Genomic DNA, 72,089 nt, shown 5'->3' with positions numbered 1-72,089 from the left:
TATAAATCTCTTAAAGATAATCTAGTAAAGTTTAGACAATGCTACAAGGTGCTACAGGACTGCTACAGGGTTGCTACAAGATGCTACAGGATTTCCCTGTTTTACTATAGGATTGGTTCTAAGAACATCCTGAGGGTAGGAAAGGTGTTCTCAAGGTGGGATAAGGTATATGGTGGGTGTATGTAGGATATTTGAGGCATTTTCCCAAGCTTAACACCTCTTAGAGGCCCATATTGCACGAAAGTACATTCTCATAGTGTCCCCTAACGACCTTGAAAAGATGATATCAGTGGTAGAATTTGAGAGTAATATGATGTGTCAAGGAGGAGGATGGTGATGAAAAAATGGATGTAGGATGAGTGTGCCAATCCCTGCAATTCACTGGTAGTAATTTTAGACTAACAATCAACCCCGTCTTACTCTTGGGAAGAACATAAATCTACTGATCAAATTGCAGCAAAACAAAACAAGATGGAAAGGATGAGTTGATTTTTATTTCATCAAGAACTAATATATCTTACAACATGCATCTAATCCACATGAAAATGCATGATATTAACTTCTAGGATGGAGGAATAGAGTATGCAAGAGAACTACAAACAAAATCCTATCAACTTTCAAAGGAAAACAAACACATATTTTTGGCTTCTTGTTGTAGACTCCTCAACCACACTTCCCACAAGAGAGGTGGTAATCAGGCCTACAACCACAATGCTTGCAATATAACTTTTTCCTAAACAAGGAAATAAATACCACTACTCAAAAAATGATAAAATAAAATACATAAGAGATATTAGAGCCTCTGGCTTGGGCCCTAACCCAAGGGTATCATCCCTCCAAAGTTAACTCAGATATAGAACAACAATGAACCTTTCATTAATAGGAAATGGAGTTCAAATGCATCATATCAAAATGGAAATAACAGTCTCAAGCACTTGGATCTCAATAGCTCTTCCTATTTCTAAAATTTTTAATCCTAGTGATCTCCTTGACTCGTTTAATTATGCAAAAGATGATTGAGGGGAAACTCCCTTGGATGGAGGATTACTTCCCTCTAAAACCTTGAAAATAGTGGATCTAGCTCCTTTAGATGCTCGCATTCACTTGAGCTCATCGGTTTTCAGTGGACCTCAAGCTATTGATGAGTGATTCTAGGAATCAAGTCATGTTGTACGAGAGTAAATGTAGTGGACAAACCTCCTACATCTCCTCTAGATGCCTCCAATGTGCATCTGCATAATAAATGTACTAAAAAATGTTCTTTTTCCTACACATTAACCACATTAAGCCACAAAGTATGACAAGTGACCTTTAGTCTTCCTACTAAGCACATTATAGCCAAAAAATGTAAATCAATGTGAGGAAAGAATAGTTTTATAGGTTGGACGAGAGAAAAATGTGCCTTAAAATATACCTGTTAATGGGACCCATCATCATGCCCATGTTGAAAGTGTTTCTCATCCTCTCAGCAATTTACTCACTAATGTATAGTTCATACATGGCCCTCGTGGCCTCTCGGACATCCCAAGCAATCTCAAATGTTGTGCCCTCCTATGGATAGAATATTTCATTTACCTTTATTGCTGCCCACTCCCTTTGTTCCTCTACTTGATCTCTTCTCTCTTATAGGCCTAATAACAATGGAGGACTGATTTTTATCACTATCTAGTTTATTTTCAACCTTTGAATGATTCTTTTGTAGATTGGGTTCATTTATAGGGTATTCCTCAACCTTTTAGAGGGGGTGATATTCTCTAATTTGTAAATTGTGGGCCAGAGCATTCCATCTCCTTTAGCAAGCCTGAAATCTCTTAGTCCCCAACAACCTAAAGGTATCCTAATAATGGAGGATAACTTGTTCTTTTGTTTCCATGTAGTGATGATCCAATTAGGGATCAACATAAATGATGTTTTGGTTAGTGATGACATCCTTGGGGCTTATTAACTCTACCTTAATGTATAAGGGCTCACTTGCTTCTTTGGCCATGACTTTCTTTACTTCCTCAACCCTTGTTTCTTAATGTGTCAGCCAAGAGGCTAGTGCCATCAGTTGTGCATCCCCCAATCTTGAATTGGGGTCCCAGAAATTCATGTATGTGAGGATCATGTTATGCATATAAAACTCAACTAATTTAGCCCTATCTCCAGTTCTTACCTACTAGCAGAAGTCAATGAACCTCAGATAGTCTTGAAAGGGTAGGGATCCATATTGTGCCAAAGTCTTCATTTTAAAATGCAACCATTGGTCTTTGAGGAAGATGGTGTTATCACTCAGGTTGTCCTTAAGCTCCGGAAAAGGATACGGCCGAGGTAACCACAGACCAACTTTGGACTACAGGTTCTAGCCAACCTGCAATCAGAGAGGGCTCTCTCTTTATGATTTAGCTTTGTTGAAAAGGATTTTAGGCTAGGTTTTGAGTTCAGAGGGTTTTGTTTTGTTTTTGGTGGGAAAATTGATGTTTTCAGAGAGAGAGGCAAGGAATAGTCTGGTAGTTTCAAACCATTGGGCGTGGAGTCGAGGACGAGAACTACTAGTGCATTTCTTTGGTCGCAAGAGAGGGAAAATGGAGCAAGATAGCTGCACATGAAACAATACTTCAGGTTTAAATGATGGAAAGAATGTTAAGTAATGAGAGGCAGTTAAGGATCTCTCAATCAGTTTAACAGATGGAGGTAACAGAGCTCTACCTAGGGGTAGTGAAGAATCCCTAGATAATTGGCCAACACAAATGAATCGGGGCAAACATGAGCCAGGAGGAATTCATATTCATAACCAATTCAATCAGAGGAAAACATAAAGAAATAGCAGAAATTGAGCATAGAGTGTATTTAAACAAATTCTAAGCTATTCTTTCTTTCTACTATTTAGATAGTGGTAAACATTAAACAGAGGTAAGATGCACTTATTGCTTCAGGCTGCAGCACAAGAATTCCATCTTCATATCTCCAAAAACATTCATTTACAACAGTCAGTTTGCTCTCCAAGCTTTCGGCAATCTTTGATTATAGAAAAAACTCAGGTATACAATGCGAGTCTCCAGTGAAAATTCTCAATCAACCAACCCTTGTAACAATGTAGAGGGCGGTATATATAGGGAAAAACTCTCTTTAACTGCTTTTATTACAACTTTACCTAAACAGGTCTGAAAGAAAGATGATTACTTAACCTAATCCTATCCATAAATAAATGCAAAAATATCTCGGGCTGCGCTCAGGGCCGCCGTATCAAAACTGAGTAAATGATGTTGTCCTTGGTGGCTTGCTGCAGTGTTTTCTGAAATAAATGTGTATGGGTTTCTGCATCTTTGTTGTCTGTCTGCATTTAAAGCTTTAACTGTGATTTGAGGGCAAGGATGGGCTTACGCCTCTTGATTTGACTTTCTGGGGGTCTCATCAATGTTCAGGTGCTTCGAGCCCCTAAAAAAATCTTCGGCTGATACTCTTTGGCTCTTCATCTTCCTCTGATACTCTTTGGCAATAAACCGATGTTGTTCTGACGTGCTGGTGGGTCTAATCACAAATTAATGGCCGTTGTTCGGTCTCTGTTTCCTTCAAAACTGTTTTCTGCTCCTCTCAGCAAGCTTCGCGAAGAAAAATGGTTCATTCGGCACCTTTCGGGCTTCCTAGGGGCTGCAGAATGAAAAGATTCCCTGAAGATTCCCCATTCTGGCCCAAAAAATCTAGCGCAAATCGCTCATCAAAAACTACCTCAGAAACTGATTCTGGGGCTCCGAAGTGCGATTTTTGCTCCTACGCACCAAAAAGTGATGATGACGTCAGCATGACGTGACGTTGTACAGCGAGTGACGTCAGTGATGACGTCAGCATGATGATGTGGTAAGATGATGTCAGCGGGTGATGTCATCATGTACGGACGGTGACGTGGCATGTACAGTGGCACGGTACGGTGGCAGGAGGCCACGTGGCTGGACGACGTGTCGCAGTGACTGGGCGGGGGGGGTGACGCAGGCGGGTGACGTGGGGCTTACGTCACAGGGGAGGGAATTAAGCGGTTTTGGGCGCACCGCCTTAGCGCCTGGGCGGTTTTGGAGGGAGGGGCTCCGCCACACCCCAGAGCTTGACGCGTGGCGAGAGTACGGCGGCAAAACCGCCGAACTCCCGGACGCTAAAGCTCGGGCAGTTGGCGCGCGAAAAGTCCCACCCACCGTAGATCTGGGACGGGCCAGATATAACGGCTGGCAGGGTGGACAAAGAGACGGAGCGTTAGGGTCGGGGAATATACAGGGAATATCCCGATTTTAATAATGCCCGTGGGGGTTTAGACTTAGGGAAAGGGGTTTTGTGGGTTTAAAATGAGCGCGGTTAATGTATTTATAGTTGGGGCTTAGGGATAAGGGGTAAATCATGGTTTTTTGCGCGCGGGTTTAAAGATTTATGCACAGAACTTTAGTTTAGGGGCGGAAAGAGGGTTTTTTGAAGGTTTAGGGCTAGGGGAGAGGTTATTAATCTGGCCAGGTGTCAGATTAATCCCTGCTTGGACACGGATGGGCTAAAAGCAGCCCCAGATGGACTGTTCTTTCCCTGACTTAGAAAGAATATGGCTATATTGCCAGGGGGGGATATTTACATAGGGGAATTTTATATACAAAGTTTTAGTAGGGGAAAGGGGAAAACTGATAGGGAGTTATATAATACTGTTAGTAGTTAATATGAAGATGATAAGCAGGCGCCAAGGTCAGGGACCTTAGGCTAATTTTGGGGAAAGGAGTTTGAAAAGAAATAAAATCCTTGAGTGAAGCAGATCTTCACCAAGGCAACTGATATGGATGATGATGAAACTAAGAGGAATCAAGCAGATCTTGACCTCTTTGGGAAATTAGTAAGTGACTTGGGGAATTAGAAGAAGGGGGAGTTAGTTATATCCACCTTTGAGCTCCTTTGCATGAAAATTGCCTGCATTGTGATCTGTAAAGATAAAGCACTTTGTAACACAAAATTGATCATAAATTATTATTCTGCAACCACACAGCTACCTACCCAGCCTACTCTCCTAACATTTTTTCTTCTTTTGAATTGGGTGCACTTAGACTTGCAAACCCAGATTTACAATTTTTCTTTTGAATTTTTCCTATCTAAATCTACACTTATTTCTGCTAGGGCCCAGATTAAATAGTTGGGTCCCTTTGATTCTCTACCTATCTACAGATCTGCCAAGATTAAACTGTTTGGACAGATATCATTCTCTATATTCCAAAACAGGAAATTGAAACCTAGGGAGACCAAGATTAAACTGTTTGGACCTCCCTTAAATGAAAATTCTCCGAAACTGGAACAACTCATCAAAAATTGGAATACAGCAATGCATTTGGACTAATTATACTTCATGGCACCTTGTGGAAATATGGAACACTGCAGCCTGCAAAGTATGACATATTTGGCATGTAAAAACGTCAATCATGAAAAATGATACCCTGTTGCAATAGGAGGCTAACAGTGGCTCCACTTGGGGATGGCTTTTCCTTGTGAAAAGTCAAGAACAGCAGGTCAGACTGCCTTTATTTTCTATTTGTTGTTGTAGACTGGAAACATTTCTTTGTTCTAGCTGCTGAAAATATAAACTTTGAACTATGAACAACCTCCTCCTCAACTGAATTGCTGTGAATTGTACCGCATCGCCTGCTTTCTTCTGCGTGCTTGATAATTATGTACAATGCTGCTGGAACATGCCTTTGATTGCGGATAGTTCTTTTCTACCATGAATTGCTTGTAATGTGACAGTTTTCCTTTTGTTGTTTTGTGCCTTGGTGCAAAGACAAAGTTTTCAGAACTGGGGCACTTGCATCAGTTACGTCTTCACAGAATTCACTGTTGTTCTTTAAACAATCGGCTTGCTTATAAAAATGAAAACAAAGTGCTGATATATACAACTAAGACTGTACAAAGATATATACAAAACTGCATTGTGTCCCTTTAAAAGGGGTCATGGTAATGCTTCAGCATACGGCCATTGATAGGGCCTTCTTCAGCAGAACAATCCTCCACAGATCTGAGAAAATAAGTGTTATTTCCCTGAACAGCAGAAATAACCAATGGACCTCTCCATAGAAAATCAAACTTGGCATGTTTTCCCTTGTCTTCCCTTCTTGAGTCCCATCTTAGAACTTTGTCACCAACATTGAAATCCTCAGCCTTAGCTCTCTTATCATACATCTTTTTGAGCTTTTCTTGCACAATTTGAGCTATGTCATAAACTTGTTCTCTGGTTTGCTGCAGATGGATGGTCTGATTGATTCTTCTTTGAATGTCATTCGGTTCAGCCTGAATCTCTTGTAACAGCTTGATAGTAGGAATGCCCAGGGATGAAGGAAATCTAGCCTCCATGCCATATACTAGCTCATAAGGGCTCATCCCAATTGATCTTTTGCTTGAAAGTCTGTTTGCCCATAGGGCATTTACCAGTTTTTTATGCCAGTTCTTCTTGTTTTCTTCCAGCACTTTCTTTATGATGTTGATGAGGCTTTTGTTAGATGATTCGGCCAAGCCATTACCTTGAGGGTAATAGGTTGTGGAGTGGCCCAAGGTAATATGAAATCTATGGCAAAAATTGATCATCTTTTTGGACTTAAAGGCAGCGGCATTGTCAGTGATGATTTTCTCAGGGCAGCCAAATCTAGAAAGGATGTTGCACTCAAGGAATTGGATAATGATGGTGTCATTGGCTTGTCTACAGGGAATGGCTTCAACCCACTTAGTGAAATAGTCGGTGGCTGTTAGGATCCATTTCTGCTGGCCTAAGGAAGAGGGATGGATTTCTCCAATGAAGTCAAGACCCCATTGTTGAAAAGTTTTTTCGGTTGAGATGGGTTTAAAGGGTAGGGGTAACAGCTTTCTCTTGCCCTCAAAATTTTGGCATTTGTGACATGACATGGCAAACTTCTTTACATCTGCAAAAAGAGAGGGCCAATAAAAACCAACCCTTAAAATTTTATCAGCAGTGGACTTCCAATATAGATGTCCTCCACAGTCACCTGCATGGAATTATTTCATGACATTGTTAGTTTCATTCATGGTTAAACAATTAAGCAATATACCTTCATGATTTCTCCAAAATAATACACCATCTATAACACAAAACTTTAAAGCCTTCATTTTCAAAAATATTTTCTTGGTTCTGGACAATCCTGGGGGAGCACACAGGTTTAACAATACAAATCATATATCAGCGTACCATGGGAATTGTAAAAAAAATTCACTGATCTGTGGAGTCGCCAGCTCCGGTTCATTCTCCAGCTGGTTAATCTCTAAGGCTTGAAAATTTGTTTCGGACATCAGTTTAGCTAAACCTTGTCCCTTTATCAGCTTGGTTGGTTTTATTTCTATGTCATATTCAAGGATGTTTGCAATCCACTTGCCTCTTTTGCCTTCTAATCCTTCTTGAGTCAATAGTCCTTTACAACAGCATGTGGGACATAGGAAATCACGTGTGAATATAAAATGTACACTCTGGAATCCTTGATGGCCTTAACAAGAGCGTAGGCCTACTTTTCCATTATTGGGTACTTCAAAGGGGCGTCTCTTAGAGCTCGGCTGAAAAAAGCAATTGGCTTTTCAGCTCCCTGTTCATCCTTTTGCAAAAGGACAGCGGCTATAGTGTGGTCAGATGCAAACGAAAATATGATCAAATCTTTATCAAACTGTGGGCTATTTAGGAAAGGGGTTTGTGTTAAGGCTAATTTGATACTCTCAAATGCTTGCTTGGTTTCAAGAGACCATTTTACCTTGGCATCCTTCTTTAACATGTTGCTTAAAAATCTTATCAGCTCAGCTACATTTGGAATAAATCTTCTCAAGAAGTTGATTTTCCCAAGGAATGCTTGTAGCTCTTTAATGTTTCTTGGAAATGGGATTCGGAGGATGGCTTGTATTCTTTTGGGATCAATTTTGATCCCATCCTTTGATATGATGTGGCCAAGTAATTTGCCTTCTTCGAGGCCAAACAGAGACTTCTTGGGGTTCAAGGAAATGCCATATTTCCTACATGTCATGAAAATTTGCCTAAGATGCTTGAGGTGTTCTTCATCAGATTTAGAAAATGGGGTTAAGTCCTCAAGGTAGACAACTAGGAAGTCATGTATTTCTTTGGCGAAAGCAATATCCATTGCACATTGAAAGGTAGCACCAGCGTTTTTAAGACCAAATGGGCATCTTTACATACTTGAATGTTCCCCACGGTGTAGTAAAAGTTGTTTTGTCTTGGTCGTCCGGGTGAACAAGTATTTGGTTAAAACCTGAAAAACCATCTAGCAAAGAGATTCTAGATGATCCCACTACTCTTTGCAAGATGTGGTCCATTTTAGGCAAAGGGTAATGGTCTTTTAGGGAGACTTGATTTAAATTTCTAAGATCTACACAAAGTCTGATTTCGCCTGTCTTTTTTCTGGTAGGAACAAGATTAGACACCCATTCAGAAAATCTGATGGGTGCTATGATGCCTGCTTCAAACATCCTCTTTACTTCCTTCTCAATCGGGGGAAGAAGCATAGGGTTAATTCTTCTAAGTTTCTGCTTGAAGGGTTTCTGGTTTGGTTTTAAAGGAATGGTGTGTTGGATCACCGAGGTGTCATAGGATTTCAGATCCTCATAGCTCCAAGCAAATACATCTTGGAACTCTTTGAATAAGTCAATGTACTTGGGCTTTTGATCAGGTGGCAAATTTTTGGACAGTTTGATCATTTTTGGCTTTTTTGTTGTCCCAATGTTATGTTCCTCTATATCAGTGTTTATAGGCTGCAATTTTGGCTTTCTTGGCACGTCATTAGCATCAAACATGTCTTCTAATGGGGTTAGGCCAGCAGGCAGAAAGTTATCCTTTAAGTCAATGATGTCTGCCTCTGTTTTGGCTATATCCTCCAAGTGTATTTGTTTCAGCTGTTCTATGTTTTCTTTGTCAAAAATAGTTGGTTTCAGGATTTGCTTGGCTTTTGCAGCTGTTATAGTTTTCTGATTTTCATTTGTTTGCTGTTCTAGATCTGTCATAGCATCCATGTCGATGTTAATATTCGAAAACTCATGCTCAAGGGTGAGGAAGTTATTAATCTGGGCATCACTTTCGAATACTTGCCAATCTTTAACGTTATTTGGGACAGCGGGCCTATGTTTTATTTCAGCTGTAAAGTGATGGTTTGGGTCAAAAGGAAGCCTACATGTACTAGCAAAAGTGGCTAGGCTGTGTGCATGAATGTTGTGATTTCTAGAAATCTTGTCAAGCTTGAATTCAGTGAATGCCTGGAGTATATTAGTAGCAGCAGTCCTATAGGCTCTCATTCTATTGTCATTGGTTACAAAATTGCCTTTCATCTATTGTATGATTAAATCAGAGTCTCCTAAAATAGACACTTTTGCAGCTCCTAGAGCTTTGAGGAGTTTAAGACCTAAAAGCAGAGCCTCATACTCTGCCATGTTATTTGTGGATTTGAAGTTCAATCTGTAGGCATGGCCTTCTGCATGGTTGTTATATGTGTTGTGAATCCATACACCTGCCCCTGCTCCTAACTTGTTGACAGAGCCATCAAACTCTAAATACCATGTGATTTCTTGCTTATGGTCAGTATCAAGAGATTGAGCTGTTTTAGGATTGGGCAGATTTAAAATTTATGTTTGGGAAACTTCTTTTGGTAGGCTGGTTGCATCAACTGTTGTGACAGTTTCGTCAGTGTGTGCAACTGATTCTTCGTTGATGTGTGCTTGTTGCTCTAGAGTAAAGGGCTCATTATCAATTGGAGAATTTTTATCATCATTAAACAAAATAAAGGAATCCATATCAGAGTGGATTGAGTAAATGGGAAAATTTTCAGGCTTGTTCTCACTACTTACCACATATTTCATGAGTGTTTCTCTATACAGTCTCTTTGGTTACCCAAAGACTGAAATGGTGGCATAGGAAAGGTCTAATTGAAGGGATCCTTGGAGCTTTGCTCCCCATGACCTTGACAGGAGAATATCGTACTTTGGTGGAATGTCAGCAACCACTACATCCATGAGGATGGTCTTGTTGGGATATTGGACTAAGGAGACACACAAGTCTTTGATGAGGCCTAGACATTTCACTTGACTTGAGTCAAATGAGTATAAATCTTTGTAAGGTCTTGTAACATCAAGATTCAGTTTTTCCATAACTGCTCTGGGCATAAGATTGTACGATGCCCCTGAGTCAAACATAGCGTTGTGCAAAAAAATTTCATGTATATGCAAACTGACATAAAAGGGCGGGACAGGTCCATGTGTTGATTTTCCATTAACTTCTGGGCCAAATAGCAGCTCTGGGGTGTCGTCTAAAACATTTACATCATCCTTAACCTCTGGCATTTGAAGTGATCTTTGAATTTGCTGCCTATATACATCGTGTTTGGCAAGTTCTGAGAGGGGAATGGATATTTTCAACTTAGCTATTTCTGTTTCTAAATTAAATGGCTTTTCCAGTGGAGTCTTGGTGTTGATAATGGCAGTTTTTTCTGTTTCATTTGAATTGTCTGTGTTTTGCTCTTGTTTATCAGCGTTAAAGGAAGTTTTTGCTTGCGGTTTTTCAAATTCAGGAAAGTTTTTTGGGACCCTGTTCGAGCTTTCTTTCGAGGAAGAAGGTGGCAAAGGCTGATCTTTGGAAGGCTGTATTTCTGTTATGTCTTCTACAATCACTTGATGCGGGTTTGGAATAGGTATATCAGCTGGTTCTGTTATGACAGCCTTGCCTTTGATCTTGTTGGGTTGTTTGCTATCCTTCGTTTTACTAGGTTCGGAAATGTCAATGGTCCTAGTTCTCAGCTTATATTGTTTGTGTACTTCATACACAGCGGTATCATAACCTTGTTTAAAATCAAAAGACTCGCCAGACCTAGTCTGAAACTGATTGTAATCAGGTTCATTTTGGTCTTCTTGGGACAGGACAGTTTGGTGCTCACCCTTTAGATCCATTAAGTTCATGTGAGTGTCCTCTATGGGTTCACTAGAAGTAGATCCTTCAACATAATTATCTTGGAAAGGGGGTCTTATATCATGGTCTTGGTTAGGCCTACCAGCATTTATGTTCTGCGTTTTTCTAAAATTTGGGTTCCTTATGGTATTAGACTGTTGTCCTTCCCATGATGCTTTTCTCTCAACATTTTCTACTCTTTCTCCCAGCCTTTGCAGGCCACTGATGATAGCATCAATCTTTTGATCAAAAGCTGAGGGTTCTTCCTTAAAGGTGGTTCTTCTTTCCATTCTAGCTCTGTTTCTTTTGGAAATTAAATTGGCTTCTACGCTAACAGCAACATTTTGCATGTCCGCAAGGGTTTGAGGAGCTCTTTCTTTTAACTGGTATGCCATATCCGGGTCGAATCCATCGGGAAATTTGTACAAGGCAAGGTCAGGTGGAGGCCTTAGGTTCTGTGGTATTGCGTTATATACATTATTGAATCTTGCACAGTACTCCAAAACAGTCTCTTGAGGACCTCGTTTGATCGTATCATATTCAGCTAGTATGTGCAAGGGGTCTTTCTTTTTCTCCCATCTGTTGGTAAAGGATTGGTAAATCTCATCTGGGGTAGTTATGGAATTTGCAGCAAGTGATCTAAACCAAGTTCTTACATCACCTTTTAAACTCTGAACAAAAATTATCATTCTTACACTATCATCATCTCTTTCGTAGTTTTCAAAATAGTCTTGCATCTTTTTGGTGTGTTGAAGGGCTGTGAAAGGACCGGTGCTGTCAAAATATGTGATTTTAGATTGGTACTCTTGAGGTAAAGCCCCGGCATTAGCAGGTAATTGCGGGGGTGCATATCTATTAGCCATATTGGCAGGTATAAGTGGAACAACGGGGATAAGTGGAACAACTGGAGCAACGGGGATCACGGGAATAACTGGAACGCTGGAAACAACAGTAGTGTTAGTATGTACAGAGAATGAAGGTGTGGAAGGAGTACTACGAGATGTAGATGATGAACTAAGGGAAATAGGGGTTGACCGAAACAAAACCTTGACAGGAGTCAGAATACTGCTAGGGTAAGCTGTTTCAGGGCTTAAATCAGCAAAATTTTCCTGTCTTTCTTGCTTCCTAAGGATTTTCGAGATTATGTTAAGGTTTTCAAAAACAGCAGGAGGGTTGGGATCTGGATTTGATCTGGTATATCGTGGATTTTTCTTGGGAGCCAGCTTCCGAATTGTTTTTTGGGTATTTTTCCTGGGAATGTTTTTGTAATCAACAAGGGAATTAAAATATGGGACAGCTTGTTTGTAACTTAAAACTAGCATGAAGATTGACAAAAGCAGCATTTATTTACTCCTGTTAATGCAAAGCAAAAAACAGTTTCAAAGGCTTCCTGGCTGACATTCAGGCTTCATCTGTAGTTTTAAGAGATAAACAGCAGTTGGAAAGTTTGATTTATGGTCTCAGCGGAGCTTTCTTACCTTCTTCGTGAAACTATCTGAGGAAGGTCCCCAGTTGAGTCGCCATTATGTTATCACTCAGGTTGTCCTTAAGCTCCGGAAAAGGATACGGCAGAGGTAACCACAGACCAACTTTGGGCTACAGGTTCTAGCCAACCTGCAATCAGAGAGGGCTCTCTCTTTATGATTTAGCTTTGTTGAAAAGGATTTTAGGCTAGGTTTTGAGTTCAGAGGGTTTTGTTTTGTTTTTGGTGGGAAAATTGATGTTTTCAGACAGAGAGGCAAGGCATAGTCTGGTAGTTTCAAACCATTGGGCGTGGAGTCGAGGAGGAGAACTGCTAGTGCATTTCTTTGGTCGCAAGAGAGGGAAAATGGAGCAAGATAGCTGCGCATGAAACAATACTTCAGGTTTAAATGATGGAAAGAATGTTAAGTAATGAGAGGCAGTTAAGGATCTCTCAATCAGTTTAACAGATGGAGGTAACAGAGCTCTACCTAGGGGCAGTGAAGAATCCCTAGATAATTGGCCAACACAAATGAATCGGGGTAAACATGAGCCAGGAGGAATTCATATTCATAACCAATTCAATCAGAGGAAAACATAAAGAAATAGCAGAAATTGAGCATAGAGTGTATTTAAACAAATTCTAAGCTATTCTTTCTTTCTGCTATTTAGATAGTGGTAAACATTAAACAGATGTAAGATGCACTTATTGCTTCAGGCTGCAGCACAATAATTCCATCTTCATATCTCCAAAAACATTCATTTACAACAGTCAGTTTGCTCTCCAAGCTTTCGGCAATCTTTGATTATAGAAAAACTCAGGTATACAATGCGAGTCTCCAGTGAAAATTCTCAATCAACCAACCCTTGTAACAATGTAGAGGGCGGCATATATAGGGAAAAACTCTCTATAACTGCTTTTATTAAAACTTGACCTAAACAGGTCTGAAAGAAAGATGATTACTTAACCTAATCCTATCCAGAAATAAATGCAAAAATATCTCGGGCTGCGCTCAGGGCCGCCGTATCAAAACTGAGTAAATGATGTTGTCCTTGGTGGCTTGCTGCAGTGTTTTCTAAAATAAATGTGTATGGGTTTCTGCATCTTTGCTGTATGTCTTCATTAAAGCTTTAACTGTGATTTGAGGGCAAGGATGGGCTTACGCCTCTTGATTTGACTTTTTGGGGGGCTCATCAATGTTCAGGTGCTTCGAGCCCCTAAAAAAATCTTCAGCTGATACTATTTGGCTCTTCATCTTCCTCTGATACTCTTTGGAAATAAACCGATGCTGTTCTGACGTGCTGGTGGGTCTAATCAAAAATTAATGGTCACTTTTCGGTCTCTGTTTCCTTCAAAACTGTTTTCTGCTCCTCTCGGCAAGCTTCGCGAAGAAAAATGGTTCATTCGGCGCCTTTCGGGCTTCCTGGGGGCTACAGAATGAAAAGATTCCCTGAAGATTCCCCATTCTAGCCCAAAAAATCTAGCGATGAGCAATTTGCGCTCGCTCATCAAAAACTGCCTCAGAAACTGATTCCGGGGCTCCGAAGTGCCATTTTTGCTCCTTCGCGCCAAAAAGTGATGATGACGTCAGCATGACGTGATGTTGTACGGCAGGTGACGTCAGTGATGACATCAGCATGATGACGTGGCGAGATGACGTCAGCGGGTGACGTCATCATGGGTGATGTGGCATGTACGGTGGCAGGAGGCCACGTGGCTGGACGATGTGTCGTGGTGACTGGGCCGGGGGGGTGACGCAGGCGGGTGACGTGGGGCTTACGTCACAGGGGAGGGCGGTAAGCGGTTTTGGGGGGAGGGGCTCCGCCACACCCCAGAGCTTGACGCGTGGCGGGAGTACGGCGGCAAAACCGCCGAACTCCCGGACGCTAAAGCTCGGGCAGTTGGCGCGCGAAAAGGCCCGCCCACCGTAGATCTGGGACGGGCCAGATCTAACGGCTGGCGGGGCGGACAAAGAGACGGAGGGTTAGGGCGGGGGAATATACAGGGAATATCCCGATTTTAATAATGCGCGTGGGGGTTTAGACTTAGGGAAAGGGGTTTTATGGGTTTAAAATGAGCACGGTTAATGTATTTATAGTTGGGGCTTAGGGATAAGGGGTAAATCATGGTTTTTTGCGCGCGGGTTTAAAGATTTATGCACAGAACTTTAGTTTAGGGGCGGAAAGAGGGTTTTTTTGAAGGTTTAGGGCTAGGGGAGAGGCTATTAATCTAGCCAGGTGTCAGATTAATCCATGCTTGGACACGGATGGGCTAAAAGCAGCCCCAGATGGACTGTTCTTTCCCTGACTTAGAAGTAATATGGCTATATTGCCAGGGGGGGGATATTTACATAGGGGAATTTTATATACAAAGTTTTAGTAGGGGAAAGGGGAAAACTGATAGGGAGTTATATAATACTATTAGTAGTTAATATGAAGATGATAAGCAGGCGCCAAGGTCAGGGACCTTAGGCTAATTTTGGGGAAAGGAGTTTGAAAAGAAATAAAATCCTTGAGTGAAGCAGATCTATACCAAGGCAACTGATATGGATGATAATGAAACTAAGAGGAATCAAGCAGATCTTGACCTCTTTGGGAAATTAGTAAGTGACTTGGGGAATTAGAAGAAGGGGGAGTTAGTTATATCCACCTTTGAACTCCTTTGCATGAAAACTGCCTGCACTGTGATCTATAAAGATAAAGCACTTTGTAACACAAAATTGATCATAAATTATTATTCTGCAACCACACAGCTACCTACCCAGCCTACTCTCCTAACATTTTTTCTTCTTTTGAATTGGGTGCACTTAGACTTGCAAACCCAGATTTACAATTTTTCTTTTGAATTTTTCCTATCTAAATCTACACTTATTTCTGCCAAGGCCCAGATTAAACAGTTGGGTCCCTTTGATTCTCTACCTATCTACAGATCTGCCAAGATTAAACTGTTTGGACAGATATCATTCTCTATATTCTAAAACAGGAAATTGAAACCTAGGGAGACCAAGATTAAACTGTTTGGACCTCCCTTAAATGAAAATTCTCCGAAACTGGAACAACTCATCAAAAATTGGAATACAGTAGTGCATTTGGACTAAGCATACTTCATGGCACCTTGTGGAAATATAGAACACTGCAGCCTGCAAAGTATGACATATTTGGCATGTAAAAATGTCAATCATGAAAAATGATACCCTGTTGCAACAGGAGGCTAACAGATGGCATATAATTTGGATGGCTTCCTACATTGGATGGCTTTTATGGATAGGTTTTCCACAGTGCCAAGTTGTGCCTCACTTTCCTGTAGTTTCTCATTTAGTCTATAGTTATCTAATTGCAGTTTCTCCCTCATGAGGGATTCCTTGAGCCTCAAGTTAGCCATTTCCTTCCCCATTTGTTTCATCTGCTCCTCCATGAAGCCTACATTCTCCAATTTCTTGGACTTGGAAATCTGCATCCATTAGTGAGTTCTTGTTCTCCCCCTTTCTAACTCAAACAAGAGGGGAACTACAATAATTTCAGGTATGATCCTCCCTACTTTAACAAATTTGTAAGAGGACCTAATATCAGGTTGTGGATCAATATCTTGGAGTCCTTGTGGGTATTCTCCTTCCTTTGGGGATGATGTTGTCCCTTCTTGTAGCACTTTTTGTTGGTCTTGTAGATAATTTGTCCCTTCCTATAACAACTTGGTTTGTGCCTTGAGTTGCTTTCTTGTGATTTCGCTAGTGGTTGGTCTTCTCATGGGTGTCAAAGGTTATTTACCTTTGGTTTTAGGGGAGGTGACTTCCTCAATTTTCCTTTTCCCTCATCATAATCCGTCTTCTTGATGTCCAACTGATTCATCAATTGTGATTAGGAATGTTAAGGGAGGTTGAGGCTTCCATTGTTTGATTCTAGTGCTCTTTCTTCTTTTAAAATTTAAGGGACCTTGCCTAGTTTTCCTTATATTGGGTTTAAAGGTGTGCTAAGGGTTTCTATAGTAGCAGCCACCTCTTGTTCTGTATTCCCCTCTAAGAGGCTTATTTTTTTCCTTTGTTTTCCTTTCTTCTAAGATATAGAGGCTCTCTAAGGGTCTCTTCTTCTACATTTTTTTCCCCTCCTCATTCCTTCTCCTCTTCTTCATCTTCTCCTTCAACCTCTTCTAAATTCTCATCAACCTCTTCATTTTTTTCTTCAGCCTATCCTTCTTCATATTTCTGACCCCCAACATTGGATTTTGTGGTCTCTTCATGTTGTGTTAGAGTTTGGGCTTGTGTCTCAATGAATGCCTCCATATCCATGTACACAAAGTCAGTCCACTACACAGGGCTTCTGAGATGGCTTAAGGAATCCATAATAATGAGCTTTATGAGGCCATTATGAGCAATGTACTGATGCTTCCCTTGCCTCACCCTCTAGCTCATTTCAATTATGGACTGAAGGAGAAAATGTGGAACCTTGAGCCTACTTGTAATGGGAAATTCTATTTGGAACCTTAGCTCATAGAGGAACCTAAATTGATAGGCATATATAACACTTAACCTTCCTTCACAAGAGATGTATTTAATGATGTTGTAGGCCACTTCATTCCATGGGTATGGGACGCTTTCCCTTGTTACTCATTTTTTTCTTCAATAGGATTCTCTTGAGGGAGGAAGAAGTTTTTCGTTTTTGTGATGGCCTCTATTTTATCTTCCTTTCCCCATCAAAAGCATAAAGGTATGGTGGTTACTCTACTAATGAGGTATATTTCTAGATGTATGGAAATCCCCCTAACAATAGTGGTGACACTGTCTTCTCCTTGAGAGTGAAGGGCCATGGAAAATTCATGAGTTACCTCATCATCATACCATTTCAATTTTTCAAAGACCCTAATCCAATAGTGGTTTAGGATAATGTCTCCGAAAGGAGGATTTTGATGGATTCTATTGATGTATCTGGGTTATATTTTATTTAAACCTCCCCCCATTGCTCCTATTGTTTCCTCTTGAAATTATTTTTAAAATAATTTTGGTGAAGTATTGTGCTTTGAGTAGTCTAGGGTGTCACGGTAAGGTAAGTATGTTGGCGTTTCTTTTCTAGTTTGAAGGAGGAGAATTACATTCCAAGCTCCAAGATAACTAACTCTAATCCACCTTGCCTTCCTCATGTGAAAAAAACAAATTTCAAAATAAATCCAACTTTGCAAGGGTTGTCTATAGGATGCCTATAGTAGGTTGAATTTTACTCAATTGCATGGGGAGTGAGGAGAAAATGTGTCACTTACCCCTGTGGAGATGATTTCTTTATGTTTTTGGGGGTTTGGAGGAAGGTTCTCATTAACTTAATCCCTCTTTCACCTCTCGACCCAATCTTGTAGCACCTCCTCTGCAATCCTGGAGTAATTCTAATAAGCTTGTAGAAATTGTGCTCATGTAGCACCTGCAAATAAACTTTATATATCCTCTATAGCTCCTTAGGTAACCCATGGTAGCACCTAGCTTGACCTTCGATGCCTTAATGAGCCTCTCTACCTATTTTGGGAATGAGCATCAGTGCAACTGGAGTTGGGCCTTGTCCTTTTATTTCCTCTTGTGGTAGTGGGCTCGACACACTTGGTGAGATGGCTCCTACATGTATTTCATCTTCTAACTATTGGCTCCACTCCTCATAGTTATCTCCCTCTTGTTCTGACTTTTCCACGTTGCATGGAAGGATCAGTAAAATACAATTTTACTAATCGAGGATGGCCAAGTTCACTGACCACCTCCAACCCATAAAAACTTTGTCATCGCTCATTAAAACGTTTGTTTAAGAACTATGTGCATAAGGAAGAGGATATGGGTGTCATACCCGAGCCTACCTATGAATTTCAAGTTTTTGTAGATGCATGCATGTTGCTACTAAACTAGTAATTGATCAACTACTCTTTGAAAGTGTTATCTTCCATACTTTTGTCTCATACATACGTCATCATTTTAATAGAACAATTTGATGGTGCTTTCTTATAGATGTTTGACTGATGAAGTCTCTCTTTCATGTAGGTTCTTCCAGTGTTCAGTCTATCATTATTTTCTTTTGGTTCTGTAGGGTTTGTGTAGGATGCTACATGATTAGTTTCTTTCATGTAGCAGTCACACAGCCCCTCTAAAAACCACAACTATCTTCATAAAATGCACCAATGGCTTGGATAATTCATGGTGAGCTTATAGAAATGTATTTGGAAATTCTGATGATGGTGAAATATTGTGAAGAAGGGGTGAAAATGTGGTCTTTTTATGAACAAATGTGGAGTTCTATAAGGGAATGTGGTTAAATGGTGTGGGTGAGAGGTAAAGGAAGTGTGGTGAACCTATCCTATCATTTTTTAAAGGAAAATATGACTTTTGATCCCTTTCCCTAGGTTGATCTCAATCCTATAGCAATTCTGGTCAATCATGTAGCAATTCAGAACAATCTTATAGCAATGTAGGATTGAGGCAAAATTTAGTGTAGTTGCTTGCTTAATGATGGACGAGTGTAGGGAGATGGGTGGAATGATGGAGGAAATGCAGGAGGCTAGTTTGGGAGATGGATAAATGGAATATGGACCCCTTTCTTTTGACTATTGTCCCCTCTATTATGGTTGGAACCCTGTAAAAGAAAATTGCTAGCAAAACTTGTGTAAGAGGTACCTTATCTCAGTGTGCTTCCTCCTTTCGTTTCATTTTTCTTTTTTTATCTCTCTTTTTTTTTAGACATGCAAACTACCTCTGAAGATTTTTTCGATCTGTAGGCCTACCTTAGACACCTTAGAGGAGTTTTTCACCTGGGGATCTTTTCATATTATTTTTCTTTTTTTTCCTCTTGGGCTACCTCATGGAGGTTTACAACCCTAGATTTTACCTTAGATGCCTCATGGAGGTTTTCACCTAGATCCTTTATTTCCTTTTTTTACTTTTTATTCTTCTTTTGTTGCTCAGAGGTTGGATGAACTGGGGGTTGTGAGACCCCCAATTATATTCATCTCCTTTCTTATTGAACTAGTAAACTCATCTTTTGACAAAGGCCTTTTGTAAGCTTTAATCGGTAACCATTAACCAACAAGGGAATGCCTTCCTCGTCAATTTTTCTTAGTTGAACATATCCATTCTCATAACAATTTTGCACTAGATAGGGGCCCAACCACCTTGTCATTAACTTCCCTTTCAAAGCCTTGAACCTTGAATCATACAAGAGGGCCCATTCACCCTCTTGAAAATTTCCCTCCCTAATATGTTTATCATGCAATATATTACTTTGTAGCTATACTGCCTTGGTGTGTAGGAGAGCATGAAATATCCAAGCCATTGAACTAAAGTATCCTTTCTTGTTTTGTTGTGGTGAGGTCTAAATCCAACTGGGTTTCCATCCTCAAGGTATTGTACTCAAATTCAATGGATAGCAAGGTTTTCTTTCCATAGACCAAGTCGAATGGGGTGAATCTAGTAGTGGTTTTCTGGGTGGTATTATAGGACCAAGTGGCATCTACAAATAGTTCTACACAATCCCTTCTATTACTATTGACAACCTTCATCAAAATGTTTTCTAAGGCTATATTTGTCACCTCCACTTGGCCATTTTTCTAAGGGTGATATCTAGTGGATTTCATGTGCTTGATATGGTGCTACTCCATGATATATTCAATCAAATTTTAGGCGAACTGTGCCCCTTTATCAGTGACCAACTCCCCTGGAAAATAAAACTTGTAGAAGATGTTCTCCCTCAGAAATTCAGCCACTTTATGCTCTTTTTTGCCTTCGCTGCCTTTTCTTCACCCTATTTAGTCAAGTAACAAGTGCACACAATGGTGTACTTCTTCTTCCTTGATGGGGGATTATGTTGAAATGTGGCAACAAGAATATTCCAATTTTAATTTGTCCTTGAATTAAAATCGAATTTAGTCTCACTAGTTGCTTGGAAATAATTAATTAATTCATTATGGATTAATTAGTTGGAGAAATTCAAGTTAGAAGTCTTTCTGAAGTCATGCAAGAGTTATCCCTTAAATTAAGGATATTATCCCTTAATTAAGGAGATAAGATTGAGTTATATTTAAGTTGTAATTAGTTAGCTCAGTTTACTGAGTTAAGTCTAGTTAAATTAGTTCCAAACTGTTTGAGGAACTAATTGTGAGTTATCAGTCAGTTGATGCATGCATGCACTCAACCAGTGTACTCCAGATAACTGAGGATTCCCTCATCAGAAACTCATGCATGTCTATTCTGAGAAAGGCCCATTTGAGATTAAAGACAAGGACAGTGTACTATCAGTTGCATGTGTTTTCCTATAAAGGAAACTCATGCATGCAGCCAAGGAAAGGTTCCTTGAGGATTGCGCAGTTCTGTCAGTGTATTAGAGCAGTGTGTGAGAGCAGTGTTCCACTGGGTGAAGGAGATCATCCTAGAGGAACTGCGCAAGGAAATAGGAGCTTGGAGGGCAGAGAGGAAAGATTGTGAGAAGCCAAGTTTTCCTGTGAGCATCTAGGAGGATTGTACTGAGAGCTGGCTAGCTGTGAGAGCTAAGGCTTTGTATAATTCTGATGTATTTCCGCCTTGTATGATAATACAGATAGTGGGGTTTTTAGTTGAGGCTTTCCCCTGAGTATTTTCATGTGTATTGTGCATTGATTCTTCTTCTCCTGGTTATATGTGTTCAGCTCGATCTTTCTCAATCTCTAAGCTTCCGCAAATTGATGGTAGAAGTAGATTATAGTATTTTGCTTTGGTATATTACATTATCAAGTTAATCTACAGTCAGATTTTCTACATGGTCTTAGAGGTAGATTTGTAGAGAATTTTCAGAATTTCTACAAATTAAGTCTCAATGAATTCCATGCCCCATTTCTCAAATGGCTCTAGAGCCACTCTAGGTTGTAGGGGCATTTCATCCTTGGGTGTAGGATTTCCTCTCCTTTGGCACTCATCACATATGGCAGTGTACCTCTTTGCATCTTAATGTAGAATAGCACAGTACTAGCTAGCATGTAAAACCTTCAAGGTTTTCCTTCTAGAAGCAAAATTCCTCACACAAGGTTCATCATGGCAAGGCAAGCGGATATCAAAGACCTCCTCCTCTCTTACATGTGTCCTCAAAATTTGGTCTACCCCAAATTGAAGAGATTTACCCCAATCCAGGTGAAAAGGGCACTATTCCTCATGATCTTGCTCTTCTCCTTGGAGGATAGATTAGGAGGGAATCTCCGAGCAACCAAGTAGTTGGCTATATCATCAAACCAAGGAGTTGGAGGATAGATTAGGAGGGAATCTTCGAGCAACCAAGTAGTTGGCTATATCATCAAACCAAGGAGATAGCACCGAAATGAAAAAGAGGTGTTCATTTGGAAGTTGATCATCTACCATCTCCTCATCCACAAGCAAGATTAGTCTTGACAAAAAAATTGTAACCACATTCTCTTTCCTCTGTTTGTCAACAATAGTTAAAAACAAATTGTTGCAATAGTAACAACCATATAATGATTCTAACATTGACATCAAGTTTATTCACTAAATACTTAATGGTTGCATGATTAGTGTGAATAAAAGTTTGATATCCAGTGATATAGTGCCTAAACTTATTCAAAGAGTGCACCACAACCAAGAGTTATTTTTCAGTGACTATATAGTTAAGTTCAACCTTAGAAAGGTTCTTACTGATGAAATATATAGCATAGGGCAGTTTGTCTTCCACTTGTGCTAAGGCTTCTCCTACAACTTTATGTAATGCATCTATGGCAATATGGAAAGGAAATGCCCAATTGGAACCCCAAAAGGATGGGTACAGTGGTCAAATTCTCCTTAAATACTTCAAAGGCTTCTTGACATTTGTCTTTCCAATATAATTTTGAGTCTTTAACTAGTAATCCAAACAAGGGTGAAGCCAGTTTACTAAAGTCCTTAATGAACCTTTTATAATACCTAGCCAATCCAAGAAAGCTTTTAACATCCCTTTGTTTTTTTAGGGGTAAGGACACTTTTAATGATATCAAATTTTATGGGGTAAACCTGTATCCCTTCCTTAAATATGGAATGGCCTAAGATAGACTTTGCATTCATCAAAAACTCACATTTCTTGAGACTTAATTAAACATTCATCTCAATGCTTTTCTTTAGGAATTTACATAGATTATAAAGAGCTTCCTAGAAGTCACATCCATAAGGAGTGAAGGCATCCATGTATATCTCAACGAAATCATGAACAAGGCCAACAAATATACTCAGAACTACCCTCTAGAAGGTAGTAGGAGAATTACACAAACTACATGGAAGGAATATATAGGCAAAGGTGCCTAAGAACATGTGAATGTGGACTTGTCTTGTTCCTCAAGGTTAATATGTATTTGGTTGTACCCACTAACTTCATCTAGGAAGGAAAATAATATCTTCCCTAGAAGGTCATCATCAATATAAAATGATTAATTAGTTACTAAAAATTGAAAAAATTTTTCATATAAACGACCATTTTTCAGTTGGTGATTAATAGTGGCTAATTTACAGTATCTTATAACACGACCAAATTTTAGTCATATTTATCTTAGTCATTAATTGGCTGTCTCAATTTTATTGTCTAGTATTATATTTAGTCATTAATTGCCACAATTAATGACCAAATACACAACAAAATATACTACTACATGATCACCTGAGAAAACCAATTAATGACCAAAGAAATATTACCAAAATGTTGGTCGTGTTATAATATACTATAAATTAGCGACTAATAGTCACATTTATGCAAATTTTAGTCATCGTTTGAAAACATTTAATGACCAAAGAAATATGACTAAATTTTGATCATGTTATAAGATACTATAAATTAGCTACTAATAGTAGTATATATGAAAGATTTAGTCGTCATTTGTAATCATAAATTTATCATTTACAATAGTCATTTTTTTTGTAGTTTCATATTCATTATATAAACGAGTCATTTAATAGATATATTTATTTTATTTACCTTAATAAATAATCATTATAAATAACTAATTTAATCATTGTATATTCATTTTATTTGTATTCATCATTAATCAATATAAACTACTAATTTAGTTTTTTTAGATTGATTTTATGTGTTCATTATTAATCAACATAAATTAATTAGTATGATTTTGGGACTAAAAAAAAATGTCATACAATATGCATGTGCATTTAATATGAAAACTTAAAGTTACATATGTTAAATTAAAACACTAAATAATATCAAGTACAAGTATAAATAATTGCAACCACAAATTATATTATATGAAATTTGAAGTATTACAATATGAGTTTTGAACTAAAACTTAGTTGAACTACAATTTACACATAAATATTGTTTCATCACTTCAAAACATTATCATTTTGTTGCCAAGGCATTGCAGATGAATTCACCAAAACTAAGGACTTGACCAAAAATCTGTATGTGTGGGTCTCATGTAGGACACTGGATTTAAGGGTATCACTATAACAGTTATCTTCTCTCTCTCTTTCTGCATTTCTTGCTCCAATGTTATTGTTCTCCTCTTTCTTCAATTATTGCTTCTTGCCATCAATATTGAATTCGTCTTCTAAAAATGAAACAAAATACAATGCAAAGTATACGACATAAAAGACGATGAACATTAGAATATAAACTAAAGTAGACTATAAAGGATTTATGCGACATATACCTCAACATCAATAATTTCAATGTTGTTTTTCCCCAAAAAATAAAGAAACTCGAACAAGTTTTCTTCTGTTGGGCGATAGTGGCTACTATGTGGCCAAATGACCTATATAAACAAAACAAATAAAACATTAACATAGAAAAAACACCTTAGGAACATAGTATTCAACCTTCAGGAAAATATCAGGCACAATCATGCCAACTAAGTTACACGCTAAAAATCTCAATTTATATATAACTTATGATATAATAAATAATGTATCACAGCTGGCTGGCAAATTGCATAATTAGTTCCTGCAACATAGATACTAAAATATATTACTAACATAAACAAATTTTACCAATAGGTAATATTCATTGCATAGATAATAAAATCTAGAAGAAAGTGAGCATCATATGTTATACATGGTAATATGCCTGGTTGTAACCTCACTGATACATGTAATTACATATAATTACCATTATATTGTAGCATTTATATCACTATGTACATTACATAGGGAAAGAAAAAATAGAGTGGATGGGAATCAATAGATTTCTCAACTCTCAAGTGCCCCAAAAATTTAGAAACAATCATAGAAACTAACAAAATTAGATAGAATCCAAGAGCAATCAATTTTTTATATTCTCAACTTTCCATACTAAGCATTAAAAGTATAAATAAAATGGTCTCCTACTTCCAAAATAAAGAAAATGTAGAGGGGAAGGTTAGAACGATCACCTGGTTAGGAGAGACATAGAAAGGATTTTCATATAATGTCTAACCAGTAAAACTGCCACTAAAAATTTTAATCAAATTCAAGCAAAATCTCTGACCAACCCATGAATAAAAGACACTTGATTTGAAGCATATCGGTTTACATTTCAACAACACAATGAAATAAAATAAAATAAAATAACATTTGCATTTTAAAATTATTAGATATATTTGTTATTGGTGATATACTTAAGAGAATAGTATGCAACCAAAAAATAGCAGGAGAAGTTTTTTAAGGGATAATGAATAATAAGAAAACCAACCTCAACAAGAGTCATTTTTTCCAAACCACCTCTATCAGCGTTCTCAATTCCATGGTGTTTTAATTGTAATACAAATCAAAGAACACATGAAAGATAAAATATAACAATAAACTATAGTGAAACCAATTAAATTAGTCTTGGCACAAAAATGAAACAGAGCTAATCAACGCTCCAGATAGGACTAACTCAGTGAAACAACCTTGTAGGCTTTGTTGACATGTCATATCTTTGTTGCATATGTGTGAACACATTTAATTCTACCCATATTTTATAGAATAAAGATATATAAAAGATGTAGGTAATAGTAAAAAGCAAGATATTAGCATAACTACATAAGTAGAGTGTCACAACAAATTGCGAGTTTAATTTGGGGTTGACCAACATCAACTCAATTAATGTAAGTTTGGCTCATGATTAATCACAAGTCAAACTCTGCTCTCTAATTTATACCCCATTTTTTCCTGATTCGAGTTTTTGTAATTGTGTATTTATTTATATTTTTGTATACATATTTCTTTATATTTTGTACTAAAAAATTTTCTTGAGATTTGTCCACATGTTTCCCAATCCAATTCAAATTTTTGGTCTTTCTGCCTTGCTAATTATTTCCCAATTTTGACCCTGATAACTTTGATGAGCACACATAAATTTCAAATTACTCATGCTTCATTTAGCATTGGGAAAATTCATAGTTCATGATTCTGAACAATTGGAAGGTAAAAAAACTATCCAATTTACAAACTAGTAATTACCATGTTCACAACATACATGTTTGCATTTTTTTTCCATAAGCATAGCATGAATACTACCTTCTGTATCAAATTTTAAGTGAAGGATTTAAACCATTGTAACCCTTGTTTGAAATTTTCAGCTGTAATATTTTCTAAATATAAAAGTTAATCATACATATCCAAACATTAAACAAATGCAATTATACATATTTCATTAAGAAATAATACATAGCACAATATTGCCATTAGATATCTCAATACATATACAATTATTTTGCAAATTACAATACTAACCTCGTAATTGTCAAACGAGATGTGATCGTCTACAATAGAAAAAATGAATACATGATCAAAAAATGGTTTTGTCTTCCTGTGATCCTTTGGCATACAAAATATATGCATAGTTAGAATGTAGATGTGAGCTTTGAAAATTGACCACAAATGTTGAAGCCATAGTCCTCATTGCAAGAACTGGTAATATATATGGAAGGCAATGAAATTCATCAAACAAACTTTTAAAGGAGAATATTTTTAGTAATTAATCCTATAGATTTTTAATATTAGGCAGATAAGTTGGTCACTCCATCCCCAATACAAAAAGAAAGATGAAGCTCACATCTATCTCCACTATACCTTGTTAGTAAAAAATTAAATCTTTCAGATTATCTGTCTACCTATTCAAGGGTTTGTCTTTTGAATGGCATAGTCAAAATGATGCATAGTTCTCATTGCACTCACTAGTCACAACAACCTCTAGTTCCAAATTTCTTCCAAGGAATTCCTTAGTACCCTTAACCTCTTTTATGGTTTAGGTTTTTTAATGGTTGACATTTTTAAAACTTTTTTTGAAACCTTGCATCTAGAATATGTGGATGACAATTCACATTTCAATGGTTTAGCAACAAAGAATCAATAACTTCAAACTTATGATAACCTACTTGAGTCATATTCTCCTTCAAGAACTACCAATGAGGTTGTAAATCAAAATTTGAAGAAAATGTGAGAATATGCCATGACCCTTTGAGGTGGTTCCCAGTTAGCTTAAGCTCTTCCATTGTGTGGACTATATAATAAAGTGAAACCTTACATCTAGAATATGTGGATGTCAATTCACATTTCAATGGTTTAGCAACAAAGAATCAATAAATTCAAACTTATGATAACCTACTTGAGTCATATTCTCCTTCAAGAACTACCAATGAGGTTGTAAATCAAAATTTGATGAAAATGTGAGAATATGCCATGATCCTTTGAGGTGGTTCCCAGTTAGCTTAAGCTCTTCCATTGTGTGGACTATATAATAAAGTGAAAATGTCATAAGCTTAAATGTTGGAATTGGCATAGACTAAAAATATCTATGCATCAAAAGATAACAAATTCTTCACCTAGAAATATGAGACAACAATAATAACCTCGAATGGTTTTAGCAGTTCACAAAAGACAATTATCTTTGCAGCACATCAAAGCTTATGGCAAATGAAAAATGGAATTTGCATCTTTTCATGATTGATAAATGATGTTGAATTGATAGACATTGTTGCATCATTCAATTACATATAGAAAATCAACAAGTGAATATTGATTTGGGCACTCACTACTTAACCACTTAGATGATGATTGAACTTACCAATGTTAACTAGGAATTTAACTAAAGGTCCACTCAACCACTTTGCCATCCATAAATAGAGATCTTTTGTAATTTTTGTTTCTTTCCATTCTCAATGAAAATAAAGTGATATTCAATTAGCTGGTCAACAATCTACCATTAAAAGTGACAATTCCATCATTTTTCATCAAATGTATCCATGCAACCTTTTATTGCTTGCCCTAACAAAGAAACTCTTGCATTATTATATCAGAGAGCATGTTTCATGTGCCATAGAAAATATGAATTGCAAGATATTATGAGTACTATAGAAAAAACTAGAGCTAATATTACTACAAATGTATAATGAAGCAGAAGTGGTGGACACCATAAAAAACATGTAAAGTTGAGCTATGAACTTCTTTAATTGCTTCACTCTTCTAGCACAGGTCAACAAAATCCTTGTAAACAATTCTTTCGTTCTGAGCCCAACTTGCAAGGGCTTGATTGGATGGATAAACAAGAACCACATAGTGATTGTGGAATGGATCTGCATGTAACATTATTTGTCCAAATAATGGCACACTGCCAGAGCTACTTCCACCTGCACAAAGGAAACATCTCGGGATGTGGCAGGTGAAAAAAATATTAAAACACTTACAGAGTTGAAATATTTTGGTAAGAATCGTCAATAACTTTCCCAAAAATCATATTCGCCATATTGAAGCTTAATTATTTCCTTTTTACGGTCAATAATCTCAAGGCATCCATGAGAATGAAATCTCCCCATGTCACCATTATAGAACCATTGCATTCCTCTCGTCCACCTTCTCCAGTGGAAAATAATGTAGTAGTGTAAACCATCGATATAATTATAATTATTTTAAAATAAGTTAAGCCCAAATGTTCAATAAACTTGTAGGGCCTCATCGGTTTTCTCTTTCTTCTTAAAGTAGCCCAGAGTTACATGGGGACCACCAATAACTATCTCTCGTCTTGACATTAGTGAATTTGACGTCAAATAACCACTTCCTTCCCAATCAATCAGCTCAAATGTAAACAAGACTATTCATCACAAAATCAACTTAGAATAATAGATGGTTCTAAGATAATTGGAACCGTCATAAGAAAGTCAATTTTAAGACAACTATGAGCTTCATACAGAAAGAGGAACAAGAAAAATATGCAAGAAAAGTTAGAAGCAATGTATTATGAATAAGTATTGTACCCATATGGGACCTAGAAATGGTCCTCTTTCTATAAGGCTATTGTGATTAGACTATTTCAATTTTTATTATATTGTTTAATTAACATATTTTCCTAATAAAGCAAAAAAAGATAATCGAATCTATTAACAAGTGCCATATAGTGATTATAATTATAACACAAACTAATTTATATAACTTAATTACATAAAAGTTAAGTTATGGGAAAATTAGTTATGGAATAAGATGTATTATTATTCAATTGAAACATCTAAATATGAAGTTATATAATGATATGATATGTAACGGTAAAAGATGGCTACCTATTTATGTCACTTATTTGAATTACCTATTTTCTTTAGGATAATAAGACAATTAAAGTAGAACCAATAATTGTTTCAACTATTATTAAAAATGAAAGAAAGGAAGATTAATATTATTTAGGTAATGGAGACACATAATTCTAATATCCATCTAAATTTAGATCATCCAAAATTAAGTCGTTATAACATAATCCAGAGGACTAGGGATTTCTATCTCAAATGTTTGCGATGACGACCTACAAAAAGAAACACCTGCAAACCTATAGGCACAAACACCTGCAAATGGATTTTACAACAAGGAAAATGAAATAATCAAATCATACATATTAAACACATGACTGCAAACCTATAGGCACAAACACCTACAAATGGATTTTACAAGAAGGAAAATGAAATAATCAAATCATACATATTAAACACATGACCATCTGCATCAATGATGTATAGATTCATTAATATTGGTACATATATTCCTCTGATATCACAAAAAAATAATAAAGTCTTTCAAACAATAATGTAACAATTAAAACAGTTGAATCAATTTGTGCTAAATCCACACAGGAAAAACAACAATGACGCAGTGCATGTGTTGTTTCTTGTGCTTTTCCTTGAGAATTGTTATGATGGATATTGAGGGGTCATTGCCTTCCCTAGACCCTGCTATTAGAAAATGGAAATGGTTTATATTTTTCAAAATAAACTTAATGATTTCCTTCTTACCTGTTATAAAGTTGCAATTAGGAGAAAGGTTCTCTCACCAAGTTACCATGCTCATGGCATTTCAAAAAGTGAAAAAGACACATGCTCATTCTTAAAAAGTTATTCAACATTTTGCAAAATTGATGTGATTGATTATGAAATAACCAGAGATAGATTCATGTAAATAAGAATATACACAAACTTTTTGTGACTCCCAAGATCTCTACAAAGTGGACAATCTCCTCCAATAGTGTGTGCTTCCCCTTTGCAATTCCTTCATAAACAGGTATGTTTCCAGGTTTTTATGTTTGTATGTTCTCATCGCTAGATTACCTACATTACAATTGGAATTCGTAAGCTTTTTCAAATGAAACATTTGAGACATAATTGGATTTCAAGGATAACTTCATTTACAAGACATGCATTCAAGCTTCCCAACAAATGTTTTTGAGTAGTCCAGCTATTTTCCCTTGTCCCGACCACCAAAAAAACAGTTAAAATCCCTAGAAACATATTTTGTGCTTTCAATTACGACAATCCCTCTAAATTTTGAATTTTATAAAATTTATAGACTAGATGTCACATTGGAGATTGCATACAATGATGTCAGCTATGACGCAAGGCTATCGAATTGGATTGAGTACCTGGATGGGACCTATTGAATATAGATCCCATTTTTCAAATCACCCGTTGAAAAAATAACATCCAAATCAGAAAGACATGCCAAATCCTATAATTTCTCTTGTTGGTTTTACAGATAATGAGAGATCATTATACTTGTTATTCAAATGTGCATGTGGCTAGGTGGGGAACCGGGCTAAACCCAACTCGTTTAAAACCAAACGAAAAAATACAAATGCAGTGAGATCCTCGGTTATTTTTTTGTCTCTCTCTGTTGCTGACTTTGGCTATTCCCCTTCCTGCTTTCCTGTCATACATATGCAAATAAACAGTGCATTTAGAGGACAGAGGAAGTATAAAATTTGATAAAAACATTATTCCAATGCATAGCAATGTAGGGAAGAGATTACCATATCCAAACCATATATTACATATGGTTTGCACATTATTTCCTGATCCTTGGGAAATCTGGAGTAACGAGATATTGTGGTAACACTCTTTGAATGCTATAGGCAATAGCCTAAGAAGTAAAACGTGTAAAAGTTCTCAACATTTCATAATTTGATCATTGAACACTTTCTGTGTATTCGATACCAAAGTCGGATGTTAATTTACCTAGGAAGTCAACTTGGTCCAGGCTAAATCCAAGGGATAGGTAAACAGAACTGATGTTCCTCTTGCAACTGATCCAGCTAGCAGATCCACGGCAGGACCTGTTCCCATGGCAGGGCAGTTATTTAAAATCCAGCAGCGGTATTTTCATATGTCATAAAATGCAATTCTGCATAAGGTACAATTATAAGGACACTCGCTACATTTCCTAAGGAAAGGTAAATAAAAATCAGAGATTCAGAATATGCCACAAAAGTACAAATAAGAAGGGAATTATTCTGATAGATTAAAATAATATTTACAAATATGCAGATATAAACCTTGTCACCAGATAACACATTACTTGTAAAATCAAAGTATTCCTTCATTTTGCAAGATCTATCCATGGATCTCCACACTCCCAGGGACCGAAAATATCCACGCCTTATTTAAATAGACAGATTACTAATTTTGGTCGTTTTGAAGCCTTGATATCAAACATTTCATATGATAACCATTTCAACTAAAAAAATACAAGTCAAGATAAATAGTCCATGATTCATGTTTGGATCTCTCAAAGGAATATCATCTCCAATAGTTTGTATTCCTGATAAGTCGTTGGAAGTGGAAGTTGGATCCACACATAATCACCACACTGTATGATGTAGCCACAACCTCCTTTTAATACATATGATAACCATTTCAACTAAAAAAATACAAGTCAAGATAAATAGCCCATGATTCATGTTTGGATCTCTCATAGGAATATCAACTCCAATAGTTTGTATTCCTGACAAGTCGTTGGAAGTGGAGGTTGGATCCACACATAATGGCCACATGGTGCCTTCATATCCAGTGCTTAAGTTGATTTGGGCTGCTAGGATTGAGAACAAATTTTTATTTGGGAATTGAAGTGGGTCAACATGGATTCAGGGTCTGAATCCCTGATTCACGTTTGCTGCAGAAGGATTATATGTAAGTAAAACTGCCAACCAACACTGTAAACTAATAAATAACATCGAAGGTGTTTTGTCTGAAGGAGGATTCTATAGAATTCAAATTGCCAACCATCATTTGAAGCTCATGTATAACATCAAAGGTGACTTATTTAACTATCGAATTCCTCCTAAACGTTCCAACATTTTCCATAGTTTTAATAGTTCCTAAAGTACAGTTTGCTATAAATTCGAAAGGAAACATGTCTTTCTGGCTTTTGGCCCTCAAGTCTGTGCATAGAGATTGCATTTCAAAGAATGTATATGAATGAAATAAAGCTTGTGTTGTGTAGTGTCATTATGACATTTGTATTGTTTAAATTTATGTTGTGTGTAAATAACTGATTTTCTTCAGAATTTTTGTGCACTGACTATTGCGGCCTATATATGCACCATTAAACAAGCCACAACAAATACAAAGCAGAAAAGGTTTTTGTGTTTACACAGTTGTTGTGTAAACATGTAACCATACCAAAAAATTCATGATATGATCGGTATGTGAGAGTGCACACTCTCAGAGGTGCTATTCTAACAATCTCGTGGCCTTGTCATCATAGACAAGTCTGTTCACAATATAGTATACGATTGAAAAAAGGTACAAGATGGCCACATATCACAGATATGGGATAGCATGTCCATATATATTTTCTCCATTATAGGTAGAAGTTCGAACACTTCCACCGAAACAAAATGTTCAATAGTTTCAACATATCAAATCTTTCCTAGTCTCCTCCCCTGCAATCTGCAACACTACTCCCGTTTGTCCCATAGTCCAACGAATGTATTCATCACCGACCAGGGACAACATATATTTTCTCGTATCATAAGCCAAATAGACAAAACCCCATGACAGGAAAACTAAAAATATTTTCTATGTTTGGACAGCCTATAAAATAGTCTGGACAAACTCAGGAAAACACAAAAATGTTGCAAATTAACATAAATAAGCAACATCTCTATTTGTTAGCTACAACAAGATTTATAGACATATTTCTGTCGAGAAAGAACATACTAGACATGAATATGGTTAAAATAAAATACTCTAGATAAATCGAACACATTTTTTCCTGAGTCTCTATGCTATTTAATTCTATACTTGAACGCCAGAGGCTAGGTCATATGCAGTGCAAGAGCATTATCGGGATATATGGAAACCTAAAATGGCAAAGATGAAGGTTCAAGAAGCTTCAATCATGCTATTTTTTAACTTAATTAATAGGAATATATGGAAGTCGATGCTAAACTTAATTAATTTTGAACGCACTAGTAGAAACTCAACTCAGGTAATCTTGGTAACATATCTTTTTGAATCCAATTTTTTTAGTCACATATCAGCCTCTCAAAATCTAGTTCTCAATCGTAAACATATAAAATTCAAAAGAATAAAAATGGGGGACTTTTAGCAATAAGGATCAAAATTAATTGAAAAAATTGTTCACCGAAAAAATTTAATATAATTCTCTTTTAATCGGTAAAGATGGATCATAAATAATTTCAATTCAAGTTTGATCTCAACTTTAGATCATTGTTGAACAATTATGCCTCTTCTTTTTACCCTCTTCAATAGTCACAAAACATACATCTAGAAGCAGTTTGATCTGCTACAACCACATATTTTTGAAGAGCCACTGGTACTGCATATTGTTGTGGTGTTAATCCTGCTTTAGAAAGAACTCGTCAAAATTTAGAATATTTTATAAAAGATTAATATCATTTTCATCTACTAAAAAACCCACTGATTTGAATTTTTTTTAAACAATTGACATAAAACTAGGAGTAGAATATACCCAAAGACTGACCAGGGTTTTGTGCTGATGTCACACCCCTATACTTTGGTGAAGCATTTTTTTTTGGTACCAATCCTGCATTGCTATACTGAACAATACGTGGACCCCACATATATCTTGGTGAGGCAGGATAGCCAGATGCACTGTGTGTTACTTGTGCACAAGCATACACTGTTGTTGTTGGACCAACATATAGTTGTGGAAACTGGGGAGCTTCATATGGATTGTAATATCCTTGCAACAAAGCAGGTAGACATAGACATATAAGACATGAACAAGTGAATTTAGACAAGGAATCTTCTCTCCCACCCCTTATTACAACCTAAAAGTTGGCATATAAAATATGGCTTTTAGTGTATAGTATCTTTGTTTGATTGAAAAGGGAACAATGACGTCCAAATATGTAAAATCTAAAGTGAACTCATTAGTATTGAATGCATAATGTAAACCAAAACCATAAATAATAAAAGACAAAGGTACATTCACAAAAACACAAAGCGGTTTTTATTAGTGATAATACCTGTGCAAAATTGAAATCTGAAGGATATGTTAGAAACCTGCAAATACACACTATTATGAGCATATATATCTATGTATATATATATATATATATATATATATATATATAATCACATATATATAATCACGTTAGGTAAGAAATTAATCTCATTGAAAATTTTCTTATGAGGATTGTCATTCCACAAGCTATCATATCCAAAAACAATATAACATGAATACACTATATTTTATGTTTTTGTGAATATCATCTTCGCTATAAGGTTTCCATGGGGCCCCTAGAGTAACCCATTGATTCCTAAACCTTGCAGCTCTTGGTCCTCAATTTTTCTCATTTAGGACATCCAGATTTTCATTATTGTTCACCATTGCATCATTACCTCACCCTCTTGGTCTCCCCTTGTCAAAAACATTCTAACTCCATTCATTTCCTTTAGATTCAAACCCATGTGCCCCAAATGCAATAATTTAAGTACCAGCTGTATTTTTGTGAGGATAGAGTATGTTAGATGGGTACCTCTGTTCATGAAGAAGCTTACACCTGAAATAATCCTAAATATATCAAAACACAAATAAAAAATGATAAATAGAAATTGTGAGTAGCATACCGTTATAGGAGGTAAAGGCTACATATTTTTCCCAAGTGGACTAAGAGATGTAGTCTGTGAAACCAATGATGACAATGGATTACTTTTGGGAGGCCTATATTGACCATCTGAAACTACTAGCCCATTAAGCGAAGAATAAACAATCATGATACCATCGTGGTTTGCAGGAAAAATATCCCTGCCATATCCACCATTATATGGAAATAAAGGCATTGGATAGCTAGGTCTTGGACATAAGGGAACACCATTAGTGTTCCCATTATTAACATTTCCATTTGTGTTGTCAATTAATGCCTGATTGGAAGTTGTGGATGTTGACACTTCTCCTGGGGCGGGGGGGAGGACGAACATACTGTGCATTTTCTCTAGAGCGTATTCAAAAGTATGAGGTAGTAAATGCTGCGAAAAAGTAGTATTTTAATAAGAGAATGAAAATTATCCCTCATCAAAACCCCATGAATAGTAATCATCCAATCATTTTGACCAAGGAGTTGCTGGAACATGACATAGCAGAGGAGTGGGGCAATCCAGAAGAAGACAACCCAATTGTTGAAATGGATAAGTTTATGGCTTCAAATTGCGGCATTGACATAGATAGAATGTTTTGTGAGAGGCCCATGGCTACGTTTAGACCATCGACAACACTTGTTGATGTCAAAAACATGGTATATAATGATATATCTTTCTATGGTTTGACAGATGAAGAATATGGCACAAATATGATTTTCTGTGGTGATGTAGACCCCATTGTTTTACATGACAAAATAACAAGCTTGGAGGATAAGAACTATGTTCCTAACTTCTTTGAAAATGAAGGGCATACCAACACATCCGTTAATGAAGAGTGTAATGTAGGTTTGGACATCCTCAATCTCGAAGATGAAGAATGCATGCCAGAACATCCACCATGACCGACACCAAATTTTGTTATGCTAAGAAGACAATCAACGAACAAAGACGAATGTCATGGTTTCCTCCATATCCTTGAAGTTGATTTTGATGATTTAAAATGGTATTCAGAAGCTAGGAAATTAAATGTTGACCCTTGTGATCCTTCTAGTGAGGAAAACATCAATGTACGAGTGAACAGTCAGATCTTACATTGTAGATTTGATGACCCTTCTATGTATGATTATGAAGATCGTTGCAATGAGGAAGAGTATCTAGACAACCTGTACTTAACTTGCATGCTTCAGTTGATGAAGAGGAATTGAGGGCATAGAATTATAATCTAATATTGGTATTTATCATCAAATTGACTACAACAACTACTATATGGTAATACTCAAATTTGAACAATTTCCTAACAAGCCAAATACTACAATACATAAGCCAAGTAGCAGGCTTTTTCATATGTTCGACAAGCTCTTGGTGTTATCAGAAGGATGACCTATTTTCTCAGGTGAAGCAAGAGATGCTATGGGATATTTTGATAGTTAAAAAATATATTTGTTAAAAAACTTGCATGAAACCATTCTAACAAAGCTCGTCCAGGCTAAATCTAAAGCCATAGAATAAAACCTATAAATAGGAAAGTGATTTTTAATGTAATCATATATAGTCCCTTACATTTCCATGTAGAGCATCCACCAAGGGACCACATCATTACTAACTTTAAAGCATAAGAAAAGAAAAGGTTTAGCTGAAATGAGGCAACGTACCTAGAAAGTTAAAGAACTAGCGTGCTTAGTGACCAAAAAATTGGTCAAATTGACAAAATATGCTGTGGCCTTAATGAAAAGTAGTATATGATTTTCACATCCTGCCTTGCAAGTGCAATTGTTATCCCAAGAAAATTAGGTTCCATTAGTACTGTTGCAAGTACTTGAAGTACTACTACAATGGGAGCCATATAAAGAAGAAGGTTCATAGAGTTCAGCTTCTTCCTAGCATTTACAATCATCAATAAACAAAAGGTAAATATCATTCATTTGAAGTTTAAAATGTAATAATATCATACATTTCAAATACTTCTTGGGATCATCTTTGAGGCAATGGTTTATCACATCTTTCCATATTGGCTTTTTAAATGCATAATGTTGTGTTACAAAAATATGTATTTTGATCAAAAGCATGTTTTTACTTTAATTATTTATTAGTAGGCAATCTTATGAAATAGCCCAGTGGCAGTACCTAAACTTCAATGCACACTCTATAAACTTATAAAGATAACTTAATTTTATCATAGCTCTCAATAGGTGGTGTGCATTGTTCAAAGTTAATATAGTGTAAAATACTATAGTAATTTGATGATAGGCAGAAAAATTACTAATTTCTAAAGAATCCATGAACCTTCCTGCTTTTAGCTTTTCTTATAGCATTCTAGTTCTAGTTCTAATTTACATCTACTCTCAATAGTCTCATTTTAGTTCTACTCACAATATTTCTCAAAGAAAAAGGTTTGAAGCACTCAACTATTACTTCAAGTAGTTCTTTCAATCAACACAACCATATTTGTCCAAAGCCAACTTGACTGCATTTCTCTTACATTTACAATTGATCAATAGAACAACATTACAAAATCCTTGAAAATGGAACAAATCTTTTCCATGGGAAATATTTTACAATAATTTAGAGTATCACTTCCAATCATACAAAAATTTATTCATCAAAGTTCAAATCATTATCAAGGAGAAACATAGCACTCTTGAAATTTCTTCCAATATCAACCCATTGTAGGGAAAGATCCTTTAGTTTCCAAATACAAGACTACCGTAAAGACATCTAATACACTAAAACACAGTGGGCAGCTTCAATTTTAAAATTTAATTACTGGTATTTAATAAAGATAACTCAATACAACTGACTGAACCAAAGGGTTGCATATAGAATAAAATAAAACATGTAGACAAGACTTTAACAAGATACCCTTCTGAAGAAATCAAAATCCCCTAAAGCACGGACTTGAGAGCTCCCGCAGCAGTTTCCATAATGCACATTATGAATCCATACAAATGAAAACTGAGCTCACCCTTCAAAATCTAGAAAACAAAATAACCCGAATTAATGTAATGTCTTCTTAGCATTGTCAATTGCCCAAAAGCATAAGACAAAATCTAGAAAACCCAAAGAACTAATATGGGTACTTTATAAACAACTAACGTAGGTATGTCACCATGCAATATCCCTACCAATAATATATATATTTATTTTTTCAAAAAATGCATCTTATATTTCATTCATGAACAAAAGAGAGTACATCATACAATTTACATCATCGGGCCAAAAATTTAGCTTGCAAATTTCCTCTCCCAACATAGCCATGAATTTCCAGCCAACAACCAAAAATCACATAGCATACCCCTACTAACAATTGTGTATATAGGCATATATATAAATGATATACTCCTTGGAGTGTCAATCCACTTCTGCATGTAGGTATTTCTTATCATCCAGGGGGTATCTAGCTCAATGGTAGAGCAGCCTGCCAGTCACGGGCAGGTCCTACTTTTGATTCCTTGCTTGTTAAGTTTTTCTCATGGCATTGGAACTATGGTCATGCCTAGAAATTCCCTAAGCTTGTGTACATAGAGATATGTATAAATGATATACTTCTGGGTGTCTCAATCTACTCCTGAATGTAGATCTTACCTGTCATCAAGAGGGCATATAGCTCAATGGTAGAGTATCCTGCCAGCTAGGGACAGGTCATGCCTTTGATTCCTTGCTTGTTTATCTTTTTCAACATGGTATCAAAGCTATGGTTGTGCACATGAATTCCCTATCCTTGGATATGAATGGCTTACATGGAAGCAGAGTGGGTATTAAAATTAAAGTATCAGTCCAAACCTGAACATGGACATTCCTGTCATCAAAAGGTTGTGTATCTTAGTGATTAGATAAATAAAGTGGTCAAGAGAAAGGATTGGGTTCAATATCTGATCTATCTACTTTTTCGATTCTTAGACTATTTAGTTTCTCCGCGTAGCATCTAGGTAATGGTTGTGACTAGGATTTCCCTATCCCAAGATCTGAAATTTCAATGTGGATTGAAGGGGAATGTTGGAGCGTCAATGCACACCTGAACATGTATGATATTCATCATCAAATGGGTATATAGTTCAGTATCAGAGAAAAACGGAGCAAGGGTCAAGTCCTAGGTTTGATTCCTAAGTTGTTCTAAATTCTAATATGTTATTAAAGCCATGCTTGTAGCTAGGAATACCCTATCCCTAGGTCTAAATGTTTGTTTTCAATTAACAGGGATGAAATCAACAAGAGGACATGTGGCTCAGTGGCAGAGCAGCCCTTCGGTTGGGTGCAAGTCCTAGATTGTATGGGCATATAGGCTCAATAGCAGAGAAAAACACCAGCAAGGGTCAAGTCCTTGGTTTGATTCCTAAGTTGTTATACTTTCCAATATGTTATTAAAACCATGCTTGTAGCTAGGAATACCCTATACCTAGGTCTAAATGTTTGATATCAATTAACATGGGGTGACATCAATAAGAAGGAATGTGGCTCAATGGCAGAGAAACCCTTCCGCTCGGTGCAAGTCCTGGATTATATGCCTAACCTGTCTAGTTTTTCAACATGGTATGAAAGCCATGGTTGTGACTAGGAATTCCTTATCCCTAGTACTGAATTACTTATATGGATTTCTAGGGTGTGTTGAAGTATTAATCATAGTTTTAAAAACTGAAAAAATGATAACCAAACCAGTACACCTATCAAACCAGTTTTTAAAATAGAACTGGAAAAATTGGACTATCAGATCTCAATGATCCTGTCTTTAAAAAAATACATGAAATAATTCATTGATAGTGTTGAACCTTGCGAGGACCTCTTCTCATGCACCTAGATCTGTGTTGAGGTTGACCTGGAGAAAGGTCTTTCTGCAACCATCAATATAGAAATGTACAACTATACGCACATTCAAGAAGTAGATTACGACCAACTTCCTTTTAAGTGAAAAATTGGTTATGATTATGGACATTTTGCCAGGAATTGTCCCAAAATATAGGAGGAGCAAGCTAAGCCAGGACAAGAAGGTGAAAAATGGAAAACAACCAAAAAAAGAAAAGGAAATAACAAGCAACAAACCCACAACAATCTTCACAGAGGGGGATATTGTAGTCAACCTCCTATCCCTCTCTCTCCGAAGTGGAAATCTTAGGGAAATGGGAAGGTACAAGTAATACAGCCAATCCTGGCAGCAAATCTGGTAATGACAACAACAAATTCGAAGTTTTATCAGCCGAGGTGGAAGAAGGGGAAATCCCATCTCACAAACCCCAAATCCCCTATCTTCTTGGAAAACAATACTCTTCTAGGCAACATCAACTCTCAGCACATGTTTCCCATTCTGCGGTATGAATAGAGACCAACATGGAAGGTTTATCAAAGAATGAAGAGGATTTATTATCAACCAAAAAGGAAAGTGTTTTTGGAACTACAACCAGCTAGGAGAATGAGAAAAATGAGGAAGAAAAACAAAAGAGATAGAGAGGAAGATTCGTTGCTCAAGATGAAAATCAAATAGAGAACTCCAGATTGAGAAAACTGAAAGGGAGAAAGAATTGGGACATCAATCCATCCTCCACAGCCCCCATTTAGGAGAAAACACAAGCAAAGGAAGTAAAAAAGGAGTTGGATCTGACCCCTCTAAAGGGGCCTCTTCTTCTAAAATAAAATGATGATCATATTATCCTAGAATTGTAGAGGGTTAGGCTCAGAAAAAAGAAAATCAGAAGTCAAATCCCTAATCTAAAAAGAAAAACCAACAATAGTACTTCTTCAGGAGACTAAATTAGAGGAATCACATATTATAGCACAGCAAAATAAGATCTAGTGTTGCAGTAATATGCTAGCAATCAATGCTTGTGGTGCTTCTGGGGGTATCAGCACTTTATGGGACCCTAGCCAAGTCCTCCCTCTAAACCATAAAAAATCACTCCATTGACTGCCTACTTCTTTCAAGGACCTATCTTCCAACTAGGTATTATTTATCATAAACATCCAAATGCTTATCCACTTTCAAGAGAAGCAAGAGTGTTGGGCCTCATTGTCTAGCATTCGAGATTCAAAGTTTCGAACCTTAAGAATATATGGGGGAAAATTTAGCACCACTATGTATGGATGGGAGAAGAAAGAAGGTTCGAGTGTAAGAGACCCCTTTCAGGAATATATGGAGGATCTAATGAGTCATTCCAAGCCCATAGGCATTCTCCCTTTGGGATTTCGCTTCACCTGGGGCAACACAAGAATAGTGGCCAGCCACATCACATCTAGAGTTGACTGATTCTCAATAGCAGATGAGTTTTTAGATGGTAACCTTAGCATTAAATCTTCTATTCTTCCTTGGAGTGGATCAGATCATTGTCCTATAAAGCCTGATCTGTTGCCCCCTTCAAATTTTGGTCCTATTCCCTTTCAGTTCAACCCAATCTGGATTGGCCATCCTGACTTCCATGAGTTGGTCTCCTAGTCTTGGTCCGCTTGGGTGAAAGACAGTCCTATAAAGATCTGGGAAGAAAAGCTTAGAAGATTGAAAGCTTGTAACAAACATTGGGCCACAAACTTTCACTGCTTGGAAACAATACATCGAAGCCTTGGAACAATAAATGACTCAAATACAGTCATCTTTGGATTCTGAATCGGTCACTCTGGATTTGCTACTTCAAGAAAAAAAAAATCCAGGAATATCAACCTCTGCTTAGAGTAGAGGAAAAAGAATCGAGGATAAAATCCCACGGTATCTAGCTAATAAGTAGGCGACAGAAATACTAAATTCTTCCACGGTTAGAAATCGAGAAAGAAGTAACACAATAAAGGAAATCTCAGCAAATGGGAGAAATATTAAATATTTTCACCATATAAAAGAAGCAGTTATGGCTCATTTCTAATCTACCCTCAGCAAGATGGTCCAATAGAGGAAGGAGAAGATTACATGTTAGAGCACCTTCCATAAGTCATTAGAGTGGAAATGAACCAACTTCTCACAAGTATGCCCAATGAAGAGGAGATTCATAGAACTTTGTTCTCCCTCCATCCGGACAAGGCCCTGGCCTTGACGGATTTCTGCTCATTTTTATCAGCACTTCTGGGAATTGATCAAAAGGGACCTTTGCAAAATGATCGGGTATTCTATGAAATAGGGGAGTATTATAGGAGGTACAAATTCTTCCCTTCTCGCTCTGGTGTCAAAAGAGCATAAAACATCCTCTTTTAATCGGTTCTGGCGTATATCTTTGTGCATTGTATTGTATAAACTTATATGTAAACTCTTGGCCGAGAGAAATAAAAAATTTCTTCCTTCAATTATTTCAGGAAATCAAGATAGGTTTGTCCCTAGCAGACAAATACTTGACAATGTAATCATTGTTCAAGAAGATATCATCTGCAACTACTCCAGACAAGACAGAGGTATGGCAATTAAATTAAATATGGACAACACACCTTTGACAAATTTAGGCACAACTTTCTCATAAAAGTGCTAAACAAAATGGGTTTCGACCCAAGATATATTCACTGGATAGATATGTGCATTAGCTCCCCCTGGATTTCTCCTCTAGTCAATGGAAGAATTTCCAGATTTTTAAAGCCTCATGGGGTTTAAGGCAAGGTTTCCCTTTATCCCCATTTTTATACATCCTGGTGGCTAAAACGTTGATCAGATGCTTGGAATATGAACACAGAAATGGAAACCTTCCTGGTCTCAGGTTCTCACCAGAGGTTAAAATCAAACCATTCACAGTTTGTTGATGACATAATTTTTCTTAGAGGATCTGCAATAATAATTGAAAGGTGTTTCAAGCACGTTTTGGACTGCTTCCTAATGGCTTTAGGTGGGCAACCCAAATCAGCCAAATCGCTGATATTTACTTGGAATATTTCCACTCTTAAAAGAAATTAAATACGGGAAGTTTTATTCTTCAACGTCATGGAGGACTAGAAAGAATTGAAATATCTGGGTATCCCAATATGCTTAAAATCTCAGCCCCATTAAATTTTACAAAATGTGATGTCTAGGATAAAAAATAAAAATGGATTCCTGGGGGGCCAGGTGGCTTAACTTAGTTGGTCTCCTTGTTCTAACTCGATCTATGCTCACTGCTATCCGTTTGTATCAGTTCTCGACCATACTCTGTCCCCAGTATGCATAGCAAACTCTAGGAAGATTTATTAGGAGAGTTTTGTGGGAAGGAAATAAACCCACCACAAAAAGCTTCATTTGGTTAATTGGGCCACTGTCTAGGCTCCCATGTCCCATGGTGGCTTGGGAATCTGGGATCCAACTTTGATGAATAAGCCTATGGTGCCAAACTAGCTTGGAAAATGAAAACTCAACTAGATGCATGGTGGGCGATGATTCTTCAGGCTAATTATGGTCAGCCCTCAGGTGATCCTCTTCTGCATTTCGGTTGTCAAAATTCTCTAGTTTGGAAGCTAATTTCCTCCTCTTGTAATTTGATTAAAGACCATGTAAGCTGGACCCTGGGTAATGGTAGGAACATCTTACTGTGGCAAGACTCCATTCTAAACAGACCCCCCTTGCAGTAAATGATGACCTCTCTACTATAAAGATGCTTTTGATGAACAAAGGGTTCATCAAACTCTCTCACCTGGTCAATTGAGACCAGTCTGGCAGATGGAATGGTTGGTTTCCTGACAATATTCCCCCTAATCTCCAGCGACAGGGCAGCCTTTTGCAAGCCAAGATGGCAGGATGTGTGCCATTGAATCAATTCATTGTAGATGAAATAAGCTGGAAATATCACATCTACACAGTCAAAATTGGGTACGAAAACCTCCTCTTCCAAGATCAAATACCTCCTAAATCTCTTAAAAGAAACTTTTATGGCTTCTCACTCACAAGAAAATATTTACTGCTGAAAACTTAAGAAAAGGATGGATCCAGGGTCCTTCAAGATGTCCCTTATGTAACCTTCATGAAGAATTTATCCCTCGTACTTTCTTATCATGCTCTTATACTTGCCAGGTCTGGTCACTAGTGCTTGGCCCTATGCAAGACAGAATGTGCTGGCCCTTGGATATTTCATCTTATACTTCAAAATAGAATATTCACTACAAAGGGTCTTGGGCAAGTAAACCTTGTCTAAAATGGCTATGGAGCTCTATTCCAAAATATGTCTGTTGGAAAATATAGTTGTTGTCTAAAATGGCTATGGATCTCTATTCCTAAATATGTCTGTTGGAAAATATAGTTGTCCCGTAACAATTCTATCTTCAAAATAAAAATATTCTCGCTAAAGCTACTGCCCTCACAACATTATCTTCGTACCTCAAATCTAACAGGGGTAAGCTTATTTCTATGGATCCCAATCTGGACCATTTGGAGCTACATTGGCTGTCTTCACTCTTGGATCCTGTTATCTCTCTCCCTATCCTCCCTCAAGTGAATCACTCTTTTGAGAAATACTGGAAATTATGTTTCTCCAATCAGGAATTTGCTAAATGGAAATATTCTCAAGACGGTTGGATATTATGTTTTGATGGAGCTGCAAAGAGGAATGTAGGAGTCGCAGGGTGCAGAGGGATACTTGTTCACCTTGGAGAATAATAGGGAATAAAGTATAGTTGGGGCTGAGGAAAGTATAGTTGGGGCTGAGGGTTGAGGACAAACAATAAGGTTCTGTTATATGGACTCTTGTTGGGCCTTCATATCACCAAGGAACAAAGCATAAACAAGGTAACTACTAAGAAACCATATTCCTCCAAACCCCTTGTCGTGTCCTGAAACCCACGAATCGAACACAGTTCGCTGGGACATGTTTCCCATGAGTGTGCATGGCATGTCCTGGAGAGTGGTATTCGAGGGACATGCAAATCTCGACAGCTTGCCCAGCGTGTCCTGATTTCAGGACACATGTCCCATAAAAAAGTGTTTTGTGCTACCAATAAATCCTATTTTAGGCTCATTTGGCACTTATTCTTGAGTGTGTGGGAGCTTGTACTAAAGGGTTTGGGAGAATTTTAGAGGTGGTTCAAGCAATAGGTAAGTGTATTTTGGTTCTATTTTTTTTACATTTTTGTTATATCAGTTTGCATGTGTATTTTTTCTTTATTTTTTTACAACATTCAGGGCTCAATCAAGGGAAGCAGGGAAGGGTCAAAGGAAGGGGAAGAATTTCCCCATTTGTGATGCCCCTCCTATTCCAATTTCATCAGGGTTTGTAAGTCTTCCCTATATTAGAAGTGGGGCTACAACGACAACTTCAAATGTTGAGGGCAGAATGAATAGTGGGGTTGCTCGAGCCTGTCACTTTTGATGATGGTGATACTGTTGAGGGGTCATCCTCCACACTAGTAAATGCAGAGATGAAATTGGACACAGAGGAGGAGGATGTAGGAGAGGAGAGAAGTGGTGACAATGACAATGATTTTGATTTTGATGATGATGATTGATGACTCATGAGTCATTAGCTACCTACTACCTTGAGGCTTGTAGTTGTTATGTATTTTCTATTTATATTTTCCATTGGCATTGCTACTACCTATGTAACACATTTTAATTTTGATGAATTAATGAGAAAAATGCAATTTCTTGTCTTTCTCCGATTGGATCATTGATGAATTTGTCACAATTTTATTTGTATGTGTAATGTTACTTTGTAAAAGTAACAAATCTTAAATTTACAATGTAGAATCTGGATTTATGTCTGAATTTATATCATGAATGAGAATTTGTGTAAGAAATATCTATTTAGTATATATATATATATATATATATATATATATATATATATAACGTGTCCTATTCTGGGGGTCAACGTGCCCGTGTTGGACATTCAAATTTTTGAGTTCTGCGTGTCCCATGTCCCCTTGTCAAGTGACTTAGGCTAACTGTGATTCACTTTTATCAATTCAGTTCCTGATCAAAATATCTAATCCCAGCAACAACTTTTTGAATCTTTTTCTAAAAAGGATTCTCAGATATCTGGATCATTTCCCTCATTTATTTTCTTCGATGTGTTAAGAGCCTAAAATGCTGAATCCGATGCCCAAGCAAATAGGGGGTGCCAACTATGTTGGAAATTGACAACTAATTATGTAAATTTGGGTAAAATGTATTAGTTATTAACAAGTTAGTTTTATACCGAAACATCGGTTATGTAACTGAGGAGGCTCATATAAAACTGATGAATGCCTGAACTATTGTAAGGAGAATCATTTATTGATTGAATAGAGATTCCAATCCCTTGCCCCGTGGATGTTTCCTTGACACTCTGTCAGGGTTTTACCACGTAAATCCTGAGTTATTACTTGTGTTGTTATATTCAGTTTCCAATTTGTTTCTTGTTTTATTAACTGCTCGAACCTACAAATGGTATCAGAGCCAGTTAGTTGAGTTGAAGGTCTTGGAGAAATTGGAGCTCGAGAGAGAAATCTGCTGCGTGCGTGTTAAAGATCAGAAATCTGCTGCGTGCGTGTTAAAGACCAAAAATCTGATGCATGTGTGTTAAAGACCAGAAATCTGTTGCGTGTTAAAGACCTCATCGCTGCATGGAGGCTCATTAATCTGCTGCGTGCATGTTAAAAGCTGTGAGTGCTGCGTGTTAAAACACTGTGTGTTAAAAGCAGTGAGTGTTGCGTGTTAAAAAGACCTGTGTGTTAAAAGCTACCAGAACTACCAAAGGCTGAGGAGGAGGAGCGTGGAAGCGTGGAACGAGGAACGATATGCAAGGAATCTGCGTGGACCAGAGCGTGTGAAGACCTGAGCCATCTGCGTGGACCAGATCAATCTGCATGGACTAGAGCCATCAAGCACTGGAAGAGGATGACCATGTGTGCCTCTGCGTATCCCGTACCAGAACCACTACCTGCCAAGAAGGTCGCCTGCGTGTGAAGAAGGTTTTGCCTCTGTGGAAGATCCGGGTAAAATAATTTGAAAGCAATTTCTTTTCCCAGGAAATTTTTCCAGAAATTCATTAAAATTTGAAGGAAAGAAAAACGGGTTTTTTCATTAAAATTTGAAGGAAAGGAAAACAAATGGTTTTTTGAAGGAAAGAAAAACAAAGGGTTTTTCATTAATTTGAAGGAACAACAAGATTAGTTTTTTTGTTAAAAAAAAAAAACCTAGTTGAAGACAGAAATCAGGGTTTTAAAAAAGGGACAACAAAATTAGTTTTTTTTGTTGAAAAGAAAGAAACCCTAGTTGCTAGCAGATTGTGGTGAAATTTAACACTAGAAGTATAGTCTAGAACAAATTAGAAAGAAATGGCCAAAATGTCGAATGCAAAGTTCGAGGTGGAGAAATTCACCGGCAAGAGCAACTTTGCTCTTTGGAAACTGAAAGTTAGGGATTTGCTGGTGCAACAAGGGTTGCACAAGGCATTGGACGGGGCAAATAAGAAACTTGCAACCATGACTGATTCGGACTGGGAGGACTTGGATGCCCGAGCTCTCAGTACCATCAGGTTATGCCTGGCGGATGAAGTTCTCTTCAACATTGTTGAAGAGAGTACAACTTCAGGTTTATGGGAAAAACTGGAAAAACTATATATGACAAAGTCGTTAACCAATATAATTTATTTGAAAAGACAACTGTACAGTCTTCGAATGAAGGAGGGTTCAAAAGTTGCAGAACATTTGAATGTTTTTAATACACTTATATGCCAATTAACAGATATGGAAGTTAAAATTCAGGAAGAAGACAAAGCTATAACCTTGTTGTGTTCTCTGCTCGAATCATGGGATCACTTCGTAACTTCAATCAGTTTGAGCACCGCTGATTCTTTGAAATTTGAATCAGTTGTGGGAGCTCTCTTGTCTGAAGAAGTACGAAGGAAATCCAGTAATGAAACAGTTGCATCAGAAGCCATGATAGCTAGAGGACGGTCAAAGGAAAGAGGAGAAAAAACAAGGGGGTCTTCCAGATCTAAATCAAAGGGAAATAAGTGTAAGGCAAAATGTTGGCACTGCAATAAAATTCGACACCTGAAGAAAGACTATTGGAAATGACAAGAGTCTGATAACTCGAAGAAGGAAGCAAATCAGGTTGATTCAGGTATGATAGACGAAGTTTTATCTGCTGAAGAATTATGTATGATAGATGAAACTTCATGTAATGTCTCTTAGGGTGTTGAAAGCTAGCTGTTAGACTCTGGTGCTTCTCATCACATGTGTCCACACAGAAATTGGTTTACTTCATATGAAAATGTAAATGGTAGTTCTGTGTTTATGGGTAATAACGTATCATGTCAGACTGTTGGGATGGGAAATATCAGGATTAAAATGTATGATAACACAGTTAGAACATTAACTAGTGTTAGACATGTACCTGATTTGAAGAAAATTTTGATTTCTTTGGGAGTGTTGGATTCGGATGGTTATATGTTTACAGGTCAAAATGACGTGCTGAAAGTCTTTAAAGGCGCCCTAGTTGTTACGAAAGCAGAAAAGGTCGGAAATCTTTACAGACTCAAAGGAAGTACTCAGATCAATGAAGCAACGATTGTGTCAGAAAAAGAAGAAGAAGATACTCGCCTATGGCATCAACAATTGGGTCACATTAGCGAGAAAGGTCTTCAGGTACTGATGAAACGTAAATCACTTCCTGATTTGAAATCCTTGAAGTTGGATTTCTGTAAACATTGTGTGTATGGAAAACAGTGTAAATAGAGATTTAAAACTAGGAATCATAATAGTAAAGATATTTTAGACTATATTCATTATGATCTGTGGGGACCATCTCCTGTTGTATCATATGGAGGTGCTCTATATTTTTTAATGTTTATTGATGATTTCTCCTGTAAACTTTGGATCTTTATGCTAAAAAAGAAAGCTGATGTATTCAATGTCTTTAAACAATTTAAAGCAATGGTAGAGAAAAGAACAGGCAAATCAATTAAATGTTTAAGAACTGACAATGGTGGTGAATTCACTTCAATAGAATTTGAACAATACTGTAAGGATGAAGGAATTGTTAGACACAAAATTGTTGTTTATACTCCTCAGCAAAATGGTGTTGTTGAACGTATGAATCGGACTCTTATGGAAAGAGCCAGAAGCATGATCAGCAATGCTAACTTGCAAAAGGAGTTGTGGGCAGAAGTAGTATCCAATGCTTGTTATTTAGTTAACAGATCACCTTCAGTAGCAATTAATAGTAAAATTCCTGAAGAAGTTTGAACAGGTCAGTCTTGTGATTATTCACATTTAAGGATATTTGGTTGTGATGCTTATTCTCTTATTCCTAAAAATCAGCGTTCAAAATTAGATCCAAAATCGAAATGTTATGTCTTTGTTGGGTATGACTATGCAGTGAAAGGATACAGGTTGTGGGATCCTACATCGCAGAAGATAGTCATTAGTAGAGATGTAACATTTGATGAATCTTCTCTTTTAAAATCAAAAGTTAAAAGAAGTGAACAGGAACTGGTATCGCCAAATCAACAAGTTCAGTTGGAGGCTAGATTTTGGTGATAGTGAAAAGGAAGAAGAAGCTTCTGGAGAAAAAGGTGTTAAAGATACAAAGGAAATTGTTGAAGTTTCTGAACCAGTTTAGCAACCAGTCACTCTAAGAAGGTCTACAAGGGAAAGAAAAACTCCCAAAAGGTATGAAGATTCTGCTTCATCTTTTTCTTTGATTACTGAAGATGGGGAACCTTCTTGTTATCAGGAAGCAGTAGATGATACAGATAGCGAAAAATGGAAAATGGCTATGGAAGAAGAAATGGATTCCTTAGCCAAGAACAATACCTGGGATCTTGTAGAACTTCCTGAAGGGAGAAGTGTTGTTGGATGCAAATGGGTCTTCAAACTGAAACAAAAAGTTGATGGAAGTATCGAAAGGTATAAGGCGAGACTGGTAGCAAAAGAGTATTCTCAGGTTGAAGGTATCGACTTTCATGAGATTTTTTCACCAGTTGTAAACCTTGTTTCTATTCGTACTGTGTTAGCACTAACTGCATTACTTAACTTTGAGTTAGAACAGTTAGATGTTAAAACAACTTCTCTACATGGTGATTTGAATGAAGAGTTATATATGGAACAACCAAAAGGTTTTGTACAAGGTCGCAGTAGAAGATTAGTTTGTAAGCTCAGGAAATCATTGTATGGTCTGAGGCAGTCTCCCAGACAATGGTACAAGAAGTTTGACTCCTTCATGATGAGCCAGAAATTTATAAGAAGTGAGTATGATCATTGTGTATACTTCAAGAGTTTCAATGACATATTCATTATCTTAGCTTTGTATGTTGACGATATGCTTATTGCAAGCAAAAGCATGGAAGAGACCAACAGGTTAAAGGCTCAACTTTCTAGGACATTTGATATGAAGGATCTTGGAGCAACAAAACATATCTTGGGCATGGAGATACACAGAGACAGGAAAAATGGTAAGCTTTGGTTATCATAGCAGAATTATGTGGAGAAAGTACTTGAAAAGTTCTATATGAACAATGTGAAACCTGTTAATGTTCCATTAGCTTCCCATTTTAAGCTTTCATCGGTTTTGAGTCCTAGAACTGATGAAGAAAAGCAGTATATGTCTCATGTACCATATGCAAATGTTGTAGGCAACTTAATGTATGCGATGGTATCTACAAGACCTGACATTTCACATGCAGTTGGAGTTGTCAGCAGGTTCATGGCAAATACAGGTGAAGAACATTGGCGAACAGTGAAATGGGTGCTTCGATATCTAAGAGGCACAAGTGACCGTTGCATCATCTTTAATGGTAGTGAAGGATCAGTTTGCGGATATGAAGATGTTGATTATGCAGGTGATTTGGACAAAAGAAGATCTACTACAGGTTATGTCTTTACTCTTGCAGGTAGAGCAATTAGTTGGATGTCAAAGCTTCAAGAAGCAATCGCGTTATCCACTACTGAAGCAGAATATATAGCTGCTTCAGATGCCAGTAAAGAAGCAATCTGGTTAAAGGGTCTACTTGATGAGATTGGAAGGACGCGGGAGAAAGTGAATGTACTTTGTGACAGTCAAAGTGCTATTCACTTGGCTACAAATCCTTCTTATCATAGCAGAACCAAGCACATTGATGTAAGGTATCATTTTCTGAGACATGTGATCGATGGCGGAAAAGTAGCGCTTCAAAAGGTCCATACGCGAGAAAATTGTGCAGACATATTCACAAAGCCAGTTACAGTAGAGAAGTTGCGATGGTGTTTAGCTTCTCTTGGCTTGCAGAAAAGATGATGAATGGGCATGGGCAAGGGATTAGGAAAATTGTTATCAAGGTGGAGTTTGTTGGAAATTGACAACTAATTATGTAAATTTGGGTAAAATGTATTAGTTATTAACAAGTTAGTTTTATACTGAAACATCGGTTATGTAACTGAGGAGGCTCATATAAAACTGATGAATGCCCGAACTATTGTAAAGAGAATCATTTATTGATTGAATAGAGATTCCAATCCCTTGCCCCGTGGATGTTTCCTTGACACTCTGTCAGGGTTTTACCACGTAAATCCTGAGTTATTACATGTGTTGTTATATTTAGTTTCCAATTTGTTTCTTGTTTTATTAACTACTCGAACCTACAAACTAGAAGTGATTCAATTCATCATCAACGATGTTATGGGATAGAAGACTACAAAATATGGATAAAGAAGACTACAAGCTATATAAGACAAGCCTTAGTTTTTGAGGGGGTTTGTCATTTGCAAGATCTCTCCTCGTATCTGTCTCTGTTAGAGATAATATTTGGCTTTTGGATTCTACTCGCTTTTTTCTCAGTCCCTCAAAAGTGATGAAATCCTAGAGCTCCAAACTCAACATAAATAGTGTCCCCTCTAGGAAATTGCAATCTCAGCAATGGATTCTTTTCTCTGTCAGGCGAAATTTTTCCACAAACCAGAAGGATCTCAGCAGTGCCTATAATTTCAAGAAATCAGTGACTGATCCTGACTCCAGACCCTCACTTTCCTTACAGTCTTTCCTATGTAGTATGGACTATCCATACCCAAGATGGCGCATCCTTGACTCTAGCCGTTGAAGGTCAAACAATGAAGAAGAAAATGGGCAAGCGAAATAAGAGCAGGAAGGCTTTACGTTGTAAGTTTGCAGACTCTCAGACCAACAGTCAGATGAATGACTTGGCGAGTAGCATGGCTAGAGGAAACCATTTCCATCTCATAATTCATGAATTAAGAATACCTCTACGCCTATCCATTCTAAAAATCTTGAATGAGCCTGTTTTTTAAAGTGAAATTATTTTCTAGGCAGTTTTGCAAAATCTATAGCAATAGTGGCAAAACGGGGATGCGCTCCTCTAAAGGTTTGTCTGACCAAATCTTAGTATGTAAGGAAGGAATTAATTTGTATCTTCCAGCAGATGTGAGTCCTATGGAATATTTGTAATCATCTCCCGGTTTTATGGCCACTTTCCGGGAGTGGATTTAATACATCCCCTACTCGTCTTTATTAAAAAGAAAGAAATTATTGAGTACAAGGGTCTAGAGCGAGAAGTGATTAACAAGTGATGACCACCTAACTAGGTTTAATTAGGACATTTTGTTACATTAAATTTCCACCCATATCTTCATGAAAGTTACGACGTTGAGCTCTGTCAAAACACTATGGGATTGTTTTCTCACTGAATTGAAAATTTTCAGCAGAAAAATCTGTTGAGTTAATTGTTTGATCTAGAAGAATTTGGGCCAGGTTGCTAATACAACTTTGGCATTTCTGGGAAAGGATAGCTCATCCCATATGCAAATTTGTCTTCCATAGACTTGAAAATACATCTTAGCTAAGAAGGTATAGTGCATTTGTATGCAAATCAATCTGTCGAATGACATGCCCATAAGGGGTAGCCCTAGTGGTTGTGACTCACAGTGATAATGCCTAAGCCAAACTAATTTAAATCCTAGCTAGCATTGCTCAGTATGTTTGTGGGGTATCATATCAGTTTCCTTGGCCGGAGCATAATGTGATCCTTAGTGGAAGCAATGATTATATGTTCTACTTATTGATTTTGCTCTTAATGCTTGGGAAAAAAAATATGTCGAATGAAAAATTATCAACATTCAAGTAGAGGATTTAACAATATGAATACTTTTTTTTGCTACTAAAGTCTTGATATTGTTGCCTTCTTACATCTAGGAGTGCCCCAGACACCATTGACACCCAGTCCCCCAAGAGAATCAAGCTCCTCCAACTACCAAACCCTAATTAACAAACAAGTAGAACAGATCCACCTACCCCTAGTTTGCGGAGTTCTCAAACACATTTTAACACAGGCACGCCAAATAGGCCACCATCACCTATGTTGGATAGGGGATACAACATAGAAAGGAAAGGTGTCATTTAGTAAACTTAAGGCATTGAGAATATTTTCTCTCCCTCACAGACTCTAACCTTTAATTCATCCAGGATGCTAAAATAGTCAGATGGGGTGGATACCAATATGACAACAATACTAGGGTTGGTATGTATCTTTCACCCCCAAATTGAGCCTTCTCGGAGAATGTTTGGGATGTTTTAGATGCTAATAGAAAGTACATAGTCTATTGATTATGCTAATTTATTCATAGCCTAGACATAGTCTATATGTAAGAAGTGAAAGTGACAGGATTTTTTCTCAAGACTTCACTTAATTTCATTTGATCTAGTGCCAAGGCATATAGATCTGATCCTCGGAAGGGAAAAGTTCTTTAGCAATGTTGTTGTCAACCATAGTTGCTACCTATGTTACATACTAGGGCACATATCCTATCTAAAGATTGGCCAAGGTTTTGTTACAACTGAATGGACATATGTTAGGGGTTGCCAACATCTATGCTCCAAATGATGCTTTGGAATGTGTAATTTTTTTCCATTGAATAATTGAAAAGCTATCAGATTCCAACTGGCTGATTTGTGGGGACTTCAACATGGTTGAGCCATAATGACAAGAAGGTCTTCTTTCTTCCTCACTATTAGAGCCCTGAAGATTGGGAGGCTTAGTTCAGTCTGTGGTCCATCTTAGGTATATACAACCATAATGTCTATGGAAGGAATGATCTTAATTTTAGAAAAATAACATTAAAGAAGCTTGATTGGGGACATGCTCTAGAATCAAAACGTCTCCACAATTGACTGTCAAGGCTTCATGCATGTTCGACAATTAATAAATATTACCGCTGACCTTTTTTTAGCATCTTTTAAGTGGGTTGTAAGCCAAGCATGTCGCGGTCAAACTATCTTCTTAATGTGTCTCTCCTTGAGAACCTTAGTTGCCTACGATAGCATCCATCTCCTTGTTTATCAAGCTTTCTCTGATATTTGATTTTGAATCCTTTAGGGAAATTAGTTTCAACCTCTTTGGAAAAATGACCTACCGTGACGATTGTTACCCTACCCTTTTTTTAATTATGCTAGTTGTGTATATGTTATCAATAAAAATTCAAAGCATGTTTAACAACAACAAAAACAATAGACCTAAAATTTTGGCTGCTAAAGCCACAAACCCATAGAAATCACCAAAAATAAGACGAGTCAACCCATAATTTTTTAATAAAAATACCCCAAATTATTGTTTTTTTAACATTTAATTTAGTGGAACTAAACACATCGTATCAATGCAAGCCATCCTAATTTTGTTGTAGCTTACATACATATGTCAATTTAGTCACAATGAATACATGGATTGAATTTCACAATTTAAGTAATATGCTCTAACACCAAACTCCCCACCACCTTCGAGGTTCTGAACACCCACCAGAGGTCATCAATTTGAACTATAAGAACAAAATAATTATGCAAAAATGGTTTTTATTCTTCGGTTAAATTCAAATTGGGGTTTCCACAGTGCCAACAGAGGTGATGGGCTCGAATCCCGAAGAAAAAGACTCAAGATTCAATCCCAAACCACAAAACTCAAAATAAAATTTGAATTTAAAGAAGAAAAAAAAAATGGACAAAATAACGTACTCACACAAAATTTATATTCAGCGTCTTCTCAAAGACCACGACCTTGCCTCTTGAATTGAGCATCGTCAGCATGCCCTCACCCTCATTCCTCCTATCGCTCTCCATAGAGGTAGTGGGCCAAACCTTTCTTGTGACTATAACCAAGGGCTCGGCTTGTTATGGGTTGCAGGTTCAATTCTCACTATTGCTGCCATTGTCCTACGTAGGTGGGAGGAGTGACCTCAAGCCTGCTATTGGTGGGATGGGCATATTCGGTAAGCTTTGAAGGGATTTCAAATGAGACTAGAATTTGAACCATGTTCTTACAAGGATTACTACGAGGCCAATCCCCAACATAGCATCGTGCTCTGTGAGGACTATGCGGGTTATTTCCTGAGAGATTTCGTGGCCTTGGGATGCAAGAGCATTCTTATTTTTGCAATGCTTTATACCCTCCATCAGAGTTTTGAATGTGAGATTGTTACTCATAAGGAACATATTAGGGTGGAAGTTTTCAAGCTATCAAACTCTCTATGTAATGGGGAGAATAAGTGTTTGCGGCTTTTGAGAAATAATGCTCACTCTCTATTTAACCTTTTTAACTAGCATACCCCGAAGCAGGAACGGGAACACTAAAGAAGAAGAGGTTAAATTTGGATTATATGTAAATGGATTGAATGTAAAATTACAAGTGTTGCAATGAAGCTTAGTGTCCACTACTCAAGTTATAAATTATACTCTTTAAAAAATTACATAAAATTTAAAACATTATAACTTGCACTGATAAATGTTAAATTAACAATGGTTAATAGGAAAATCCAATCATATAGCCTTGCTTTGGAATAAATTGAGATGTCTAGACTCTACACATTTACAATTTTTCTCCTACATAAATAATGGGGGGAAGTAACTCTTGGTAAGTATATTTCTTTACATCTTATTCCTGTCCTTTTTTTTATGTGACACCTTGACTTTTTAAGAAGATAACCACTTCTTTGAGTGAATTAGTGACTTCTTCCATTTTTTCTCTATCTTCATCTCTCATTTTAAATATTTCATTCCATTTCTCATTGAATTTCATAACTTTATTCCCATCGATATTTTTATCCTAGACTCCCACTCATTGTTCCTGATCATAACTTTATGCATGTCATTGTTCTTGATCATAACTTTATGCCTATCGAGATTTTTCTTGTGGGATCTGGTTCCATACATCCCATCCTTTTCTTTCTCTAAGAGTTATTTCATCCTAACATGCCATGATTATTATGCGTATATATATATATATATATATATATATATATATATATATATATATATATATATATATATATATATATATATATATAGGTATGTTATACAATCCCTATGACTCCAAAGTTTCTTGTTCTTGATAATTACTTGATGCCATTAAAGGCATACAGAACCTGGAGCTCCACAGTTTCTCCTACTCTTGATTCATTTGTCATGGAAATTGTGTGTTATAAATGAATGGGAATGGAGAAGTGTAGTTTGTTAAGTGCATTGCTATTATTTTTGCAATTTTATGTGGTCAATGCAAGAAAACCCACATTGAGGGTGACCCATTTTCAATATGTGTGCACAGAAATAATCAAGGACGACTCTGGCCATTATCAACTGAAACAGAAACTTGTACCCCATTAGCTCAAACCAATGATTTGGCATGCTAGTTCAATAATGAAGACACTTTTTATTTTGAAATGAATGATTGGGTGCCCATAACATTTTTAGCATAAATAGTCAATGGCCTCATAAATTTGATCTGTAGTAAAATATTTGTCTTTTGGCATCATGGTTGGATTTGGTATGGAGCACTTTGTTCCAGAATACTAGTGAATTATGATGAGTGGTGTGTTTGAGGAATTTAAGAATGCATGGAGAAAGGCTTCTTCATCACCTCTTGCTATTTTCCTTGTACCCCATGGAAAGAGGTATCTTATGACACCCATCAAATTCTCTGGTCCCTACAAATCCACCTTGACTATGCAGGTGCACTCTTTTTTTATCTAGAGTTCTTAGATGGAATTTAAATTTTGATATGTGCCCAATTCATATTGATTTCCTATGCAATTTGATTTCTCTAGGTGTCTGGAACAATCATTGCCCCTATAGGTCTCAGGGTTTGGGATGGATTAAATATAAGGCAATGGCTTCATTTTAAGAAGTAGATGACCTAACATTAGAGGGTGAAGGGACATTTTATGGTGGTGGAGAGAAATGGTGAGAAAAATCTTGCAAAATCAAGAAAAAAAATGTAAAGGATGCAACTCTCATCTTCATTAAATATCTGTTGCATTAATCCTTACTTTTGGCCTTACTTTTGCCCCTCTCATTTCTATCTTAATCTATGGCAGAAAGAGTAATACAAAATTAAGCTAGTTTGCATTAAATATATAGGTTCATGACAAAAAAAATTCTTCTGTGTTGGAATTAGACTATGACAATGTTGTGTGGTAGTCTGAATGGACTTAGATTGTGGAAAATTTGATTCTTTCAAGCAATCAGATTCAAATTATGGAACAATCTAAGAATATGGTGACCCTAATTATACATAATAGTCAACAAATTTGTAAAAATTAAGAAAATGAGTTGGGGTAGAAGAAGACCATCTCAAGGTTCTTGCACATGTTTATAGTCCTAATAAATATGACATTCATGCCAGCGCTTCCAAGATGTGGTGATTAGGAATGCCATTATTAGAAGAGGTATCTCCACAAGACCAACCACTTCTCTTTCCTTAGCTCTGCATAGGCTTCAAAATTCATTCAGTCTGTTGATATCTAAATATTGGGGCCTTCCAATTCCATTAGAGCAGGACCACTTACTTGACTAGTAGGTTTTGTTCTGTAGTTGGACCTCAAACTTTCAAGAGAACTTTGTCTTAGTGGTTGGATATGGGTCTTAATAGTTAGTTCCCATGGATCAATAATTTTCCTTTGGTTCTCTAAAGATTGTTTAAATTATGATGCAGGATATGATCGCATTTCCATTGTAAGTGATCCATTTAACATTTGTACTAAAAACATCACTTGTAGACCATGTCATGGGATCAAGTATTAGAAACTATTATTTCATTGAAAAACCTTGTAATTACATGGGAAATCCTTGATATTAGTAGTATTGAAGCCTAGGTGAGGGTAGCACAAAGACACAGGTGGTTGGTGTGATGGTACATGGTGCCTTTCTCTAGAATACGACAAATGGGCTCAGAATCAAGACTTGACATGTAAGTTATGTTTGTTCATTTTGTCCTTTGGAGACTGGTAATTCATCATTCTGAACCACCGCAAAGTGCTGAGAGCTATAGGATAATCATAGTTTCTTAGAGAAAAGATGATGATAACCCAGAGAACCTTAATGTGAAGTGTTTGAAATAGAAGGTGGTCTTTTAAGGATTCATTACCAAGTGTTTAATGTCTCTTGTTGAAATCCAAGTAAGTTTAATTTCAAGTTCTAAAGATGGATTTCAATATTAAAAAAAATTAAAGGCAGAGGAGTGAGAATACCATGAACAACTTGCTGCCCTCATGGCCAAACTTGAGGATATATGCAACATGCTTGAGAGACGAGTGCCAAGATTGCAATGCCTATAGGGTATTACCCTTAGGCAGGGGATCCTTCATTTCCCTGATTCTTCAAACATGGGTGCCAATAATTCGATCCTTCTCACCATATTAGTGTTGGTATTCAGATATGAATCATGCAATTCACCCAATTCCACATTAATTGTTAACCTAAGGCTCGACTGATTATTTACGAGCCATCATGTAGGCCACAGTTTCCCTACCCAACATTGAACATGTAATCATAACATAACAATGTGTATCATAAAGTTATAATTGTAACAACAATAAGAGTAACAACAAGTTAAGACTCACAACAACACACTGAAATCATAACATAACAAAGAGATAACATAGTAGAAAATAAACCTACGCACACATCTAATCCAACAACGCCTGGTCAGGAGAGGGTGCCTAAATCCCTGATCAAGTTTGATGCAAGATCGAGATCTATAAAATACTCAAATGATTAGCAATTGTATTAATCAAAATATCATTATAGAAGTTTAACGTTATAGCTCAGAAATATCTCATATCTCCTAGTGGTGGCTTTCCCAACCCCGTAATCACTACTTATACATTTCACTAACAATTGGCAGTGCCTAAGATTACGACAGTTGTCTGCTTGCAAATACATAGTAATTCTTGAGGTGTAACATAATACAAAGATAGCACTTGTGCTGGTCAATAGGTTGAACCACCATTGCACCTGATATCCAAAGATAACGTTTCCAGCTCAATATTCATCATACGCTGAATCATGCCTTTGATCATCATTCCTCTAAATATGCATGAAAACTTAAGCTAGAAAGTCACTTTAGGTACTAATCCCCTATGACTATGCTTCATTGATTAAGAATTCACAAATACATGACAATAGGTGTACCTTCGCTATTTAGAATACAAATTGACCAACAAGGCATTAAATGAGTATAGGAAAGGGATAAAAAGGTGGGTAAAAAGTAGGCAAAATTAACAACCAACATCTACATGTCCTCACGCAACTCGTCTCTTGCGTAGATCTTTGTCAAAGTCATTGTAGTCAGCATGGAGTTGTGCAAGGTCATATTTCACAATCATTTATGTCTCGTGAACCTTGTATCCATCTGTGTGAAGGAATTCCTTCCACCAATCCTTGTGTACCACGTAAGTTGGTTTGTACTACTTAGATGACAACCAAACAATGGGAAAACGAAATCTCAGATCCATCCATCGAGTCCCACAGGTTTGAATACATGTGATATATCATGGTATTTTTTCCAAAGCCTGAAAAGAATCAGGGGCCCAAAAAGGTTTGTGTATCCTTACTGCAGTTAACGAAAACACCCATCGTTTCTGATAGTTAGCCTGGGCATCCTCCTGACAAGTAAAAATTTTCTTTGTACACATGTCAATGCACCACTTTTGCATTGCCAGCATCGAACCGTTTCGTCCTTCTATTCCTAAGAAGGTATGATGTTTGTTAAAAATATTCATAGCCTGACAATGCTCTGCTCGAACTACAAGTGTCTTGTTCTCTTGGTTCTCTTCGAATGCGTTGAAGGCTTTCTTCCACTTAACATGGTTAACCGTGAAGGAGGTGAAGGATCTCAACTAAATACCCCCCCACATATGGCACTGGATTGAACGATTAATCGGTCCCCATAAAATAATCATGCATGTAGAGTTTGCACAGCAAGTGTTGGTTCAAGATATTGTGACCCCTCACGATCTGTGGAAAGTCTATCGGATCTTCGATTTCATGGCTTATCTCCTGAAAATGTAATGTTCATGGAGGAACAAAGCATAACTATGAGCAGGAGGTCGACATGCCATTAACTGTTGTGCTAGAGAAAACATTTCATCTTTCTCAAGCTTCAGTAGTTGCACTTCTTCTTCTAGTTCCTCAATCCTTTTCTTCTTCTTTTCCTATTTCTATTTTGCTTTCTCCATCTAGGTCATGTAATTAGTCACTAGTCTTGTGGCTTGTTCTCAAATTACTCTCACTCCTTCCTGGTGGGATTCCAAAGAGATAGACCCCCATTGAAGGTGAGATGTGGTAGCGTGCCATTTCTGAATCTCAGCGATGAACAAGAATTCTCGTGACTCAAACAAATGTAAAAATGGTTCATTCTGTATTGTTGTTGATTTGTTTTCGACTCCAAGATTCGCAGCAACCTGACCAAAATTCCTCTTATGCTTACTAACCCATCTCTGTAAGTGTAACACATGCTTCCTTAACTTGATAATCTCCAATTTTAATTGCATATTTTCTTTAAATTGCGGTCGATACCTTTGTTGGATGCAGGCCCTTCTTTTTGCACATTGTTCAATAAATTCTTACTTGATAATGACCTCCTCCACTGGTCTCGTGGCCGGTGTTGGATTTGGTGGGTTGATGTCAGGAAACTTGTCAACTTGTTCCTATTTCATCCTTATTTCCTCTTTCTTCTCCTCAACTCGTGGGGCGGCCCCAACATCTTCTTCCAAAGTTCTTGGAACCTCCACATCTTCCCTACATGACTCTAGAGCCTCTGCAGACCCCTACAGAGTAACATTTTCAGCACCTTTTTCTGGTGGCTTCTTTGTCGCCTTATTATATTCCTCCATTTTATTAAAAAATGGTTCTGACCATTGCGAGTTGACACCCATATCATCATTTTCTTCCAACAAGTATTTGCGAGCAACATCATCCATAGTTTCTTCAACTTGCCCCTCGGTTGACACCGGTTCTTATGTAACAATGTTGACCCCCAGTCCTTCAATTTATCCAAATTTTCCACCAATCAACATTGGTTCTTGTGTGATAGTGTCGATGATGGTGCCCTTAGCTGTCCCTACAAATTTTAGTATTAGGGGAGACATCTTTTCTTTCATCGAGTGTCTAGGGTTGTGAAATTTCCTTGACCCTCTTGGCAGGGAGGTGGAAAGCGGAGAACGAGGGATATTCTCCTCGATTTCCATCCTTTCTACACTTGTTGTTTCAATTCCCTCTCCTTCCCCTGGTTCTTCTGCACTTTCTTTCTCCTTTTCTTCCTATGCCACTTGTTTTTCCATTTCAGCCGCTTTCTCAAAAGTTGACTTTGGTTCTTATGTAACAACGTCAACTACGACTTCCACTTCTTCCACCGGTATCTCCATTACTTTGGCAAGCGACGCTGGTTCTTGTGTAACAACATCGCCTACAATTTCTTCCACTGCTATCAATTCTTCCATCATTTTCTTGGCTGATTTTGGTTCTTGTGTAACATCGTCACCTGTACCCCCTTCTACCTCCATTACTTCTTCTTCTAGGCCAGCGGTCAATGTTGGTTCCTGTGTAACATCATCGTATGTGGCCCCTTCCTCTATTGGTGATTCTGCTGCAACCTTCTCTGTTGTCGATTCTTCCAATTGTTCGGCAATAGATGCTAGTTCTTGTGTAATAGAATCATCTACGACTTCTTCCTCTACCACTAATTCCTCTTCCCCTCTTTCCAGGATCATGGTCGCAAGTTCCTCTTCTGTTAATTCAGTGAATTGTGGCCAAGCCACGGAAGTCTGTGATAGTGCATGCACTAGCAACAATCTCACAAGACCATGGTTTGTGAGGACTACTAATGGTTCATGTGACCAATGAGTAGATCATGCCATTAACTCAAGGTTATTCCATAAGAAATATGGCATATCCATAGAATGCACACGATGGAACCGAAGGAAGGCAATGATTTTAAAATGGTATTTGAACAAGGTAGCAAGATGACCTTGACAAGTAATGCTTCGCACCACGAAATACATGAAATTGGCCCTTGGATGTGACAAGGCTTTTTGAACCTGTCCCCTTCCCCTTTGAACCATGGTTTCTTTTGCCTACAAGAATAATTCTGGAAATTCTGGTTAGGGCGATTTTTGGGCGAACCATTTCTACCCACCTTGCGGCAACTTGCTAACAGTCGAGATAATTTCCTCCATGACAGGAATGTCCAACCCACGGACTCTAGAATAATTCTCGTCCAAGTTCAATTCGAATTCGACTGTAACAGCTTCATCGAATCCCTGTACCTCTCAAAATAGGTATGTCATTCTGCATCCTGAAAAACATGCCATACATCCAGATGGCATCGGACCTACGTTATGTATTCAAGTTCATGCCTAACAACTTGCTCACCCATTCTGCAAGTTTCACTGTAGTAGCGCTCGAAGTAGCAACAAAATTTTAAGGAGAGAATTAGTTGGTAAAGGTGCAATGACAAGGATTATGGTTGCAAAGGATACAGTGAAAGGGAAATATGAGTGGATATTATGGGAAAAATCCATGGTGGATTATGGTAAATAATGGTAATTATTACAACGCATTGTAAAGGACCATAATTCAACGCATTCGTAAGTAGTTCAAGTTCTAATGTGTATGGATAAATGTGTAAGGTATGGTGGGGATCAGAATGATGATGTGGAATGTACGAGCTGGCACAAGGTTCAATAGAAAAAACTGTGGATCATCATTGGTATTAAATACGACATGTCTAGCATTAATACAATACCTCCCCCCAACTAAGGGATGACCATCCACGGTCATGTCTAGTCATGTCATAGGTGAAATGTCAATCAAATCCATGAAGTCAGTTGGGGACATACCTGATGACTTACCTTGATGGAGTAACAACACTAGAGGAGTAATAACACTAGAGGAGTAACATCACCAGAGGAGTAACAACACCGGAGGAGTAACAACACCACAGGAGTAACAACACCAGTGGGCTTAGACAATCACAATGAACGAAGTAACAACACCGGAGAAGTAACAACACCAGTGTACTTAGACAAAATCAGCATCTGCAGAGTAATAACACCGGAGGGGTAACAACACCAGTGTACTTATAGACAAAATCAACATCTGTAGAGTAACAACACTAGAGGAGTAACAAAACCATTGAAGTACTTAGACGAAATCAACATCCATAGAGTAACAACAACAGAGGAGTAACAACACCAGTGGAGTAACAACACCAGTGAAGTACTTATACAAAATCAATATTCACAGAGTAACAACACCAGGGGAGTAACAACACCAGTGGAGTAACAACACCAGAGGAGTAAGAACACCGGAGGAGTAATAGCACCACTGAAGTACTTAGACGAAATCAACGTCCGTAGAGTAACAACACCAGCAAAGTACCTGCAAGAAAAATAATGATAGAGTAGTAACAACATTTTATTGTATATATATATATTTAAACAAGAGGTGCAAAGGAAGAATTATTTGGACTAACAATTTCAAAACTAGAATTATCAAAGAGATGTTTAATAAAGGAGTCTTTGGAAACTGGACAGTGATACAATCTGAGGCAATGTCCATTTACAATCAGGGGAGTATGTGCCTCATCAATTGTTACAAGTCTAACAGTCTCGTTATCAAACATTGTGTCAACTTCATATGGTCCCATCCATCTATAGAAGATTTTTCCTTTAAAATATATGAACCGAGAGTCATAGAGAAACACCCAATCTCCTCTTTGAAACACCTTTTTCTTGATAAATTTATCATTCCATTTAGTTTGTTACTGTTGAATTGCAATAGTGTTATGGATAACTACCAAACGAATTTCATCCAACTCATTTAATTGTTCCAGTCAATGTTTCTGGGCTTTTAAAAGATCCAAACCTACTTCAATGACACTCCTGGGTCTTAATTTCGAATTCCACCAGAAACAAAGGGGATTTCCCATAGACAAGTTCATATACTGAAAATCTTGTTGTGTTCTGCCATGTTGTTCTATAAACCCAAAGTTCCTCAGGAAGAATTTTCAACCTAGTTTCGGCGATGGTTTGCTACAATCTTCATAAAGATATTCCCCAACACTTTATTTGTACTCTTGACTTGACCATTTTCCTGAGGATGATATGGATATGTCACCATGTGCTTGATTCCATACTTCTTCATAAGTCCTGCTATCAGATGTGATGTGAATTGCGCCCCTCCATCTGAAACTATCTCTCTAGGATCTTTGTACCGAGTGAAAATTTCTTCGAATAAGAAGTCTCAGACAACTTGTTCTGTTGCTTTCACAATATCCTTGGCCTCTGCCCACTTTGTCACATAATTCGTGGAGACGAGAATGTGGACTTTCTGATGTGAGGATGGATTGAATGGCCTAACGAAATCGATATCCCATTTCTCAAAGGGCTCAAGAACTGGTTGAGGTTGTAATGACATCTCATCCGATAGACCAGACTATTCCATCCACTGGAAACTATCGCACCCTCAGACATATTTTCTTGCATCACGAAAAATAGAGGGCCAATAGTACCCCATCTGTAACGCCTTATGACCTGTCCTCTTATTTGCAAAATTCCCTCCACAGGGGCCATCATGAGCATATTTCATGACATCATAGATGTCATATTCACCTATGCAGTGTCGGCTTTGTTGAGCAGGTCCTGTATAAAATAGGTATCCCTCTATCCACGAATAGCAGGCACTATGATGGATAATCCTTCACTGATCTATGTATGGTAAGTGTTGAGGTACTTTTCTTGTAGCAGGATAGTTAGAAAAATCTGCATATCACGGAGTGTGAGTAGAAATTGCAAAGAGATGTCCATCTGGAAAACTATCCTCTACAGATGCACCTTCATTACTAGTATCTAGCCTAGACAGGAAATCTACAACTACATTATCTTTCCCTGGCTTATCTACAATGGTAATATCAAATTATAGAATTAATAATAACCATCTCATAGTACGACCAAGAGTTATCAGTTTATTCATCAGATACCTAATGATTATATGATCAGTGTGGACGAATGTGGGACACCCTATAATGTAATGTTGAAACTTATTAATAGCATAAACAACAACCAAACACTCTTTTTCAGTTAACGTATAGTTCAGTTCAACAGGAGTTAGATTCTTGCTGACATAATAAATCGTGTACGATTTCTTGTCCTCCTATTGTCCCAAGACTGAGCCTACTATTGTATGAGAAGCATCTGTAGAGACATGAAACAAGAGCTTCTAGTCAAGACCATGTAATATCAGAGCATTACAAACTAGTTCTTTGATTTTCACAAAGGTTGTTTCGCATTCATCTATCCACACAAACTCTGCATCCTTAGGTAACAATTGAAAAAGTGGAAATTTTATTTTAGAAAAAAATTATATAAAACGTCTATAATAGTCAACATAACTGATGAAACTACGTACCTGTGTCAGTGTCTTAGGTGTAGGAAAATTTAATATTACCTCTACCTTGGCAAGATCAACCCAAATTCTTGCAACTGAAAGCAAATGTCCCAAAACTATTCCTTCTTTCATCATCATATGGAATTTTATTGTACTAAGAGAAACATGTGTTTTCTTACATCTTTTAATTACTTTCTCAAAGTTTTCTAGACCTTCTTCAAAAGAATCTCCATATGGGGTGAAGTCATCCCTGTAGATTTCAACACTATCATTGACTAGATCAACAAAAAATCCCAATATTGCTCGTTGAAAGATAGCAGGCGCATTATAGGGACCAAATGGGAGGACTTGGTATGCAAAGTTTCCCCAAGGGAATGTGAAGGTAGTTTTATCTTGATCCTCAGAAGTTATTTGGATTTGGTTGTACCCACTAAATCTGTCCAGAAAGGAGAAGAACTTTTTTATGGCTAATGTATCAAGGATCTAGTCAATAAAAGGTAAGGGAAAACGACCCTTTCGAGTTGCTTTATTTAATTCCCTGTAATCAACACAAATCCAACACTCTCCATTCTTTTTTGGAATAAAGAGTTGTGAGAATACCCATTGACTGTCTGAGATTGGGTAAATAAATCCCACATCCAATAGTTTATGTAATTCATGTTTGGTAATGTTCTTTAAAGCATGATTCATTCTTCTCTATGTTTTCTTAACAAATTGAAATTCTTATTTGATGTATATGTGATGATTACATAAGTCAGTAGAGATTCCTTTCATGAATGTATATTCCCAAGCGAAGGATTCTTTCTGTTCCCGAAGGACTTTCAATAACCATTCAGACTAGGAAGGTGAAAGGTCAGGATTAACATTCAATGTCTTCCATGGTTCAATTTCTACAAGAATATTGTTACGGGGTACAATTACAGGAACGTTTTCAACTTCAATCTTTGGTTCAATCACTTCTTGAACATTGCAACTCATAACAGATTCTAATAGCTCGTGGGTTGAATCAGAAACAGAGTTGGGGCTGATGATAAAAGTATTAATGGCATCATCTTTCGTTTCATCCTTAAAACAGAGGGCCTCACCAATAGTAAGAATTGGTCCAATTTCTTCATTTACAGGTTCAAGCCCTTTTGCAGGTAGATATTTTTGTGTTAAGGTAAATCCTGGTTTATCTAATGAACTCGGTTCTACAGGGGGGTAAAAGATAAGATTATTTGTAACTTCCCCATTGGATATTACCATATTTCTCGACCGACACCCAATGTAAGTTTCTGCGGTCGCAAGCCAAGGTCTTCCTAAAATCAAAGGATGCCCACCATCTGGGGATTGGTTATGTAATACCAAAAGATCAACAGAGTACTACAATGAGTCCGACTTCCCTACCAATCTTATAGTAGATCGATCTGCCAATTCTAGGATGGTGGGAGTTGGTTTAAGGTTTCGCAGGCCCAAGGTAATCACAATTGCATAAGTTATGACATTAATTGTTTCCCCCAAGTCTACCGACATATTTGGGATATCAACCCCATTAATTTATACTGTAAGAATCGGGTTCCCTATATCCCCATACCTAACAAGTATAGACTTCCCCAACATTATATCTGATAATTTTCCCATAATGCGAATAGTGTGTGGATCCTTTGGTTTTATTCTAGGTTTCTTAGAGAAATATTCTTTGATTGTTTTGGCATAAATCGGTATGTCCATCATAGCCTGAAGTAATGGTATTTTGACAAATAATTTTTGCAATTCCCCTAAAAAGTCAAATTTAGGATGAGGACTATGTTTACTCAAGGATAGTCTCTCAGGATAAGGTGGACCAATATGATATCCTCTAGTAACAATTGTTTGAGAAGGGGGTTGTTGTTCCATAGGAATTTGTGTTGACTCATCCCCAGTTGTTCCTGCAGAATTCCTAGGTTCTGGTTTAAAGAGTTCATCATCAGTATGTTCAACAATTATTGGTGAAGTCTGAGTATTTACCACCTGACCGGACCAGATATTTAATTCATTATATTTTGTGGTGGAAATATTGTATGCAGGAAGGTTGACTGTCTCAACCTATTGATACCCCCTGTTGTTTGGATTTGGGTTGGATTGAACAAACAGTTGTGGATGAAGAGGAGGATTGTCGGTGGAGGCATTAGAGAGAAAATTTAACTATTGTTGTGGCATAGGCTGGGAGAACTGTCCTGAAGGAGGAGGAGGTCCATGCAAATTCTAGGACCATGAAGGGTTGGACCATATTGAGGGAACCATGGTTGCCAGGGCATTGGATATTTACTTAACTGTGGCCATGAAGGTGAAAAAGGTATAAACTGAGGCCCAAAATTCAAATTATTAAAACACTGAGAAGGGTCTTGAGGCATACCTTGAGTCATGTTTTGTGGTCATGGTTGCCATGGTTTCCTTGCTCCCATGAAGTAGAGGTGATCTACTTCTTCATTTGCTCCCTGAAAAACTTCCTTTAGCCTAAGAAGAGATGGAAAGATGCTAGTGGACTGGCTTTGTTCACATATCACATAGGTCTCGATAGTATTTAGTACACATTACTTCAGTGAGTGCTTCTTCCTACATTGAGGGAAGAAAATGGACATAGCCTTCTCTGCTTCCATTTTCTTCTATTTCACCTGTAGAACATCCAGCTATGAGGATAGTGTGCTCAAGATATTAGTCCTCAAGTTGTTTTGCAAGTTTCCAATTTATGCTTTCATAACTCCACCATTCGATGTCTTGAGGGTTTGGATCTTATTGATGATGCTGGACCCGCCAACATGTAAGGGGATCTCCCTGGTAAGAAATCCCAACTAGGCCTCAGACCATTTGGTGTAGGAGTCCCAACATGGGGTCATGTGATAATGCCTTGACCGTGATTTCGCACAGAGGCAAGTAAGATAACTTTGCTGGTAGCAAGGGTGTGACAGATGTAGTAAGACAAGGAAGGTGCATGAGAGGTTCTAACACACTGAGGGTGAGGTGAGTGCACCCCTTGGAAACCTATGATAGCACTTGGCTTGGAAGGGAACACACAATTAAAGATACATCAAAACATGGAAGGAAAGCTAGCGAGAAATCCAAAGTGATGGTTAAACCAACGACACATTTCAGAAAGATTCATACATACTTATACAGAATAGTCTATACATGCATGTGTGAGAAAGAAAATACATATATCTTAGAGTAAATCGGATAGCATAGAATACAATACAACATATGCATGAAACGTGTTGGCTCTTGTTATATTAAGAAGTGTAAGTTCCAGTCATACAATGCATCCATGTCCAACTACTAGTTCCAATAGTGGAACGTTACAACCACAATCGCCTGATCCTCCAAAGAGATGTACTAGCTCTGCATAGTGGAGAAGCCAAGGCTCATTACAATACTGTCCAAGCTCTCTCAAGATAGTCTTATCGAAAGCTTGGTTAATAAAAAGCCTTTACAACGAGTTATGAGGTTATATTTATAGCAAAGGGTGGGGTGACCCTTGACATTCTCCTTTGTGATAGTTCATCTACCCTCATGAATCTTCATCTACTCTATGACTGTTATATCCAACTATTGACACTTGAAATTCCACTTGACACGACGTTACGTTACAATGCACATGTGCTCATGTGAGACAAAATGGCTTGAGAAAGACATACAAGACATCACTGACACTCGGTCCTGGTGAGACCAACTCTTTGACATGCTTGTGATGGTGAAGGTGGTGAGCTAATGCCAAGCTTGGTCATCCGTGATGGTGTGCATACACCCCATGGTGACATCTTGCTGAAGCGAACTCTTTCCTCCATTGCATCTGGGTGCATTTGGATCCTTCATCCAACTCATCTACTAGCATGGGCATGGTCTTCTTGGTGCAACCGAACTGGCAACTCACTGATGCATAGTGTACATGCTGATCTCCCAATGTGTGCTAGTGGTCATATGCATCAACTGTCAACTACATGCTCAGCTCCAGTCGAACTTGCTTCTTTTCTTCGCCTTGGTGAGTGTGCTAAATGGGTTGGATCGCATGCATGCACACAATGACATGCATGTTGTTGCATCTCTTGCATGTGGTCAAAACACTACTCATCATGTATTCTGAGTGCCAACTACTGGGATGGATCTATAACTTGTACGGGCGCAGTTTCATCCGTGAGTGCATGTTGTGCCCCTTTTTGTTCCTGTTCCTACTGCAACTCATTCGCTTGTCTATGCATCTCATGTTCTTCCTTGAGTTGCTACTTCAACACATACAACTCCTTCTTTGTTCCATTCTCCGTCTTCATGCAATCACATCATCACCTCATAGCCCGAGTCTCCAAAGTTTCTTTCATCATCAATGGATTTGCTTGAGCTTGCAACTTTGTTCCGCCTCCATGTTGTCAACAACCTTCCTCTTGCATTTTGTTGGAGAGGTAAATCCCATCTGCGGACAGAGGCGATCCCACTAGCCCAAAATGGGTCTAGCAACAATCAATTAACGCTACCATGCAAGTTCCTAGTTGCAAATTGAAAGTGGATTATGAGAACCAACCTGGAGTCCAACGCTAGTGTCGTAGACGAGTTGATACTCTCGGTCCCTTGCTCCGGCAGGTCTCCGCGAATGGATACCTGCACATGCAAAGAACGAAACGAATACAAGCATAAAATCCACTAAATACAACTATACATCGGTCAGAAAAGACATAGATCAAACATCATCATAATGAACAATAAGATCGGAACCATAACGATAGTCGTTTATTAATGAATAATCAACAGAGAAAAATACAACCAAAGTTCTGACGTTGAATCTCTCCTCTGGCTGGGCGAGCAGCTACATATGTCTTGCAATAGACCTTTCTCTCTCTTTGATTATAACTACACAGCTCAGACTTCCGGCAGCATAACCTCCCTATGCTTCAAGACTCTTACTATCACTCAAGACAAGCGTTATCACTACTACTCGAAAACCCCCTTGTCAAATGCAAGAGGACAAACTTTTATAGATGGAGAAGGGGAGGAAGATACAATGCATTAAGACAGCCATTATGGATTGGCATTATCTCCAAAAAGCCCCTGTGGATAGATGATGAATCTCGACATCTAGAAGATCAGCTTTATCCTCAAAAGACTTCATGACTTGAAGGGAAAAAACATCCGGGCGCGCGTTTGTGTAAAAATCTTTTCCAAACTTGGTTGGCGTGGGTGTAACTCTAAGACAGAGCGCCAATGGGCGTGCCTTCTTTTGAGGATCTCCTTCATTGGCGCAGGTAGTACACTGTAGACCCACACTAGTGGAAAAATGGCACTTTTCAGGGATATTTTGCAGGAGGTGTCTTCAGGGCACATGAAGTTCATACTTAGGGGAACATAATGCAAGTGTTTTTAAGTTATGTCACTGCCCACAGGTCCCGAAATGAGTCCTCCAAAGTACGTGAAAGGGGTAACAGGGACGGTGACCAATGGTGACAAATTACTGTGTAACAAATGCCCCCTAAAGCATGAGGCCCGAGAGAGAGAGGGGTGAAATGCTTTACAAGAACACATGTAGCTGCCGCCGAGAATCTGCATCGAGAGATACAACTGATAGCTCAAGTACATGATATATGTGGTATGGTCGCAGCCATCCATAAGAGAGTACATAATAATCTAGATCCATAGTATGGGCGCAGCCATCTGGTTAGGATCAATGAATAGACTCAGGTATGGTCGCAGCCATCCAGTGAATGAGTCATGTAACAAGAATCACGCCTGGATTACAACAGACAAAATCCAGGGTCTTGCGCTCCATCTCGACCCGAACAAAAGTACAAGTTCAAGCATGTGAATATATGAGATGAAGTCGAACATGCATGAACATCGTCTGATTACCAGTCAATAATGAAAACTGTTAACAGACGCGAGAGGTACCACCAATAATGACAATGGCCCTCAAGGTACTATAGGTACAATCTACGACGTGCGAATTAGTGAGCTGGCGTCGAACACCCGTAGAATCATTCGATCGGAGGCCAATGATGAAAACCTCTCGTCGAACACGAAGAACTTGCCATTGAGGCATGCAGGCTCCAAGGCACCGGAAGGGAGTCTCTAGATCAGCTTCCTGGATAACGAGCTGAAGTCGACAGGAAGTGACCTTGATCGAAGGTGGGCCATGATGTTTCCCACATCATCGACACGAGACAGAGAAATAATGTTGTGAATCAGGATTATGTGATCTATCAGAGGGAGGTTGTTTTTCTGCAGAGGTCAACTTCTCTTGAACATATCGGCGGCACGATAGTGGAATTGGAAGTATTTGACATCAATGGATCAGAGGTCATGGTGACGAGGCAATGAGCATATGAGAGGTCAAACAGGATTATCCAAATCCACGGAGGCAAGTGAAAAATGAGATGAGATATCCCCACCCAGACACGAAAGCAGACAAGTGCCATGTTCAAGAGCGACATACTGCCGACACGACAATAATTATGGTTCCTTTTTCCCCCACCATTTCTGGCGAGTACCCCAATTATTTTGAACAAGCTTGATGGGGATAGCATATGCTTGTGGTGCGTCATTTCGACAGAATCCGATGTCATCAGGTTTTAACGAGTCTGACAAAGGAAGAACTCGACGTCTTTTCATGTTTAGAGAGTTTGAAAAGACAGCAAAAAGGAAACTCCAAGGGTGTCCTTTTTCGTAAAGTTGTGTCTCTCGAGCCCGAAAAAGTATAAAACAATGCTCGGAAGAACCGCCCGACCATTACGATCGAGGAGTACTTTTCATAAGTAGTGATTTCGACCTGAAAAAAGTAAAAAAGCGATCAAAACCACGTCGTTTCGTAACCATTAACGAGTTTGAAACGACAAAAACCCGGTAATCTTTTTATGTTT

The 72,089-nt window shown here is 37.7% G+C and overlaps 1 long non-coding RNA gene across 18 annotated transcripts; it reads right to left on the bottom strand.

Annotated features, from left to right (window-relative positions):
- Window positions 1–30,110: 30,110 nt before the first annotated feature.
- LOC149152041 (uncharacterized) lies at window positions 30,111–55,072 on the bottom strand. 18 transcript variants are annotated; one of them, XR_016262748.1, is made up of 5 exons: window positions 54,536–55,072; window positions 37,560–37,672; window positions 30,810–30,975; window positions 30,605–30,714; window positions 30,111–30,501 (listed from the first exon to the last, which is right to left on the bottom strand). It is a non-coding gene; the product is annotated as an uncharacterized LOC149152041 (long non-coding RNA). The 18 variants fall into 18 exon arrangements; XR_016262754.1 differs by having other exon boundaries at window positions 30,605–30,662; XR_016262747.1 differs by having other exon boundaries at window positions 30,810–30,907.
- Window positions 55,073–72,089: the final 17,017 nt, after the last annotated feature.

The sequence above is a fragment of the Pinus tabuliformis genome, chromosome 9 (genome assembly GCF_031772625.1).
Source record: "Pinus tabuliformis cultivar Carrire ecotype Pingquan chromosome 9, CPIR1, whole genome shotgun sequence".
Classification (NCBI taxonomy): Eukaryota; Viridiplantae; Streptophyta; class Pinopsida; order Pinales; family Pinaceae; genus Pinus; species Pinus tabuliformis.
This window is presented reverse-complemented; position numbering and strand designations above follow the sequence as displayed.